The sequence below is a fragment of the Aegilops tauschii genome, chromosome 5 (genome assembly GCF_002575655.3).
Source record: "Aegilops tauschii subsp. strangulata cultivar AL8/78 chromosome 5, Aet v6.0, whole genome shotgun sequence".
NCBI lineage: Eukaryota > Viridiplantae > Streptophyta > Magnoliopsida > Poales > Poaceae > Aegilops > Aegilops tauschii.
The window spans coordinates 464,151,001-464,223,089 of record NC_053039.3 but is presented as its reverse complement, the minus strand read 5'-3'; the positions used below and the strand labels follow the sequence as shown (position 1 = coordinate 464,223,089).

Here is a 72,089-nt window from a genome sequence, read left to right as displayed (position 1 = left end):
TAGTGACATGATATGGCCAATATCATTTTGCTCCTTTGATCTCCATCTTCGGGGCGCCATGATCATCTTCGTCACCGGCATGACACCATGATCTCCATCATCATGAGATCCATCATCGTGTCTTCATGAAGTTGTCTCGCCAACGATTACTTCTACTTCTATGGCTAACGTGTTTAGCAATAAAGTAAAGTAATTTACATGGCGTTATACAATGACACGCAGGTCATACAAAAAATAAAGACAACTCCTATGGCTCCTGCCGGTTGTCATACTCATCGACATGCAAGTCGTGATTCCTATTACAAGAACATGATCAATCTCATACATCACATATATTTCATTCATCACATCCTTTTGGCCATATCACATCACAAGGCATATGCTGCAAAAACAAGTTAGACGTCCTCTAATTGTTGTTGCAAGTTTTTACGTGGCTTCTATAGGTTTCTTGCAAGAACGTTTCTTACCTACGTAAAACCACAACGTGATATGCCAATTTCTATTTACCCTTCATAAGGACCCTTTTCATCGAATCCGTTCCGACTAAAGTGGGAGAGACAGACACCCGCTAGCCACCTTATGCAACTAGTGCATGTCAGTCGGTGGAACCTGTCTCACGTAAGCGTACGTGTAAGGTCGGTCCGGGCCGCTTCATCCCACAATGCCGCCGAAATAAGATAAGACTAGTAGTGGCAAGAAAATTGACAACATCTACGCCCACAACAAGTTTGTGTTCTACTCGTGCATAGAAACTACGCATAGACCTAGCTCATGATGCCACTGTTGGGGATCGTAGCAGAAATCAAAATTTATCTACGCATCACCAAGATCAATCTATGGAGTCATCTAGCAACGAGAGAGAGGAGTGCATCTACATACCCTTGTAGATCGCGAGCGGAAGCGTTTAAGTGAACGGGGTTGATGGAGTCGTACTCGTCGTGATCCAAATCACCGATGTCCGAGCGCCGAACGGACGGCACCTCCGCGTTCAACACACGTACGGTTGGGAAGACGTCTCCTCCTTCTTGATCCAGCAAGGGGGAAGGAGAGGTTGATGGAGATCCAGTAGCACGACGGCGTGGTGGTGGAAGTAGCGGGGATCTCGGCAGGGCTTCGCCAAGCTCAGCGAGAGGGAGAGGTGTTACGGGAGGGAGAGGGAGGCGCCAGGGGCTGTGGTGCGGCTGCCCTCCCTCCCCCCTTTATATAGCCCCCCTGGGGGGCGGCCCTGGGAGATCCCATCTCCAAGGGGGGCGGCGGCCAAGGGGGTGGCTTGCCCCCCAAGCCAAGTGGGGCGCCCCCACCCCTAGGGTTTCCAACCCTAGGCACAGGGGAGGCCCAAGGGGGGCGCACCAGCCCACCAGGGGCTAGTTCCCTTCCCCACTTCAGCCCATGGGGCCCTCTGGGATAGGTGGCCCCACCCGGTGGACCCCCGGGACCCTTCCGGTGGTCCCGGTACAATACCGGTGACCCCCGAAAGTAACTTTCCCGGTGGCCGAAACTGGACTTCCTATATATAATTATTCACCTTCGGACCATTCGGGAACTCCTCGTGACGTCCGGGATCTCATCCGGGACTCCGAACAACTTTCGGATTTCCGCATACTAATATCTCTACAACCCTAGCGTCACCGAACCTTAAGTGTGTAGACCCTACGGGTTCGGGAGACATGCAGACATGACCGAGATGACTCTCCGGTCAATAACCAACAGCGGGATCTGGATACCCATGTTGGCTCCCACATGTTCCACGATGATCTCATCGGATGAACCACGATGTCGAGGATTCAATCAATCCCGTATACAACCCCCTTTGTCAATCGGTACGTTACTTGCCCGAGATTCGATCGTCGGTATCCCAATACCTTGTTCAATCTCGTTACCGGCAAGTCACTTTACTCGTACCGTAATGCATGATCCCGTGACCAAACACTTGGTCACATTGAGCTCATTATGATGATGCATTACCGAGTGGGCCCAGAGATACCTCTCCGTCATACGGAGTGACAAATCCCAGTCTCGATTCGTGCCAACCCAACAGACACTTTCGGAGATACCCGTAGTGCACCTTTATAGTCACCCAGTTACGTTGTGACGTTTGGCACACCCAAAGCACTCCTACGGTATCCGAGAGTTGCACAATCTCATGTTCTAAGGAAATGATACTTGACATTTGGAAAAGCTCTAGCAAACGAACTACACGATCTTTTGTGCTATGCTTAGGATTGGGTCTTTTCCATCACATCATTGTCCTAATGATGTGATCCCGTTATCAATGACATCCAATGTCCATAGTCAGGAAACTATGACTATCTGTTGATCAACGAGCTAGTCAACTAGAGGCTCACTAGGGACATATTGTGGTCTATGTATTCACACATGTATTACGATTTCCGGATAACACAATTATAGCATGAACAATAGACAATTATCATGAAGAAGGAAATATAATAATAACCATTTTATTACTGCCTCTAGGGCATATTTCCAACACCAACATCATTGATGAGCTGATCATTTGGTGGGCTAGAGAGAGGGCAAACTTCCATCGATATCAAGTCACCAGGTCGAGGTGGAGTAGAATTCTTGATTCGGCGTCATGAATCTGTTCTCACTAACGCTTGCTATGGATTTCTCTCTTGAATAAATGTCAGCTTGTATGAATTATTATCAATTTCTCTGAATGTATGCGAAGTTAACTAAATTTTCTTATTTTGTGCTTTGTAATTGTTTGTGCGTGGTGGTTCATGGTAGTTAATGTAGGTCTAGAAGCACCCACACACAAGTAGTAGCCAGCCATGTCTTTAAAGCCAACACCCAAAACGTGTAGTCTCCTCTCTTTCTTTATACTCGACCATTAGCCTATCCAACTTCCCATCCAAAAAACCACCTTCACGCCGGCGATGGCATTTGGATAGGGTTGGTAGAGGGCCCTACGGGAGCTGTGTGCCGGCGACGCCAAGAAGCTGGAGTATGCACGTGAGGTGAGTTCTTGGTTCAACAGCCCTACGATGCTGCAGAACCAAGCGCTCGCTGTCAGGGGAGCCGCCACGGATGAGGAGAGGGAGCGCCTGCCTGGCCTCCATCGCCCCTTGATTGAAAACCTCATCTGGGCAATGGGTGAAGCTAGGGATTCGCCGGACCCTTTTTAGCGCGCCCGTTGGTATCTGTACCAAGACCGCCTGAATCTGCGTTCGGTGGATCACCTTGCTAAACGCGTCATGCCAGTGCTGCCCCTCATGAGGATGATGGAGATGTAGCCAGAGCAGGCGCTGCCGGAGCTGGAGCGGCCACCAGTGCAGGAGGAGGAAGCATGCTCATCTAGCAAGAAAAACAAGGCCAAAAAACAGAGCATCCAAGGTCCTGTTCGTCGTTCAGAGCGTCTTCGTGTGCTGCGGAAGGACTGAGGATGCTGCAATGGAGATGACGATGCTGCAATGGAGATGATGATGATGCAGTGTATGATCTACCTGTTTTAAGTTTAGCAACTTAGATCTATGTATGTGATCCTGCGAAGTACTATGTTTTAATTTAGCATGGTTGATCTATCTGAATGAAACCTGCTCTGAACTACATGTGTTGATCTATTTTTTCTCTGAATTATTGTCACTGCCTCTGAATCGGCACAAGTTTCTGTCAACTTTAAACAGCACAAGTTTCACCACGCAATAACTACACCACAACTACCACCAAGTCCAATCAGTCAAATTAGGACTGACTCACCGAATTCAACTTCTCTACTACATCACTCCACCCCTCTTTACTACGTCTCCTCTTTCTTCAACTACTCTACATCAACCTCACTGGTTCTCCACAACTTCACCTCACTCGCCACTTCTCTCACAACCACATCCTCTCTGCACCCATGGCTGGTTCCTCCTCCACACCAGACCCATGGCTCAACCCATTCCCCACTGGCAAGGGCTGGGTTGCCATGCTATTTGGTTCGGCGCGCGGTGACCAGGATCTATTCCTGGACTACATGAAGATAGCTACGAGATACAACAGCGTGGATGGACTAGTAGATGTTGCTGACCTAGTCCAGAAGAAGGCGACGCTCAAGAGAAGAAGTGCATGCAGCAGAGCTATGGAACTAAAGGTAAGGGGATCCTGCCCATCGACACTCTACTATGGGCAATGAGAGAGGCAAAGTCCTCCGATGATGGCCAGCATAAGCGGTGGGAAGCCCACCGCTATGTTACTCTGGCACAAGCTGCTACTGATGTAGCAGTGCAGGAAGAGGACGATGACGACTTGCAGATAGTTGCGCCACCTGCAGAGCAGGCTCGCCGCCGTCCCCCTCCCATCATCGTCATTGACGAAGACGATGAAGAGGAGGAAGTGCAGAAGCAGCCAGATCCAAGGCAGATCAAGCAAATTAAGCGTCGCTCTGCACGCTTAGCAAATCCTAAAGATGAGCAGTAGATCTAATGTTTTTTAAGTTGCCTAAGTGAACCTATCTCTGAAACCTGCTCTGAAATTAGTGTTAGCTAATTCAGTTTCGCCAGTGTTCACAAGTTCAGTATCGTCAGTTATGTTTATCTGAAACTTGATTTGCATGTATGTGCTATCTATGTTAGAGAGACTATGTGCTATCTATGTTACAGAGAATATGTGCTATCTCTGGTGTATCCAAGATCAGATAATTCTTTATGCTATCTATGTGCTATATATAGGTTAGTAGGGGATGCAATAGATTAGGATAACAAATATAGAAATTTAACATCATCATGGATTATAGTTCATAAGCTAACTTACTATCCATACTTGGCATTACAACTTGGACTTCATAGGCAGTTTAATATCTTAAAGCATTACAGATCACATGCAGTGCCATGGGCACCACAAAACAAATCCCCAAAATGATCTGAAACCAGGACAGTTCATATCTAGTATTATAGATAAGATGCATATTTGCATCAGATAACATAGCAAGGCCAGTTATATATATAGGCCTCATATATACTTACCAACCAGAGCTGCCACTTCACTCCTCCATCACAACTTCCTTGATCTTGTCCAACTTTTCCTTGCACCCATGACCAACCTTCAGGAGCTCAGCAATGACATTCTCCAGCTTCTTCTTCTCTTCTTTAAGGAGGTCTCTGTCCACCTCTATCTCCTTCATGGCCTTCCTTGTGTTTTGGATTATATTAGCTTGACTCTGAAGGATGCACGTCTGTTCTTTTTTGAGCTTAAGCTTCTCCATTTGAAGCTCAATCTTTGCCTGCTCCTCAAGTTGCTTCTTCTTCTCCTTCAGTTCATTGATTGCCTGGCTTGTGCAATCCATGTCATGAGATTTCATTCCATCCTGATAATCAAACAACTTGGACACATCATCCACCAGCTGGCTATACTGATTGGCCAGAGAATCAAGCTCCTTCTGCAGTTTTGCAACCTCTGCCCATGAGCCTCATTATCCTGGGCTCTACCAAGGTTCTGCTCATGATACATATCCCAGAGCTTGGTTAAGCACCTTTGCGGAATTACAGGCCAGGGGGCATCTACCCACTCCAGAACACCACAGTTCACACCCTCCTGAAAATCAAATTAAATTTTCAATGAACACCACAGATAACAAGCAAATTCAGAATAACAAATCATAAACACTAATGATATACATAGCTACACTAGCTAGATCTATACTAAAAATACAACACATCAATATGTTTCCAGTGCTCTGTGCTACAAGTATAGTATTCAGACATACATACGTTTCCACACTTAAGTAAAATTCAAAAAAACAACAACTAAACGCTACTCCGTTTCCACTACATAGCAGAAAATCAAGCTAATCAAATCCACACCAACTTGGTCCATTACCTCAGTAGCACATCCTATGAATCTCCTGCCAGTGTCAGTGCCTTCAAATGCCACAAACTTGCCTGCCCTCTGCCTGTGCAAGATGCGCCTTCTGTCAGATTCTGTCACAAGCCCACAGAAGCTAGGGTCTATCACAGTGTCAGGAGTTTGCTGCAGCAGCAAAAACATATATGTATCAACTACAACTCACATATATGAACTTAAATGGAAGAAATCTCAATTATCTTCAAACCCTAACCCTAACCCTAGAACACACAGGAGAGGAGAGTAGAGGATAGAGTGAGCTGACTTACAAAAGACTCCATCTGCATGCTGCTGAACTCGCTCATGAACTCGTCATCGTCGTCCGAGGTCTCGTTACTATTGGGCCAGGATGACATGGTCATGGCGTCGCCGGAGAGCGAGAAGAAGCAGAGGAGAGCAGATTGGGGAGTGAGCTCGGGGGAGAGTGAGGGAGCAGGTGGGGACGAGCGGCCCGGTCGGCCAGCTTAGTCCTGGTCCGACCAGGTGCGACCGACGGCCGACTCTAACGGCTGCGCGCGAGCGCCGTTAGCCGTTACCGCTGGCGTCCACCTGACATGTGGGCCACTGCTGTCAGAATCGGGTTTAAACGCTCTAAAACGGTCGTTCCGTCGACTTGGTAGTTTTTAGTCACGCGATTCCAATTTTTGGTAGTTATCAGTCACTTTTAAAAAAGTGGTAGTTCTGTGAGACGGAAGTCCCAATTGTGGTAGTTTTTTTGTCAAACACTTAAAAAATGACCCTCTACCAACGGTTCCAAAAGGGTTCAGTGCAACAGTGCCATATTAAGGAGCCGCCTGTTGGTGCAGCCAAAATCAACCACTTGTCATTCCACGACGCCAACCTTGCGGTCCCCTGTAGATCTCACTTACTATTCGCGTGAGCATCCAAAATCAATAATTAATCCAATTTTTTCAATGGAAATGGGCACCCATCCTAGTTCCATTTCATAGAAACGAAACCAAACATCATTCAGTTATTTTCCTTACAAGCTCGCGTCGAATTAGGCTGCGGTGCGTACCCAGCGGAATCATTTCAACATCTCTATATAGCCCAAAATAATGAAGAAATCGCAACTGACACCATATGTTTCTATTTTTATTTGTCAAAACTTATAAGCCAATTCCGACAACATGAAAAATAAAGTTCAAAGTTTCCTGTTTTTCACCACTTGAGTCAGTACACATAATGAATTTCGAGATGTGTACCAACAACACGTATCATTGTCATTTTACGAAACAAAGAAGATCAAGCTGTATAGTGTATATGTAGCTACGCTACTTTGGTGGAAGATGGCCGACGTCGCCGCCGCCCCCACCAAAGCTTACCTCGAGTCTACATCCATCCAAAAACAATGTGTTCAGAGCATCTAAAGCATCTTCCTTATTGGCATGTGCCGTCGATGATGTTAAGAAGCCGGTGCCTTGTGAGCGCTTGGTCTTTTTGTGGTAGATCACCTCGGCACTAGACACGTTGCCATCGTTGCTAGAAGAGTTGTAGTTGTGAGTTCTTCACGCTGAGAGGCAAATTACGCACGAGCACCCTAAAACTAGGCTGGTAATGTCTCTTGGTGTGAGCGATGTGTGTTGGCCTAGAAACTAGAGTCGGGCTGCTGCTTCAGCTCTTGAGCCTTCAACGCCCTCTCATTGAGTTCCTGATGTAGAAAAATGAATATAAATTAATCAATTTGAGATGCTTATGAAGAGTCTCGACTCTCGAGGCTAAAGTTAAACTCTTGATGTGGCGATAATTTTAACTGATATTATTTGTCAAGCATATTACCTGAATTGGAGCAATAGCAGGTTGGGGTAGTAGCCAGGTGCACCTCCCCTCGTCCGATCCTTGAGGCAGTCGCTCGATCAACTCAAGATTGTTTTGACGACCGTACGTAGTATCAATATTTTTTTTCGAGAGTATGCCAATAGCGTACCTTACCTTTATAGAAAGGAGAAAGACAGTTTACAAGATTCGTGCGATCGATGCGAACATCCATCGCCCGAACACCCACTCACACCCACCTACAAGAAAATCAAGTGTGATCTCTCACAAAACGGTCTAATCCACCCGCACCCACACCTGCATTATACCACTCGCAGATTTCATCAAGGATGGCTCTAGCTAGCTCACTATAGTCTTTAACTTGCTCCGGCCGATTGAACACCTTGGCGTTCCTTTGCTTCCACAGCATCCAAGCCGCGCCGATGACAACCGAGTCAAAACCTCGCTTGTGTTTTCCTTGGAAACCAGAGCGAGCCCTAAGCCACCACTCCACAAGTGTGTCCGTGTCATTGGGAATAAGGACATTGATTTGTAGGGAGTCAAAACACGTGTGCCACACCTGGCGAGCGTAAACACACTGCACCACGATGTGCTCAACAGTGTCCTCCTCCTGCAAGCAAGTGTAGCAAGGCGAGGTGTTGTCCTGCAACCCATGTCGCGTCCGTCTGTCAGATGTCCAAAGCCGGTGCTGCACGGCGAGCCAAGCAAAGATCTTGCACTTAAGTGGTGCCCAGCTACGCCAGATTGCGGCAGCAGTAGGTGATCTGATCGCGCCCTGATTAAGCTTGTCATAGGTGGATCTCGCTGTGTACATGCCCGAAGGGTCATGCGGCCAAGCAAAGGCATCCTCCATGTGCACATCTCGTTGAACAGTGGCGACTGCATGTCTCAGATGGACAGTTTGTAGAAGTGCCCCAAAAGAAGTCTGTGGTTGGACATCGAGTGCCCATCTCTCATCTTCCAAGGCCTGAGCGACCGTACGGGAGTTCCTGATCCTCGTTTCCACACCAGCCACCAGCGTGGGCGCAATATCTCTGACAGAAAAGCCGTGGATCCATCTATCTTTCCAGAAAAGTACCTTATTTCCTTTGCCCACCGTGATCTGAATCAAACTGTCAAAGACCTGTCTAGCATCATTGTCCACCATGAGCTCCAAACCATGCCACGGCCTTTGCGGGTCCGTGCGCCGTAACCATTCCCAACGCACCCTAAGTGCCAGCCCTTGCAGACTTAGGTTTTTCACCCCAAGACCACCGAAACAGGTTGGCTTGCAGATTGAACTCCATGCCACTAGGCATTGGCCTCCGTTAACTCGATCTTTTCCTGCCCAGAAGAACGCGCGCATCCAGCCATCGATGTCCTCCAAAACCCAGCCTGGGGCCTTCATTACGAGCAAATGATGCACTGGTCTCGCCTGAAGCACCGACTTGACAAGCACAAGCCGACTTGATCTCTGCAATAATCCTCTCTGCCAAGCCGGGAGGCAGTGCCGAACTTGATCCAAGAGAGGCTGCCAATGCGCCTTGGTGAGGTGCTTGATGGCCAACTGCAGCCCAAGATACTTGCACGGGAATTCTCCAATGGGGCATTGCAGTATCTGCTCGACTCTTGCAATGTCTTCCTGATCCTGAGAGATCAAGAAAGCTGAAGATTTCCTATAGTTTACTCTCAGACCCGAAGCATCTCCAAATAGTTGCAGCGCGGTTCGAACAAATAGGAGATCATGGGGTGTAGGTTTGACGAATAGTGCCACATCGTCCGCATATATGGATAGGCGCTGCGTCGCCGTAATTCCAGTGAAGGAGCTCAACACACCGTCAGACATGGCTTTAGAGATCATGGCCGTGAGGGCGTCCATGGCGATAACGAAAAGTAGAGGAGTGACCGGGTCCCCTTGTCGCAGTCCTTTTGCATGCCAAATTCTCCTTCCCGGTACTCCGTTCACCAACACTCTGGTGCTCGAGGATTGCAGTAGCACCGCCAACCATCCGAGGCATCGATTTCCAAATCCCTTGGCCCGGAGCACTTCAAATAAGAAAGGCCAAGATAAGGAGTCAAAGGCACGGGAGATATCCAACTTGAGAAAAACACCTCTGTTCTTTCTTGCGTGTATTTTCCTGGCCACTTGCTTCACTAACAGATAGTTGTCATGCAGTTTTCTGCCACGGATGAAAGCCGACTGGTTGGTGGCCACAAGGTCCTTCATGCACGGTCGGATTCGATTAGCCAGGAGCTTGGCGAACAACTTGGAGAAGCTATGTGGCAAACTGATCGGTCGATAATCACCCACTTCTAGGGCATCCGGCTTTTTAGGTAATAGCACGATCAACGCACGATTTAACCCACGGCCATCTCCTACGCATAGTTTGAGTAGCGCTGCCATAATGTCGTCCTTGATAATGGTCCAGGCTCTCTGGTAGAACTCGGCAGTAAATCCATCCGGTCCAGGAGCCCGATCCGGAGCCATCTCCTTGACAACTGACCAAACCTCCTCGTCCGTGAACAGCACATCCAGACAGCCCAGATCAAGCGTGTTCATGCCCAGTGACTGAAGGTTTAGTGTGTGCACTCTTGCCTGTGCCGTGCCAAGCAAGTTATGAAAAGCCTCCGTGAAAATTTCTTCCTTGCGGCTCTGACCGGTGGCGATCTCCTCGCCTCGCCGAACCTGGGGTATGAAGTTCTTAGCTCTCCTCCCGTTGGCGACCAGCTGAAAAAACTTGGTATTGGCATCTCCCTCACGAAGCCATCTGTGTCTCGATCTTTGCCTCTCGATCGTGCGCTCGAGCGAAGCAAGCCCTAGGAGTGCTAACTTAAGGGTTCTTCTTAGCCACGTCTCCAACTCGGTGAGCCCTCTAGTTTCCATCGCTTGATCCAAGCGATAGATCACCGTCGTGGCAATCGCCATCTGAAGTTTAATATTCCCTACTTTCCGATGTCCCCACGCTTGAAGTGCTGCCGCAGCGTTGCGGAAGAGTGCATCGAGTCTCTTGAAAGGATCCACGATGGCCTGATCGCAAACCCATGCATCCTTCACCGCCTGCTCGAAGCCCTCTAGCTTGACCCAAAAGCTCTCAAATCGAAATCTTTTCCTCGGCCAGTAAGTAGCATTTGTCGAAAGATGGAGTGGGGCATGATCGGAAACGCTAGTCGAGAGTGCTTGCAATAAGTAGTCTGGCCGCGCCAATTCCCAATCCACCGAGACGAGGATCCTGTCGATTTTAGTCATTGTCGGGGCAGCTCTCTCGTTCGACCACGTAAAATGACGCCCATGCATGTAGAGCTCTTTAAGCTCGTTATTGTCAACGAAGCTCCTAAACTTATTCATCATGGCCCTGTTAAGATTCAAGTTGTTTTTCTCTGAAGCTCTAAGGAATAGGTTGAAATCGCCGAGGACCATCCATGGCCCCAGGCAAGCTGCTTGCCTCGCTGTCAGCTCCTCGAGGAATAGTGTCTTGAGGTCGTCTCCTTGTGGCCCATAGACCACCGTGACCCACCAATCCTCCCTTGACTTGGGGTGTACCAACCCAGTGATGGAGTTTGTGTCATGCGAGATGTGATCAACTATCATCACAGTGGTGTCCCATGCAAGAATAATCCCACCTCTCGTATCAATCGCCGGTAGATAAGCAAAGCCGTCTAAGGACGGTCCACAGCATTGCATTAAGAGAAAGTTGTCAACTACATCGAGCTTAGTTTCTTGTAAACACACTAGATTAGGCCGCACGGACACTAGGAAGTCTTTGACCGCTTGTCTCTTCGCTGGGTTGTTCAAACCTCGAACGTTCCAGCACGTCACCGATGGGTTTAAATTCATGGAGCAGATTTGCACCCCCACCCTTCTTGGAGCACGCTCAGTGTGCGCCGATTCCCTCCGTCGCTCCGGTACTAGCTCCAGAAAGCTGCCCAGGCAAAGCCTTGCCAAACAGGGCTGCAATCACCCGTACGTGCTGCTCGCGTAGAGGAGAGTCGAAGAGCGACTTGAGCTCTTGCACAGCCGTGTCCGTCACCTCCAGGTCTTCCGGCACAATTCCCAATGTGCGCAGGAGCACATTCTCCGCAGGTGTGGCTCTTTGCGTGTTCTGTTGAGTCGATTTCTTGGTTGCCCGAGTGGTTCTTTTGGGGGTGAATGGTTCTGCTTCAAGCCGCAAGTTGGAAGCCTGGACTTTCTTGAGAATTGGTGGTGCTAGCTTCTTCACAATGCAAGAGCAGAAAGCCTTGAGTTTCGCGTACATCTCCACCTCCTTGGGTGTCAGTCCATTGGCTGGGTCGTTGGTCACTACCATCTCCAGGCACGTCTCTTTGGCGCCCTCTGCCACAGGCCCCTCGGCAAACCTTTCTCTTTCTGCATGCACACTCAGAGGCACAGCTACGTGAACAGGGTCACATGCAACGCTTGCATGACTCCCATCAGGCTGGGCCCCGACCGACGCGTGACCATCCGCTGGCTGCATGGCTTCCACCGCCAAGGCCACGCCAGGTGGCATCACCGCAAGCACCTCCAACGCGCTATCATGCCTTGGGTCCGCTGCCACCTGCTTGTCCACAAGCAGCATGTCCGTCGTCGGGTTGGATGGGCCTCCCCGTGGCGCCACATGCAGAATATCTGCGCCAGTCGAGCATCCAAATACTCTCTCCCTTGGGATCCCAGCTCCCCCACATCGACTGCCACCTGCTCAAGGATTGGCCCCACCTTTTCGAAGGCGACAGGAATCTCTGGAGCTGTCACCTGCGGCCCCGCCATCTGCGCACCAGACTGGACAGCCACAGCGCATGTGCCCACCACTTCCTCCCGTTGGTCTGTCGCCACGTGCCCTTGCTGCCGGGGCGAGAGGATTTCACTCGGGTTCTGCGCCAACGTTCTGCCCTCCTCCACTTGCTCAGCGACCACCACCAATTGTGTGTCCAGCCTACCTCCGGTCTCATTTGAAATCTCGACGTCCTTGCTGGTCGAAGCATCCCGATTGGCTTGACCAGTCAAGCGCTTGAAAGCAGATAGGCGCCGCGTCAGCCTGCTCAGGATAGGGACAGCTGGGGCTTCCATTGCGGCGACAGGTGGGGACTCCATGGGGGAGGCGCCAGTCATGTCCCACTGGTCTGGACCAGGCCCCACCCCCTTCTCCGGCGACGGCGCCGCCGTGACCGCCGACGCGGACATCCCGAACGCCGAACTGCCATGTCAGCCTACGCTGCCTCGGACCGCCACCCGCGAGATCACCATCATGGTTGTCTGGAAGACCGCTTACTTGATCTTGTCATCGACGAGGTTGTACCTGAACACGCCGACCTCTTCACGTTCACGTGGCAAGTCCATATTTTCACGGTAGACGAAGTAGACACAGCCGCCGTCCCTACCGCCCAGCCGTGAGGCATCCATGGCGAAGCTGTTGGGCCACCCGAGGAACAGCACACGGTCGGTCAGGCTATGACCATCTTTCCTCACCCACCGCGCCCCTTCTTCTCTGGTGACGACGGTGTCTCCTCCCCTAGCGCGTGCACAACCACCGAGAGCAGAAGTCTGAGGCCACTCATGGAAGTGTAACTGCGCAATTGGACCTGGACAAGCACCCACAAAAGCTCGCCGCAAGACTCGACGACATGGCTGTACTGGCGCAAGTAGGGCCCTTCCACCGACGGTGAACGTGGCGGCCTTGGTACCAATACCAACACGTCGTCGCCATCATCAGGCGTGACTACGTGCCACAGGCTAGCATCGGCGGTCACCATGATCTTGCCACCGTGGTACGTGGCGCAGAACTCACGGTACCAAATCGAAGGCGCTTCAAGGGTCCTTTGGACGGCCGTCCACTCGGCATCACCAGGACGCAGGAGAGCCGCCCTGAACCATCCACGTTCATTGTAGCTGTAGAGGAAGGTGGTGCCGTCGTCGTAGATGATGCCGCAGGGGTTAAACCCCTCCCCCCACGGGAAGGTGGGAAGGTGCGCGACGGCTCCGGTGAGAGGGTCGTGGAGGCTAGGGCGGAGGCGTTCGTCGACGGCCAGATACCGTACGCCGGCGCCGTCCGTGCTGCACACCCAGTTTCGCCGGGGCACGGGCGACGGGGGCACCACGCGGTAGCTGGCCTTGGAGAAGACGCACCTGAGGAGCGAGGAGCCATGGCAGGAATTGGGTCCTGGTTGCCCTCGCCCGGGACGGCGGGTCGCGCGAGCCGCGCCATTGTTTGCAGACGGCGTGGAAGCTGACGAAGCCGGCGGCGTCGCGCACGCGGCCGGATATCTCTCGGAGCACGTCCGCCGGGAGGTCTGACCATCGCCTCCTGTCCATGTCGCCGTGGCTTCCAGATGCCATCTTGATCTTGAGAGAGAAATCGACACGAGAGTTTCTTTTCGGAAACACTAACGCCCACACGTGTGGGCGTTACCCAACTCGCCCACACGCCTCGATCGTCGTTCAGTGCCTTTTGCATGAAAAGGTTGATTTTGTGTGCCACGTAGGAGGGGGCTGGTGTGTGGGCGTTGGAGAGTTTGCCCACACGCCCGCACCACGCTGTTTGCCAGCTGCGCTGTGTGGGCGAACTGCTTTTCGCCCACTAGGTCATGCGCGTGTGGGCGAACTGTTTTTCGCCCACACGACACTCCTACCTTGTGGATGACAACTGCAGTTACGCGAATGTGGCAACTCGGTACACACATGGCAACTGTGATTCTTTGCTACACGGCAACTGCAGTTACGCGAACGTGGCAACTCGGTACACACATGGCAACTGTGGTTCTTTGCTACACGGCAACTGCAGTTGCGCGTACGTGGCAACCAGATAAACACACATGGCAACTGTGTAACAATACATGACAACTATGGTTGGACCACACATGGCAACTAGGTAAACACACATGACAACTACTGTTTTGACCATATATGGCAAGTAGTTAATCACAGACGGCAACTACGGTTTGATTACACGCGGCAACTATCATAAATTAGACATGGCAACTACAGTTAACCAAAACAGATAGAGTTGCCATGCTTTTACAACTACACTTGCCATCCCAGATAACTACATCTGCCAACCAGGATGGCAACTAAATAGTCATCCCGCGGGGTACCTAACGTAGCTGCGCCAGGACGTGTGGGCATTTTTGCTTCGTGCCACACGCACGGGATGGAGATGAGTAGTACTTGTTGGGTGTGTGGCACGAAGTAGCCGCGCCCACACGTGTGGGAAATTCTAATGTCCGCTCACACACAGCCCGTGTGGGCTACCTCCTGCTCACACCACACACGGTGTGTGGCGCATGTCGAATATACCACACGTGTGGCAGTTATCGTCGTCCTTTTTTTAGGTGATGAGCGTAACTATGGGCTGCTTTTTTTTTGAGGGGAAAAGCCAATTTATTCATCAAATTCCACAGAGTGTGGGATACAAGTTCGAGCCTGGGGTTGGCCTAACCAGATGTGCCGCCCCGGCCCTAGTGAAAGTGAATATTTGGCAAGTTTATGTGCGTCTCTATTAGCCGCACGACCTTCAAACACAAAATTACAAGCGAAAGAAGAAGCTCTACTTCTAATCTCTTGAACAATAGCAGCGTTTCTGCCCCTGTGTGATTTTGAAATATCATTAACCACTTGCTTAGCGCCGGACGCGATTGTTAAGGTTGAGATCTCCCGCCAATGCAAGTGCTTCTCTACATGCAATGGTCTCCAGAATAGCCGGGTTGTCCACCCCCGCAATGACCAACGCCGAGCTCCCCATATAGTTGCCTTGCTGATCTCTGCAAACCGCAACTGCTGATCCACCCCTCCCAGTTCTGACTCCGGCGTCGACATGTATTTTAAACCAGCCCATCGGTGGCGCTCGCGGCCTAGCCTGGGCAGGGAGGCTGCCTCGCATTGCGGTTACCGTCTTGTTTTCCAGCACCTCGAGCTCTGCTATGAATCTCTTGACAAATTCTGTGGTGGCCTGTGGAGTTTGGAAAATACCTTCGTGGATTACCCGCCGCTGTGCTGTCCAAATTGCCCACAGCATGACCGCCAGCAATACAAATTGATCATGTGACAGGGAGTCCATCAGCGTAAATAACCACAGCTTGGCTTTAGGTTCGGTGGTGGTGACCAGCGTTTGGGCAAGATCATCATCAACAAGCGCCCACACACACCGCGACGATGTGCAGTTTAGCAAAGAATGTCTCCATGAATCCAGTCAGCCACACATCCCACAGGCAGAACTGTCTGTCATGTGTCTATGGGCTCGAACATCTTCCGTTGGGAGATACTGTCGTGATAATCGCCACAAGAACATTTTTACTTTCCCTGGGACCTTGGTGTTCCATAATGTTTTCCACGATCCTTCTTCAGCTGATGTCGCTGATGAGCCTGCTGAACCTTCCAGCCATGCCTCCCGACGCCGTCTAGTTTCCACTAGCATGCGATATGCTGACATGACCGAGAAAACACTGTTCCTTTCATAGTTCCAGCTCCAGAAATCATCAGTGTTACGCGTGCATAAAGGTATGCTTAAGATTACCTTAGCATCCATCGCCATGAAAACCTGATTAACACGTTGTACATTCCATGTGGCACTTGTGTTATCTATCAGTTCAGCAACCCGGTTTGGTGGATTGACCACCCGACATCCGTATGGCCGCATCATCTCGTTTCTTGGTAACCAGGTATCAGCCCATATATCCGTGGTTTCACCATTGCATATATGTCGGATAATGCCTTGCTCTAGCACGTCCCGGCCTTCAACAATCGCACGACATACCTGACTTGGGTGACCGCCAAGATTTGCATGCAAAACGTCCGTGTCAGGGTAGTACACGCTCTTCAAGACCCGTGCACTGAGAGTGCCGGGATTCTGAAGGAGTCTCCATGCTTGACGCACTAACATAGAAAGGTTGAAGAGCTCGAAGTCCTTGAACCCAAGCCCTCCCATGCCTTTTGGCTCTGTCATAGACTTCCAAGACACCCAGTGAGGTTTTCTCTTGCCGTCCTTCGATCCCCACCAGAATTTTCTTATGAGCATATTAAGATGTTCACACAGTCCCCTCGGCAACTTGAAGCAAGACATTGAAAAGACCAGTACAGCTTGTGCCATAGCTTTTACCAATACCTCTTTGCCCGCTGTAGACATAGTATTCTCTAGCCAGCCCTGCACTTTGCTCCATAGACGATCTTTCAAATATTTGAAAGCACCATTTTTTGAACTTCCTATATCAGATGGCATACCCAGATACTTCTCATTGAGTGTTTCATTAGGAACATTGAGAGACTCTTTGATCGCTTCCCGAGTGCTATCAGGAACACCCTTACCGAAATAGATAGATGATTTAGCAAAGTTAATCCGTTGGCCCGAAGCTTCACAATAACTGTTCAGTACCAGGTTCACCTCTTCAGCACTAGCACTATTTGCCTTACAAAACAGCAGGCTGTCATCAACAAATAACAAGTGACTTACTTGGGGCGCCGTAGGTGCCACATGTAAACCACTCAGATGGGATGACTCACTCTTGGATTTTAAAAGGCACGACTGGCCCTCTGCTGCTAGCAAGAACAAATATGGGCTAATTGGGTCCCCTTGTCTGATTCCTCTTGATGGCTCAAACTCCTCCAACTTGTTCCCATTGAATAACACCGAAAACTTAACAGACGTTACTAAGCTCATAACTATATTTACCCACCGTTCTGTGAAGCCCAATTTCATCATCACCGCCCTCAGGTAGGGCCACTCGACCTTGTCATATGCTTTCATCATGTCGAGCTTGAGTGCAAAAGATTGGTGCTTCTTTGCTCTGTTCCTCTTCATGAAGTGGAGGCACTCATAAGCTGTGATAATGTTATCGGTTATCAGCCGTCCAGGAACAAAGGTTGATTGCTCTTCTGAAATTATCTCAGGAAAAATCACTTTCAGACGGTTAGCGATCACTTTCGAGGCAATCTTGTATAGTACGTTGCAAAGGCTAATCGGTCTGAACTGAGCTAGCAAAATGGGATTTTTTACCTTTCGTATTAACACCAGGACCGTTTCATTAATGCATGCTGCTGATTCTGTACCCTCCACTATTCTTAACACTGCCTTTGTCACATCATTTCCACAAACCTCCCAGTGATGCTGAAAGAAGTGAGCTGGGTATCCATCCGGGCCCGGAGCTTTCGTCGGGAACATATGAAAAAGAGCTGTTTTAACTTCCTCTTCTCTGTATGGGGCATTCAAAGCGTCATTCATTACATCAGTGACTTTGCACGGAATAGTGTCCAAGACGGGCTCCATATTAGCTACACCTTCAGACGTGTAAAGGGTTTTGTAAAATGACGTCGCCATGTTCTCCATCTCCATAACATTATCTGTCATCGAACCATCAGGGCGCAGTAGTTCTTTTATTTGATTTTTCCTTCTTCGCCTGCTCGCACGCAAGTGAAAGAAATATGTGTTCTTATCACCGTGGATCAACCAGTCAATACGAGCACGCTGACGCCATAATATCTCCTCTCGGTGAAACAGTTCAACTAGCCGATCTGTGATTTTTGTCTCCTCTCTGGTCGGCCCTGATCTCCCTGGTGTTGCACGACAAATCTGCAGTTTTGTTTTTAATACACTGATTTCCTGTCGCACGTTTCCAAAGTGCACGCGATCCCAGGTTGATAGCTCTCCCGACAGCCCCTGTAATTTTGTCTTGACCTGCTCCACTGACTCACCTGGCGCCGCTGTCCACTGGCTGGCCACTACCGAACCCAGCGACGCGTCCCGCTCCCAACATACTTCATATTTAAATGGTTTTGGGCCCCGCCTGCATGCATGCATTTCTTGCGGCGTAAGCAACATGGCTACGTGATCCGAACTAGCTGCTGCGATGTGTTTAACCTCTGCTGTCGGGAATGCCGTTAACCAGTCCGGCGTAGCCACTGCTCTGTCCAACCTCACTCTTGTGAATGATCCTCCGGCTACTTTTTTCCGCTAGTAGAAAAAGAGGCTTCCATACGCCCCCCATTAGTCCCCAAAATAATCGAACCGCGACCAAAGGGGTCTTTAGTCGCGGTTCGGGAGGAGACCCGCGACCAACTATCTGGGCCCAGCGCGCTCGGTCGACAGCTGGCGGACGGGAGGGGCTTTAGTCTCGGTTGGCCTGGCCAACCAGGACTAAAGGTCCTCAGGCTGGCCCGAAGGCCATTAGTCGCGGTTGGCCAGACCAACCGGGACTAAAGGTTAGACCTTTAGTCCCGGTTGGTAACCTTTAGTCCCGGTTGGTCTGGCCAACCGCGACTAATGGGATTTGAGGCATTAGTACCGGTTCATGGCACGTACCGGTTCAAAAAATTTCAAATTGTGGTCAAACAATGGTCAAACTAATTATTCTAGAATATTAGTGTTACTAAATAATTATTTCAGTTTTTTAAAACTTTGGTCAAATCTGGTCAAACTGTGGTCAAACAGTGGTCAAACAATGGTCAAACTAATTATTCCAGAAATATTAGTGTTACTAAATAATTATTGTTTTTTAAAACAATAGTTTCAAACTCAAACAGTGAAATGTGTCACTTCGTGCTCAAACTAAATTCCTGAGGGTTAATAGAATTGACATCCTACTATTGTCAGGAAAACAACAAGTGCAGACTTGGAAACGAGGGAGAATAGAACCCGGAAGTTAAGCGTGCTCAGGCTGGAGTAGTGAGAGGATGGGTGACCGTCCGGGAAGTTAGATGATTTGGAATGATGAGGGGTGATTAGAGATTAGAGGATAAATTGAGCAGTGATGAGGGGTGGTGATTAGAGATTAGAGGTTAAAATAATTCAGAAATTTGAAAATAAAAAAAAATAAAAAATTTCGCAAAGAAACCAGGTTTAGGGGGGCTAAAATCCTAAACCTGCGGAGGAGGCCTTTAGTCCCGGTTAGCCACGAGAACCGGGACTAAAGGTCCTCCGCCCCGACGCACCCCTGGCGCCCACGTGGACGGGCCTTTAGTCCCGGTTAGCCACGAGAACCGGGACTAAAGCCTTTAGTCGCGGTTCGTAAGAGGCGCGACTAAAGGGGGGTCTTTAGTCGCACATATTTAGTCCCGGTTGCACAGCCGGGACTAAAGGCCTTTGCGATCCGGGACTAAAGGCCCATTTTCTACCAGTGTTCTCAAACGTCCAGCTCCGCCCCTTGTATCCAATATCAGTAAGGCTGCAAGTATCCAGAACGTCGCGAAATAGATCCATCTGTGCTTGGCTTCTCGCGCATACTCCATCGTGCTCGTGGCCATGTAGCACTTCATTGAAGTCACCGATCGCAACCCATGGATGATCGCTGGTGTTTGCAATGCCGCGCAACATATCCCAGGTTTTATATCTTTCTTGTGTTTGTGCTTCTCCATAGACAAAAGTGATCCTAGTTTGCACTGGGACTAATTCTTTCACAAGTACATCTATATGATACTCTGAATAACCAAGAATTTTCAACTTTATTGCTTCATTCCAGAAAATACCAAGACCACCACTTCTACCTCTACTGCTTACAGCAAAACTCTTTTCAAAGCCTAGTGATCCTACCATACTCTCAACACGTGAGCCCTCTATTTGGGTTTCTAAGATGCATACAATAGAGGGGGTATGTTGCCTCGAGAGATCTCGAAGCTCTCGAACTGTCGCGGGTTTGCCAGCCCCACAACAGTTCCACACCAGGCAACTCATTGCGCTAGGCGTAACTATGGGCTGCTGAATGACAGACGAACTGATGCTTCAAACGTGAAGCCCACCCACTTTGAGCCCAGCCATAGGGCAGCGAGTTTCACCGGCAGAAACAGCGAGAGCCTTGCCTCATCACAAAAAAAAAAAGAGAGAGGCAACAACGAGATTTTTTTGAAAAACACTTTTGTTCATCTGTAACATTCCACGATGCGATTCCCCCTCCCGCGGCTCCCGCGTCGTCCTCCTAGGGCGACTCGGGGGCGACTAGGGTTTCCCCCCGCGCCGCCACCCCCTCCAGCCCCTCCTCCCCTTGCCGCCACCAGAGGTACGCCTGCCTAGGAGGCTGCCGATGAAGGTGGCGGCGAGGCTCTCCGTCGCTTCGTCCCTTGGCGAAGGACCCCGGACGCCGGGGCGGCGGCCCCGGACGGCGAGGCGGCGCTACCTTCGCGGCAGGTGGCGGGCGCGGGATGCGGCGGACGGCCTCCTCGGCAGCTTGGGCAGCGAGGAGCCGGCAGGAGGTGGTCGTGGCGTGGGCTTCTTCCACTCCAGATCTGAAGGTCGGGTCTCTCTCCTCCTCTGCTCCACTCCCCCCTCTGGCCGTGTCAGATCTGTTGCTTTGGCAAGTAGATCCGGTGCCGGCGGGGTGTCGGTGGTATACGACTGCGTCTGGGGTAATCCCTTGGCCGGTTCTCCGGCCACGGCGGCGACGGCGCGCGCGCGCGCGTGGTTTTCTCCCTGGAGGCGCCGCTGAGGACCTGCTCTATCCACCCCCGTCCCAGATCCCGGGTGAAAGCTCAAAACCCGTCCCGGGGTTGGGCGGCGGCGGCGCCCTGCGCGCCGTTCTCTTCTTGGAGACGCCGCCTGGGGCTCTCTGGTTCTTCGGGAGAGTGGTAGTGAGATTGGAGAGCGCTCGTCGGCGGCGAGCCCAAGGGGTGATTTTTTTGTGTAGGGTGTGCGTTCCTGCAGGTGTATGCCTCGACGGAGTCTTGCCCTGCGGCGGCAAGGTCGTGGTTGTGCCATGTTCGGAGGGGGATAGGGTTCCCCGTCCTGTGGACAGCCGTGACGCCCACCGCAGATGCATCTCCCCTTGTGCGGTCACTGGAGCGACTCCTAGTGCTTCCACTTTTCGCCCCAGGTGCTCTGTTGTGCTTCTTCGACGATCCTCCTGGCAGCTTTCCTTCTGTTTCTCGGTGTCCAAGGAAGGGGGCAGTGCAGCGGATGTGGTGTGTCTTCGGTGTGGCGAGGACCGATTGTGTGCTTGCTCAGGTGTGTCGGCCGACGCTTGCTCTAGCTCTCGGGTGAGCTCCCAACGATCCGATGGTACGGCGCCTTCGAGCCTAGGCAAGAGGATAGGGTTCCTCTTCGGCGTTGGAAGACAAGTGTTTGTTTTTGTCCGATGCTACATGGTCAGGCGACCCTCGGTGCTTCCATGCTACTGATTGCTCCTCGATGCTTCTTTGTTTTTCCTGTATCTGGTCCCGGGGTGCAGCGGGCTTCGACATTACTTGCAGGATTTTCTCGTGTGTTGTCTTGGTGTGCAGTAGTGCGCGTTGCGTTGTTAGCTGTTCAGTGAGCTCTCATGTATTTTTCGGTCGCTCATGCTTGGTGGCCTTGTGTAATCCTGGCCGGTTGATGGCTTTGTTAATTCAAAGCCGGGCTCTTCTTGAGTCTTCGTTCCAAAAAAAACATTCCACGATGCCAACCTTGCGATCCGCTGTAGATCTCACTTACTATTCGCTCGAGCATCCGAGATCAAGAATCAATCCAGTGTTTTCAATGGAAATGGGCACCCGCCCCAGTTCCATTTCATAGAAACGAAACCAAACATCATTCAGTTATTTTACTCACAAGCTCGTGGGGAATTACGAACTGATTTTGCATTGTGTGAATGGCCACCAGGGGAAGCCAATTGTTGAGAGCACTAGGTCTTGCCGGTGTGAGCAGCACAACCATTCACTAATCACTATCCTCAACGTTCGGGCAGATAATACACTGGCCTTGCCTTCCCACAAGCATATCGATGTTTACAACCGTGATTTGGTAAAGCAGCTTCGGCGGAACAGCCCCATGCATGATTTGCATTGTTCAAGAATTCAGTTAATTAGTCAGTTAATCGTTACTCATCGGGTGGCCAAATTGAATAACACATGTTCATTGCGTTAATTTGTCAGGCCGATTAAATGGTCTGTTAGATCGATTAATTGGTTGTCAGGTCAATTAACCGTTGTTAGCATGTTAACTCGTGGGCAAACAAAACCCGATTGTTTGGCCCATAACCACTCCCAGCCTCTCCCGCTCCTAAAGAGCTAGCGTTTTGCCCTCCACCCGCCTCCTCCGCTCCTCTCATCCCCTCCCGACCTAGATGGCTTTTGGCCAAGTTCTCGTCGGTGTGCTGCCGCTTCCCCTCCCCCCTGCGTGTCGCTGCTTTCTCTTCTCCATCTACGCTCCTCTACTTCCCTCCTCCTGCATGTCCTGTCACCTCCGGCAACTGACCCGTTAAGGCGCCCTGCACGGCCACCTTCCCTCTGTCTTCGCCATCGCCTGCTCGCCATCTCTCGGAGTTGCATCCCAGGCCGAAATCAACAAAAAAGGGTTGTTGTATACATGTTTGTTGATAATTTTTCCGCCCACATGGATGATTGTTGTTGTATACATGTTTGTGATCTATTGAGAAAAAAATTGTGCCATTTGCTTCATATTTTCAATGTAGATTTTTTTCTCCATACAAAATTTGCTTCTATTGAGTTTAAAATTACACCGACTAATGGTCAATCGATTAGTCCAGTTAATAGGCTGATTCAGCGATTAATCACTACTCCCAAGCCGAGCGAGCAGCTACCAGTTAACGATTTCCTCAACATTGATGATTTGGTATAGCAGCTTTGGCACAACAACGTGAACCTTACTAAAGTACACAACATTACATGTAGTTTTTTTGGATCAATGGAAAATGTACGTTTCATAAGAAAGCCCTAAGAAATTTGGGCCGGTTGACGCGCTATCGTCCGATTTGCCCCGTTACAACCGTCAGATCCGGTTCCTCTCTCCTTTCTCCCTTCTGTCAACACACGCGTGTTTGCCGGACGCCGCGTTCGTCCCCTCTCGGAACTCGGATATGCTCCCTGGCGCCCCCGAGCCACCAGTGCCTGCCGTTTTGCAGCTCGTGCTCACCGGCCACCCTTGCCAATCGTGCTCGTTCCTCGGTTGTCACATGCTTCTGACATTGATGACTGCAACTCATCCACCGGCCGGGTCCAGTCATGGCCATAGTGTTTGCAGCATCCCCCTACGATGACGCCTTCACTCGTCGCCGTCGTCCGCTCGGACCACCGTGTTCCCCTATAAAAAAAAGAAAAACTTTGTTTTTGCCACTCTAGCTTTTGTCTGCTTTGCTTATGCCACTCTAGAATTTGACACATCACTTTTGCCACTCTTACTTTTTGACAATACATCACAAATGCCACCGTGGCAAAACCAATAACTTTTCATTTCACTTTTGCCACTCTTAGATTTTGACAATGTATCACAATTGCCACTCTAAAATTATTGCTTTTGCCACGGAATGGCAATTGTAATGTATTGTCAAAAACTAAGGGTGGCAAAAGTGAAATGTCTAATTCTAGAGTGACATAAGTAAAATGGTTAAAAGCTAGAGTGGAAAAAACAAAGTTTTCTCGTAAAAAAATCTCAGCCAAAACAAAAACTCCGTTGGTTTGCCGGTAGCAGCAAAAACGCATGCCGGTTCTAGCCAAAAAAAATCCTCGATTCCAGCAAAAGCATGTCGCTACCGCTATTCACAATAAAAACTCTCATCTGCCCACACAGCAAAAATCTTGCATGTGCCATGAATTTTTTACCGGTTCCAGCAAAAATGAACTCGACGCCGTCCGGCTGCAGCACTGGCAAAAAGTGGTTGCAGCTTTTCTACCGCCCGATTCCAGCAAAAGAAGATCAGGGTTGCAGCACCAGAGCCCGTCTTCTTCGCCGCCGGCAACTGCTGGTTGTAGCAAGCATGGCCTTTCATTCGAGCATGTCCACATTCTGGTTGCCGCACCGGAGCCCTCCCCGCCTCTATCGCCGGTAGCTGCTCCCACCCCGTCGGTGCCTACGTTTTCCCCAGATGAAGCACCGCCGATTAGCGCAGCTCGGAAGCTCGCCGGAGATGTGGTCGTCCCTAGCAGCACCGCCACGGCATCTTGCATCATAGGTGATGCCTCCCCCTCCTCATGACGGCGGCCGGTGTGGAAAAAGGAAAGAAGAGAAAGGAAAGGAAGGAAATGGAGTGGATCTGGGGGAGCGTTGCTATACAGACGACAGATTCAGACGATCTGCGAACGATGCTACACATCAAGCCGTTGATGCGTTAGAGCAAAAGCAGACAACACCGTTCATTCCCTGTATCGTATGGGTTTCGGCCAGCTAGTGTCGTCCGTCCAGCAGTTTCGATCTGGGGGTGTGACTACGAAGAGATGGAGAGGAGGTGGGTGGTTTGTGGGCCTGCCGATGCGTCCGAGGCGACACCTATGATCCACAGCCGAGTGCGTGGGAGCGAGCACGACCGGCCGAGCACTCGGATGGCTGGTCGACGCGATACGTTTTCCTTGCAGAACTGTGTGAAGTCCGCCTATACCTGGGCCTATACTAGTTCAGACGAACATCTCGAAGCGAGGCAACGACAAAGATATCGAACGTACATGTGCTTGAGCTCATAGTAGCACTTTCGATACTTAATACTACTATATACTCCCTCCGTAAAGAAAGAATACGGAGGAGGTATATAGGAGTATCCCTTTGTATTCGTCCCTTCTTGGCTATCCATCAGCCATTGTTGAACTGTACCCGGGCCTGCATAGAAGATGATCTAAGAGGTCCTCGCCACAAAAATAGGGAGTATGTATTTTTTACGTGGTCCTGGTCATTTGTTTATGTGCGTGTACGTAATTCAAAAAAACAACAAAACCGGCATGAGGCTCAGTCTCTTGAAGTGCTCATAGGATAGGCTGTGTGTGTGCGTTCATAAGGATGAATGTATGAGCGTATGTATGAGCGTTTGTGTATGTACCGTGTTAAAAAAAACAGCATGAGAAAAAAGAAACTCTAGCTGTTTCTGCCGTTTTTTCTGAGACATCGCTGTTTCTGCCGGTGAAACTCGCTGCCGCTTGGTTGGGCTCAAACTAGGTGGCCTGCACGTTTGAAGGCTCAACGGCCCATCACCGACTCAAACAAGACGCCATCATATCTCTCGTCGATTTCTCTCTCAAGAAGTCAAGATGGCATCTGGAAGCCGCGGAGACATGGACAGGAGGCGATGGTCGGACCTACCGGCGGACGTGCTCCAAGAGATATCCGGCCGCGTGCGCGACGCCGCCGACTTCGTCAACATCCACGCCGTCTGCAAGCAATGGCGCGGCTCGCGTGACCCGCTGTCCCGGCGGGCGAGGACAACCAGGACCCAATTCCTGCCATGGCTCCTCGCGCCGCCGGACCAAGAACCCGGCCACTTGAAATTCAGGGGCGTCTTCTCCAAGGCCAGCTACTGCGTCGTGTGTAGAAAACGAGGCTAAAGCGTATGCATCTAGCAGGGACGGGTGCATGTTAATATAGGCACAGGACCGCGGGATTACAAGATTGTTGGGCTGGGAATTGATCTCTAGGTCACAATCAAGGATAAGATCTAATCAACAGCCCAACTAATATTACAACAACTACACGCACGCACACAATATACGGTTTATAGTCATACTGTATGTACATTGTTTAACACTCCCCCTCAATCACAACTTATCTAAGTTGAGGTTGCGTCGAAATGCCTCCAGCTGTCTCAAAGAAAGGGGTTTAGTAAACCCATCTGCAATTTGATCACCAGTAGGAACAAAACGAACATTCAACAGCTTGTTGGCTACCCGTTCTCAAACAAAGTGATAGTCTATCTCTATATGCTTTGTCCTAGCATGAAAAACAGGTTGGCAGATAAATATGTGGCACCCAAATTGTCACCATAGTGATGCCGCCTTGGGATGATGAATACCCAACTCTGTCAACATGTTTTGGACCCATATTACTTCAACAGTGGCATTAGCTAGGGCCTTGTACTCAGCCTCTGTGCTAGACCTAGAGACGGTAGCCTGCTTACGAGCACTCCATGAGACCAGGTTACCTCCAAGGAAAACTGCAAAACCTCCTGTGGATCTCCTGTCACCAGGGCAGCCTGCCCAATCTGCATCAGAAAACGCACTAACAAGCATCGAGTCTGACTTGCAAAGCTTAAGCCCATGACTCTGTGTTCCTTGAAGATATCCGAGTATCCTTTTTACAGCAGTCCAATGAACAGTAGTAGGAGCATGCAAAAAATGACAAACCTTATTAACAGCATATGCAATATCTGGCTGAGTCAACGTTAGGTATTGTAATGCACCCACGATGCTCCTGTACCTGGTGGAGTATTCTATTGTAAGGATATCTCCATTATGAAGGGACAACTTTTCGGAGGTGGCCAAGGGTGTAGGCGAAGGTTTACATCCTGTCATGCCCATCCGCTGAAGTTTCTCTTGCACATATTTTTCCTGTGACAGAAGAACTCCACTTGCAATATTTTTCACCTCAATACCAAGAAAGAAGTGCAAAGCACCTAAATCTTTGAGTGCAAAATCCATACTCAGATCCTTAAGAAGAGCTGCAACTGCTTCAGATGAGGAGTTTGTAACAATAATATTATCAACATATATGAGCATAAAAATAGTTACTCCATGCCGATGATAGAAGAACAACGAGGTATCTCCTTTTGAAGCAAGGAAGCCAAGGGATCGAAGTTTGGAGTACAAGCGATAATACCAGGCTCTTGGTGCTTGTTTCAGGCCATATAGTGCTTTATCAAGCTTGCAGACATGTCGTGGTGAGACTGAGCTCTCATACCCAGGAGGTTGCCTCATAAAGACTTCTTCTTCCAGAACACCATCCAAAAACGCGTTTTTTACATCTAGTTGACGCATGCACCTTCGAGAGATTGCAATGGAAAGAATTAACCGGATAGTAGCAGCCTTTACCACAGGGCTAAAGGTGTCCTCATAGTCAACACCGTACCTTTGTTTGAAGCCTTTGGCAACTAACTGGGCCTTGTATCTGTCAATAGTGCCATCGGACTTCCTCTTTATCTTGTACACCCATTTGCAGTCAATCACATTCCTCCCTTTGACAGGTGGAACTAAACGCCATGTTTTGTTATCCATGAAAGCAGAGTACTCCTCATCCATCGCCTTCTTCCACTTTGGATCACCAAGAGCATCTTGTAAATTTCTTGGTTCACCTGCGGCACAAAAAGACCCCCAACGAATACACCCATCTTTGTAAACTTTTGGTTTAACAATACCACTCTAAGACCTGGTGTGAGTACGCATAGGAGAGGGCGGGGCTGGTTGATCAGCCTGAATCTGCAGCCTGTTGGTTGAAGCAGAGACAGCAGAGTCGGAGTTGGCCGCAGAAGATCCGGAGTCAGCCGCACCCGATCCGAGGGAGAACTCCTGTTGAGATCCTACCGCAGCACATGGTGCAGACCCGCCACTTGGCCGCGACGGACTCGACACCAGCGGCTGGGAGGGGCCCTACCCACCCGGGCCAGTGCGCCCCGCGCCAGGGCGGCCTCGTGGGCCGCGCTCGACCGCAGAAGAGGGGGCCGCGTCCCGCACCGAGTCAGGGTTGGCCCGACCAGGGGACAAAGCAACAACGGGCCCGCCTGGCCGACCGCCTGTCTCGTCTGCTGGCGGCGATCCCGCGGGAGATACGCCTGACGCTACTGCAGCGCCGGATCCCGAGGGGATTCTCCCGCCAGAATCAGCATCGGAGGCTGCGCCCGGATCTTCTGTGTGATCTTCTATTTGCTGCATAAAATCATGAGTATTTTCACCAATTTCTTCATGATTGGCCGGCCCTGTTTCCTGCACACTATCAGCAGACCCTACATCAAAAGTATTAGCCATTGACACAGGACCAGTAGCATCGACTCCCCCTGGAATAAAGTTGGGTGAAGGCAGGAGATGGGAGGGTAGCAAAACAAGTTCTTTGCGGAGTTGTGCACCGGCATTGGGATGAAGGCTAGCAAAGGGAAAAACTTGTTCATCAAAGACGACATCTCGAGAGATATAGACCCGCCCAGAGGAGATGTCTAGGCATTTATATCCTTTGTGGAGACAACTATAACCCAAAAAAGCGCATTGTTTGGAGCGGAACTCAAGTTTGTGCTTATTGCAAGGGCGCAAGTTTGGCCATACGACACAACCAAAAATGCAAAGAAAGCTATAGTTGGGTTTAGTGCCAAAAAGGCGTTCTAGTGGAGTTTGATTTTTGATGACTCTACTAGGAACATGATTAATGAGATACACGGCTGTGAGGAACGCTTCATCCCAAAACTTCAAAGGCATAAAACGCATGAGCCAAAAGAGAAAGACCAACTTCCACTATGTGGCGATGTTTCCGCTCAGCGGATCCATTCTGTTGATGCGCATGAGGGCAGGAGACGTGGTGAGTGATGCCAATGCGTTCAAAGAAGGAATTCAGACTTTGATACTCACTACCCCAATCCGTCTGCATGGCAATGATTTTGCGATTAAACAAACGTTCAACATGAGCTTGAAAGAGATGGAATTTCTCAAACACATCAGATTTGTTCTTAAGCAAATAGATCCAACTAAACTTGCTGAAATCATCAATAAAACTGACATAGTATTTTTGTCTGCCTACAGAGACGGGTCCAGGACCCCAAACATCTGAGAAAATAAGCTCTAAAGGAGCTTTGGATTCACTAACTGAACGAGGGTAAGGGAGTTGATGGCTCTTGGCCATCTGACATGCATCACACACTAGAAGATGATCTTGTTTATTGGACACGGGAAGATTGAAATCTCGAACAATTTTCTGGACGACCGGAAGGGAGGGATGCCCTAAACGCTTGTGCCACCGGGATGTAGATAGTTTGATCGCTCCAAGCACTTGCCGTTGGGGAGCACTGTGCCGTCCGGTCACCGGGAACAAACGCCATCTACTCTTGTTTTGGAGTCTAGTACTCCGGGTAGCCTGATCCTTGACAAGAAAAGTTTCAGGATGAAGTTCAATAAACACGTGATTATCTTTCATGAGTTGGTAGGCAGAAAGAAGACTTTGCTCAGAGTTAGGAACATGCAGAATATTGTTCAAATTCAAGGATCCGGAGGGAGTAGATAAAACTGAATGGCCAATGTGTGCAATGTCCATACCTTGTCCGCTAGCAGTATGAATCTGTTCGTTGCCGGTGTAGCAGCCCCGAACAACAAGCTTTTCCAGTTCGCCGGTGATGTGATCAGTTGCACCGGTGTCGAGGTACCAATTGGTATCTACGCCATATGAGTGTGCAGCGTTGGCAGCACGACGTTGGCCGCCATTGCCACCACCACCTTTTGCAGGGTTGCGGACGTTGTTGTTGTAGTTCTTGTCGTAGCGCTTCCTGCAGCGCCACGCTCCATTGCCTTCCTCTATGCAGATCTGGCAGCGTTCGCGGTCACCGCGATCACCACCCTGCTTGCGCGGCGCACCACAAGAGGAGTTGCCGCCGGAGTTGTCATTGTAGCGGGGAGGGACGGAGTTGTTGTTGTAGCCGCCACTGCCGCCTCCACGTCCGCCGCCACGGCCACCATCGCGGGATGCAAGGTTGGTGGAGTGGTTGGGGGAGAAAGCCGCCTGCTGGGCGGTGATGCGGGCCTCAGCCGCCAAGAGCAATGAGAAGAGCATAGTGAGCCTGATATGTTGATCCATAGCGGCGTGTGTGGAGATAGCAGAGACGAAACCGTTGTAGTCGTGTTCATGCACCAGGCCTTGGAGAATTTGGTCGACGAGGTCATCTTCTCCAAGGGGCTTCCCGGCGGCTGCGAGCTCATCGGCGATGCCCTTCATCTTGGTGAAGTAGGCGGCGGCCAAGAGGTCTCCCTTGCGCGTGTTCCCCAGGGCAGAGCGAAGCTGGATGGTGCGCGCCCTGGACTGCGATAAAAACTCTGGAGCGGGGCTTGCCAGATGCTAATAGAGGTGGTGTGGTTCGAGACTTGCATGAGAACATCGAGAGAGACCGAGAGATCGAGAGAGAGAGAAGCAATCAGGAACGTGAGCACCTGTTGATCTTGCGTTACCCAGATGGCGTGCTCCGGGTTGGGCGTGGTGACGGTCTCCTTCTTCCCGTCACCGATCTCCTTCTCAAAGAGGAGGAGGGCGTTTGGCTCCTTGATCGAGCCGTCGAGGTAGTCCATCATCCCTGCCGCTTTGATATGCGGCAGGACTTGCGCCTTCCATACCAGAAATTTTTCCCTCGTGAGCTTCTCGGTGATGGTGTGGCCGAGCGATGCGAGGGAAGGAGAGGCCATGGCGACGGGAGAGGAGGAGGACGACATGACCTAGATGCGTTGGAAGAGAAAGGCTCTGCATACCATGTAGAAAATGAGGCTAAAGCGTATACATCTAGCAGGGACGCGTGCGTGTTAATATAGGCACAAGGCCGCGGGATTACAAGGTTATTGGGCTGTGGATTGATCTCCAAGTCACAATCAAGGATAAGATCTAATCTCAACAGCCTAACTTATTTTTTTTGCATCGATCAACAGCCCAACTAATATTACAACAACTACACGCACGCACACAATATACGGTTTATAGTTATACAGTATGTACATTGTTTAACATCGTATCCCCGTCGCCCGTGCCCCGGGAAAACTGGGTGTGCAGCACGGACGCCGCCGGCGTATGGTATCTGGCCGTCAATGAACACTTCCACCCTAGCCTCCACGATCCTCTCACCGGAGCTGTCGCCCACCTGCCCACCTTCCCATGGGAGGAGGAGTTTGACCCCTGCGGCGTCATCTACGACGACGGCACCACTTTCCTGCACAGCATCGACGCTGGTTATGGAAGTGAATGGTTCAGGGCGGCTCTCCTGCGTCCCGGTGATGCCGAGTGGACGGCCGTCCAGAGGACCATCCAAGCACCTGATCATGGTAAATTCTACGCCACGTACCACAGTGGCAGGATCTTGGTGACCGTCGAAGCTGGACAGTGGTACGTAATCACGCATGGTGGTGACGACGTGTTAGGTACCAAGGCCGCCACGTTTGCCGTGGGAGAAAGGGCCCTACTCGCGCCGGTACAGCCATGTACTCGAGTCTTGTGGCGAGCTTTTGTGGGTGGTTGTCCAGGTCCAGTTGTGTAGGTACACTTGTACGACTGGCATCAGACCTGGGCTCTCAGTGGTTGTGCACGCGCTAGGGGAGGATACAACGTCACCGGAGAAGAAGACACGATAGGTGAGGAAACACAGTCATAGCCTGACCGACCGCGTGCTGTTCCTCGGGTGGCCCAACAGCTTCGCCATGGATGCCTCGCGGCTGGGCGGTAGGGACGGCGGGTGTGTCTACTTCGTCTACTGTGCAAACAAGGCCTTGCCACGTGAAGAGGTTGGTGTATTCAGGTACAACCTCGTCCATGACAATATCAAGGATTGGTACTTCGGTCATCAAAACAATCTTGAGAGTATCGAGCGGCTGCCTCAAGGATTGCACAATTGGAGGTGCACGTGGCGTACCCTAACCTGCTATTTCTCCAATTCAGGCATGTTTGACAAATGATACGAGTTAAAATTATGGCCGCATCAGGAGTTTAACTGTAACCTCAAGACTCTTCATAGGCATCTCATATTGATTAATTTATATTAGATTTATATTCATTTTCCTACATCAGGAACTCAATGAGAGGGCGTTGAAGGATCAAGAGCTGAAGCGGCAACCGCCGACTCTAGTTACTAGGCCAACACACATCGCTCACACCAAGAGACATTAACAGCCAGTTTTAGGGTGCTCGTGCATAATTTGCCTCTCACCGTGAAGAACTCACAACTACAACTCTTTTTCAGTAACCACGGCAACGTGTCTAGCGCCGAGTGATCTACTACAAAAAGACCAAGCGCTCACAAGGCAACATTATCGAGGGCACATGCCAATAAGGAAGATGCTTTAGATGCTCTGAACACACTGTTTTTGGATGGATGTAGACCCGAGGTAAGCTTTGGTGGGAAGGTGGCGACGTTCATCTTGTTCCACGTTCATGTCGTCATGTCTAGAGGCAGGGACGAACTCAAAACTCTGTCCTTTGCCTTGAGAGCCTACAGAGGAAAAATTGGAAGATGCTGAAAAGCCGACCGACGGAATAATGCGTATGCATGGCAGAGGTTTTGGTTTGCCTACCTCTTTGTCCCAGTTGGTGCGCATGGTAATGGCCAGCAGCAACAGCATCTGCACAACTACCCCGCAGATTATTCCCAACCACAGCCCCTGGAGTTCATACCATTACATTAGTTTGCAGAGGTTTCTTCAGATGAGAATGAAATACAAGTGAAACTGCAACTTTCTGTATGCATGGTATGGGTGGTAAAATTAAATCAGTACCATTCCGCCGAGATGGAAGACAAAGGCAAAGCATAGCGCCGCTGGAATGCCGACAAGGTAGTACGCACTGAGATTGACACAAGCTCCAATCCTTTGCAAGCCACAGCCCCTGACAATACCTGGAATATATCAAGTGTATACCCCACGCTGCAATCAGTACTTGAGACTAATGTTCACCAAAATTGCTACATATCTTTCAGCGAAATGATACGAGACAAGATAGACTGGAGTGCATCTAAAAAAAAAAGAGATAGATAGATAGACTAGAGTTGAAATTCAGGAAATAGTCTGCAAGTACTTGGAATTCAAGTTATGTGGTGCATCCTCTACATTTACCTGAAAGAACACATTGCAGATTGTCGAAAATGATCGACACGGAAAGAAGCGGCATCATTCTCGCAATGTATTCCACCACCTCATTCTCGTTGCTGTATGCGTACCCCCATATATTGCGCACCGAGACCATAAGAAGTCCTACAGACACACCCATCGCGAGGCCCAGAACCATGATCACACGAGTAGCCAGACGGGCAGCTTCAGGTCGCCCAGCACCAAGCTCATTTGAAACACGGGTGCTACAATGACAAGATACACGATTTCATCGCCGCAATGACTCTGGCATGGCAAAGTTGTTTAGTCGTACCTTATGGCTGCCCCAAGACCGAAGGGGATCATGATTGCTAATGAAACTGTGTTCAAGCTGCAAGCAGTTCCACATTTCCCATCAGAACAGGGCATACAGAATGTGAAATACTGCATGAAAAATGCAACTCACCAAATGGACAACACCGATGCCTCCAGCTTAGGATTTGGGAGAAGTCCGGAGAGAAGTACCAGCAGCTCAGACGACCACCACTCTAGACTGTGTACATGTAGGATCAGATTCTGTCGAAGATAGAGCACGAAAAAAATCTACCTGCAAATCTGAGGGGCACAAACTAAAACTTTTTTAGAACGAAGGCTCGCAGAGAGCCCGGCTTTGAATTAACAAAGTCATCAACCGGCCAGGAAAAACAGACACACACAAACCCCCACGACCAAACGATACAAGGGGACACTCTAGGAGGCTTACAACTCAACGGGTCGCACAAGCACAAAAAGAATACAGGAAAACATAGCTCGAAGCTTGTCCAAGCCGAAGACTACAGCCAAACAGCCAACTAGGGATGAGGCACACACGAGCACGACGAGGACCTGCTTGCAACAGAGAGTGGTGAGAGAGCCCGACCAACACCCAAGTAGAAGCCACCACACATCCGCCGTCTCTCACGCCGCAGAGGGACCCTTCCCTCTCGCCATGGCTCGCAAGGCGCCGTACCCGGCGGACTTGAGAGACGCTCACCCTAGAGCAGGGGACGTGTCAGCTTCGGGACCTGGAGCAGCCGCAGCACTTCACCACTAGAACATTCGAGCACTCCGCGACTGCCGCCTCGCCACAACCTAGAACGCCTGAGAGCTGCAGGAAAACCACCAGGTGCAGCTACTGAAGAAGGCAGCAGAGGCATCAAGAGAACCGACAGGCCACCGAGAAGCATTGCCAGGCAGCCGAACGCCTACAGCCATGCCGAACCTAGGGACACCGCCGTCACCGGACCACCCAAGCCATCCAAGCTCCGACCTAGAAACCCTCACCTGAACGCAACCCTCCCCAGGCGGCGCCCCCAAGGAAGAACACGACGCACAGCGCACCGTCACCGCCCAATCCAAGCCGGATTTTGGGCTTTCACCCGGGAGGAGGAACAGGGGTGGAAAGGGGGAGGGCCTCTGCAGCACCTCCAAGGAGGAGACGGCGTCGGGGACGTCGCTGCTGCCAGGCCGGCCACGCCGGCCAACGGTTTCCCGCGGCCCAAAACCAGACCACCAGTCACCCACCCACATCATACCGGCGCTCGGAGGGAGGCAGGCGAGAAGCGGCGGGGACGAGGAAGACAGGGGAAAGGAGCCACCCTCAGATCTGACGAGAAGGGGAGACCTCCGCGCCGCCGCCGCCACCCGCCGACACCTCACCACCCGCGTGGTCGAGGCCGCCGGCCAGAGCACACCCGCGGACGACGCCGGCCGAGAAAGCGCCGCCGCCTCGCCAAGAAGGGCCGCCGCCCCAGATCCGAGGTCCTCCTCGAGGAAAGGAGCGACCGAGGCCTCGCCGCCACCTTCACGGGCGGCCGCACGCGCGGATCCGGCGGCTAACTCAGGTGGCGGCGAGGGAGGGAGGGGAGAGGGAGCGGCGGCGCGACGGGGAAACCCTAGTCGCCGCCCGAGTCGCCCGAAGCGGACGACGCGGGGGGGGGGGGGGGGGGGGGGCTCGGGATCTTTTTCACCCCAACACAAACTAAAACTCACCAAACCATCAGCGCAGATGGCACGGCAAGCTTCATGAAGCTAAGGATGTCGCGAAACGCGTCCTTTGAGAGGCCTGTCCAGGTGCTCCTGTACGATGTAGAGAGCCAAGATTGACACATTGGCCAGGTACGAGATGCCATTGGCCAAGGCAGCGCCTTTGTTGCCGAGCCCAAGCCTGTACACCAGCAACCAGCACACAAGAACGTGGCTCAGCGCCGTGACGCCTGAACTCGCCATCACCGGGAGGACGATGTTCTGTGTCTGGAGGAACCGGACGTGGCACTCCAGCGGTCCGTAAACGAACAATGCCGGAATCATCCACCGGATGTAGCTCCCTGCCCCCATGGCAATCTCCGGGTCCTGGCCGAAGAGCAGGAGGATCTGGCCGGTGTACGCCCAGACCACCGCAACCACAGCGCTCACCAAAGTGAGCACGAGGACTGCCCTCTGCTTGTAGATGCCGAGCAGATGGTACTGTCTTGCCCCGAAGGCTTGCCCACACAGTGTTTCCAAGCTGCTTGCCATGCCAGACTAAGATGATTACGAACAGATACAAGAGAAGATATTCAGGTTGATGTTAGTTGTTCATTCATGAGGATCAAAATATGTAGGAGAGGTGATGAATTCACATAAAATATACCAACAAGCTGAAGCCGGTGACACCGGCAAAGGAGGTGGCGATGGAGGCACTCGAGAGAGAGAGCTCACCGAGATGGCCGACAAACATGATCGATATCATCTGCACGACTTGCTGCAACAGGCATCCGGCAATGAGAGGCCCGGCGAGGTACAGCTGCTTCTTAACCTCAATCACCACCAAGCTCTCTTTTGGCCCTCCTGTCTCCTCAGTGCTGCTGTTGCCCCCAATAGGGGGCTCCTCCATGGCTGGCAACATGCTTGAAATCTCACGCACTGCTTCTGAATCTGAAGAAGGTGGGTGTTAATTAACAGGTGAAGGAGGTATATTTATCATGTTTGTGAAAGTATATACTAATACTAATCGACCTCGTCAATGCTGCATAGACCCGCCACTCGAGGAAAAATTCAGTCAGGAAACATATAGGAAACAGACGCACTCGCTAGGCAGCCAAGTGGATTGAAGAATCTCATCATCTCATGTGAGACCAAGGAGGCAGCTTGGCGGCCAAGTTCAAGACATCTGACACAATAAACTATCTGACGAGCAAGATTGGATGGAATGGTTAACAGCACATGCTCGTACCAAGTGGTCTGCTTGATAAGCTACCGACAAAAATTGCACATGCTGGATCAGCCCATTTGCACTATTATAGTAAAAAAAGCTCGAAATTTCATGACGGCCGGCGGCCTGAGCCTCTCTCGTCGTCATGTGTCATATGTGAACCCCTGACGTGAACTTCATGACGCATACACAAAGAAAAGGGAATTTCCTAAGATGCACTGCCATCAAGGCATTGGTTAACCACCCCGTGGTTTATTCATACGATGTCAGCAGATTCTCCTACGAAAAATCAAAAGCTGAAACCCAATAGCTATTTGGAATTAGCTTTCCCAGTGAAATTGAATCTAGATTCGGGTTATTTTCAGTGCAATTGACTGAAGCATGTCCAAGTGTCCATAAGTGATTCGGAGCACATTGTAGAAACAAACAGAGCCTCTGAGGGCATGGCCAGTGCATAGCCTCAGGATGATGCCCCATATGCTATGTAGAATCGGATGTCAGGAGAAATAGGTTCAGATGGAGAAGTAGGATCCACTTCAGGAGGTAGGTGCTTAGGGAAAAAACCATGTGATCCGGTGTAAAAAGCTACTCCCTTCATTCCTAAATATAAGTCTTTTTAGATATTTCAATAAGGACTGCATACGGATGTATATTGACATATTTTAGAGTATAAGTTCACTCATTTTGCTCCGTATGTAATCCGCACTGGAATCTCTAAAAAGACTTATATTTAGGAACGGAAGAGGTAAAAGAGTTGAAGTGGAGAGTAGAGATGCATATGTACTAGAGTTTACATTTTTTTTTCTATTCCTTGATGAGGCCCACTAGTGGTAGCTTGCGTTGCAATTTCTTAAATGTAGATGTCTCAAACAATTTTTTTCATGGGGCATCTATATCCATATGCCAGGTTCATGCCTTGAATGGGCTCCCTGAATTTCGAGTTGAGCTGAACAGATTCTGTGACGCCCCACTCTCTCATAAGCTCGTTGTTTTCTTCTAAGTCAGGCATGGGCAACAACAAATTTGGAGTCTGTGTGAAAAGAAGCGAAAAAGACCACAAAAGGGTGCGGATAAGAACCGTACAACAGCGGCGGCTAAGGCGGCCCCGGGGACGAGGGCCCAAAGAAGTTGTCCTTGGCCGAGGAAGGCGGCTACGAGGATGATGGAGTGGTGTCGTATTGGGTCAATACGCGGATCAGCAGATTACATCGGATAGAACTCCATGGAGATCATGGAGAACATGATATTTGGGATCAGAGAGAAAGAAGAAGTCATCTAGATACTAGCTATGGACCCGTAGGTCTGTGGTAAAATACTCACACATCATTGGAGGTGCAGCAAGGTTGATGTAGAAGCCCTCCATGATCGATTCCCCCTCCGACAGAGTACCAGAAAAGGCCTCCAGATGGGATCGCGGAAGAACAAAGACTTGCGACGGCAGAAAAAGTGTTTCGGGTGGCTCTATGTTGGTTTGGGGATTTTAGGGAATTTATGGAGGGGGAGTTTGGTCAAACGAAGCTGTGTGGGACCCATGAGCTCAGGTGGCATCGCCCCCTAGGGCGGGCCAGGTGAGCTCGTGGCTCTCCCATAGATCTTCTGATCTCTTCCTGAACCTTCTAGGGTCCCTTCTGATCTAGAAAAAATCATCGTAAAGTTTCATAGTGTTTGGACTTCTTTTGATATTGATTTTCTGAAAAGCCGAAAACAAGCAGCTAACACTTGACACTAATAGGTTAGTCCTCAGAAATGATATAAAATTGCATATAAAGTATCTAAGATTGATAATATAATAACATGAAACAATCAAAAAATTATAGATACGTTGAAGATGTATCAGTCACCACGGCAATGGCATCCGATTTCAAGCGGTGATTATGGCCATGTGATGGCACAGTAGGGTAATAGTAGCACGGGACTCATTAAGTGCGTCAGGTCCTTTGTTCGACTCCAGGAAGTCAAAAAATTTATGCTAACAATTAGTTTTTCATTTGTTTTTCTCTCGCTGCCCCATGCAGGGAGACGTATAGTCACATCAACGTTCGCGCCACTCTTCTTCCACACTAAGCCATCTCCGCTCCCCATTCCAATCCCCAAGCCCCCTCTTGTCGCCAACTCCCATGCAGGACTGCCGCCCCCTTCACCGCCTCTCATCTCCGGAGAAGATCGCCTTCGCCTACTTCCGCAGTCGCCGCCGTCGACCACCTCGACGGCATCGAGAAACCCTAGGCAGGCCGACTCGTCGACAGAAAATGAAGGTAAATCTTTCTTCAATATCTTTGATTCCGGTTAAATCAAGTGCGAATGTTGTATGTGTACTGAATTGATTGTTTGGTTTCGGTGTTTGGACACCAGGGGTTTGTGCGTAAATGGCCACGTGATGTATGCCAAAACCTTCCACATAAGACTTCCAGGTGGCTTTGAAGACAGGACGTTATGTTTTTTTACATTGGTTGTTCTTTCATTCATGGTGTGTCCAAATTGATATTAGTTACTTCATGAAACTATACTAGTGTTCTATGATGAGTAAAGTCTATTTTCAACCTTGAACTGGTAGACATAGTCGAAATCAAACCCTGAATTTTCGATCCCTGAAGTTGACACCCCGTATTCACTAATCCTGGCTAATTTCAACCCTATACCGACCCTGGACGTATTTGTTGCATCAGGAAAAGCAATCCCGACCGAGATCGCTCGTTTCTTTCACTAACAATGCAGGCCTACGTGTCATGTCCATCTTCCCACTCCGTCCATACCAGCAACGTGATTCTTGCGCTCAAGGCTCCGCTGCCGTCTCCCGTTCCTGGTGGGCACTCAGCTGCGAGAGGCGAGGTGGAGGAGAAACACGGCAAGGATGACCTACGTCGTGGAGGTCTGCAGGGACGTGCACCGCCGCTACAGGCTGCCCGGCCGGAGCCGCGCGGTGGCGAGCGCGTACAGGCATACCCATGTATATCAGCGTCCTAAGCTTCTCTAGTTCCCTCGGCGTCGCGACGACCGGGCAAGCTCAAGGCCCGTCAACTTCGCTGTCCTCCATGACGCTCCCCCTCGTGCTCGCCTCCATGAACTGCTCTGTCTTTTGATCGAGCACCTGTTGTGCACTCACCACCAAGAGCCAGAGCTCGCCTATGAGGCATCCCAGAACACGAAGGCGCAACACGTCGACGAGGTGAAGTGTTGTGTCCAGGAGCCCGAACGGAGCAGCGGGGTTCATGGGCGGTCGACATCGAGCTCGCCGTGTCCGCATGGGTGCAGACGGCGGGATACGGGTGCCCTGCTGCCGCCCTATGCTGTCCACCGGGCGTACGCGTAGAAGGTCTCTCCACGCGCGGCTGCTCGGGTCATGGTCACCACTGCTGCCTGTTGGCACAAGGTCCCGAAAGGCGATAGCTAATACAACTCGACTAGCACTCCTTTCTCGGCCAGAAGCAACAAACGCAGCCTCCATTGCATGGATGTGCTGCTTCTCAGCGTGTAATATTGTTTTAGTCTGTTTGTTTCCCTTTTATAATCACGCATGCACGTTTGCTTTGTATTTCCGTGTGCATGACGCGTTGGATAAGCGCATGCAGCACGTCCCTTGCATCTAGGATCAAGCATAGTGGGGTTAGCTTGGCGTGAGTCTCGGTCAAGGCGTTGGCCTGATCGTGTGTGTAGGCATATGCCGTTTAGATCATCTCTGAAGAATAACAGAAAGACGCCAGAAAAGACGCGTATCTTTGCGTCGCAATAATCTTCCGTGTGTGATCTGTTCTTCGTGTCTCGAGAGAAACCACCATTGCTAGCTGAGAGAGAAGCTTTGGACCCGTCATTTGGCATCAGAGCTTTGATTGTATGCCCAAGATCATGCCGCGGGGCTCGCCGAAAAGCAGCGGAGATGGAACGCTGACGCTGCCGGAGGCGACGGAAGTCAAGCCGGAGCCGTTTGATCAGAACTCCTTCCCGCAGCTCGAGCGGGACAACTACTCCATGTGGGCGATGCAGATGCGTGTCCAGCTGCAGTTCATGGAGGTGTGGGGCGCCATCGACAAGGCAGGCCCCGAGTACGCGGAAGGCGGTGCTGAGTACCGCAAAGATCGTGGGGCGCTAACCGCGATTTATCGCGCCGTGCCCAAGACGATGCTTCCAACTCTCGTTGGCAAGGATTCGGCAAAAGAAGCCTGGGAAGCCATCAAGAAGTCCCATCTCGGCCACGACCGCGTTCGCGAGGCAAACTTGCAGACGTACAAGAAGCTGTTCGAGGAACTGAAGATGGCGGAGAGCGAGACCGTGGACGAATTCGCTACGCGCGTCACATCGCTCGTCAGCGGGATTCGTGGCCTCAGCGAGAAGCTCGACGAGATTGAGGTCGTGCGCAAGTTCCTGCGTGCAGCACCGACGCGTTACATGCAGCTGGTGACCACAATCGAGCAGTGCATCAATCTCAAAACCCTGTCAACTGAAGACTTGGTGGGGCGTTACAAGGCGTACGACGAGCGCGTACGTTCTACCTTCGGCAATCCTTAGGAAGGGGAGCACCTGATGTTGTCACGTGCACAGTGGGAGAAGCTCGAAGGGAAGAAGACAGGAGGTGAGGGATCGTCGTCCGGTGGCCAGAACGGCGACCGATCCGGAAGCCACGGCAAGAAACCACAGCAGCATGGCTCCAACTCAAATTCCGGCCGTGGCAAGAACAACGACTGGAAGAAGAAGTACAAGTGCCACAACTGTGGTATTAAAGGGCACTTTGCTGCTGAGTGCCGCAAGCCAAAGAAGGAGAGGGCTCTCATGGCAGAGAAGGAAGATGAAGGTCCAGCAACTCTGCTCATGGCGGAGATCTGCGATCTGACTGAAACTGACGAGCACTCCGGTGAGGTTCTCCTCAATGAAGAAAAGGTACACCCGAAAAGGTACAAAGGTGATGCTTGGTATTTAGATACTGGTGCTAGCAATCATATGACAGGGATCAAGGAGAAGTTCTTGGACCTCGACCTCACTGTGACTGGGAAGGTCAGGTTTGGGGATGGTTCAGCCATGGACATTGTTGGGCGTGGCACTGTGTTGTTCCAGTGCCTGAACGGTGAACACCGTGCCCTTGCAAATGTGTACTACATCCCGTCGCTGAAGAGTTGCATCATCAGTTTGGGCCAACTTGCTGAACGTGGGTGCAAGGTGGTGATCGAGGACGACTACATGGAGATCTACGACAAGGCACGCGAGCTTCTCGCGCACGTGCTGCGGAACCAGAGCCGTCTCTACATCCTCGACCTGAGCCAGGCGCAGCCGGTCTGCCTCATGGCTAACTGCGGCGACACGGCTTGGCTTTGGCATGCACGGTACGGTCATCTCAACTTCAAGGCGTTGCGCGAGCTAGCGCAGAAGGAGATGGTACATGGGCTGCCGCACATAATCATATTGATCAGATATGCGACGGCTGCCTCGTTGGGAAGCAGTGGCGACTGTCATTCCCTAGCGAGGCGACGTACCGTGCTGAGCGCCCGCTAGCGTTGGTCCACGGTGACCTCTGCGGGCCAATCTCTCCACCAACACCCGCCGGCAACCGCTACTTTCTTCTGCTTGTTGATGATGTCTCCAGGTTCATGTGGCTAATTCTGCTGAAAACCAAGGACCAGGCACTTGATGCCTTTCATAGGTTCAGACTTGGTGCAGAGAAGGAAGTGGAGCTCGATCTTAAGGTGCTCCGCACTGACCGAGGTGGTGAGTTCACCTCAAAAGCATTCAAGGCATACTGCGACGACCACGGCATCAAACACTTCCTCACGGCGCCTTATTCACCGCAGCAAAATGGCGTCGTCGAGCGGCGCAATCAAACAATTGTTGGCATGGCTCGTAGTCTGTTGAAGAGCAAGGGAGTCCCAGGAAAATTCTGGGGGGAGGCGGTCACCACTGCTGTCTACCTCCTGAACCGTGCGCCGACGAAGAGTGTCGCCGGCCAGACGCCGTATGAAGCCTGGTGTGCACGGAAGCCCAGTGTCGAGCACCTGCGTACGTTTGGCTGTGTCGCCTATGCCAAGGTGACAAAGCCGAACTCATCGAAGCTTGCGGACAGGAGCGTTCGTACAGTTCTACTCGGGTATGAGCCTAACACAAAAGCCTATCGAGTATTTGATCCGATCGGCAACCGTGTCATCGTCACAAGGGACGTAGTGTTTGACGAGAAGCAGCAATGGGATTGGAGCACAGTGCACAGGCAAGAAGCGTCCAGTTATGAGGTGTTTACAGTCACGTATCCAATCATCTCCACTTCAGGTACAAGTAAGGTGACGTTGGAGGACGGCGTACATGCAGAGACGGGCGAGACCACACCGGCCAGTGCCACTCCAATCGGCACGCCGTGCGAGTCGCCCGCGACGCAGAGCATGCCGAGAGCAGCAAGTGTTTCTGCAGGCATAGCAGTGAACACGGCTGCAGACGCTGACGAGGGGCGGACGCCTCCGTCCCACACCTGACGAGCTCGGGCCCAAGGGGTTCAGAAACCTGATGGAGATCTTGGAGGAAACAACGGTTCCACCTGGTGCAGAGTTGCAGTTTGACGACGCCGGCGTGGATGCTGAGTTGTGCTTGCTCGGTACAGAGGAGCCCACGTCACACGTTGAGGCTCGGAAGGAGCCAAGCTGGAGGCGTGCCATGGAGGAAGAGCTTGACTCCATCCGTGGCAATGATACATGGCAGCTCGTCGACCTCCCGTCTGGACAAAAACCCATCAGTCTGAAATGGGTATACAAGCTGAAGAAAGATCCGAGCGGTGCCATCGTCAAGCATAAAGCCCGCCTTGTTGCAAAGGGATATGTGCAGCGCGAGGGGGTGGATTTTGATGAAGTATTTGCCCCTGTTGCGCGCATGGAAACTGTGCGTCTGCTCATCGCCGTGGCTGCACTTGAGGGCTGGCGTCTGCACCACATGGACGTAAAGTCCGCATTCTTGAACGGAGAGCTGCAGGAGGAGGTGTTCGTGCGACAACCCCCTGGTTATGAAGAAGACGGCAATGAGCACAAAGTTTTGAAGCTGAACAAGGCATTGTATGGACTTCGTCAGGCGCCGAGAGCATGGTATGCCAAGTTGCACGCCACTCTGCTCACGCTCGGGTCCGAGAGATGTCCTCTTGAGCACGCGGTGTACATGAGAAGCAAAGGTGGCTCGCGGCCGCTCGTAGGCGTTTATGTCGATGACTTGGTGATCACTGGTGCAAGCCAAGTGGAGATTGACAGCTTCAAGGAGCAGATGAAAAATCTGTTCAAAATGAGTGATCTGGGTTTGTTGTCATACTATCTCGGGATTGAGGTAGCCCAGACCGCCAATGGCATTACACTCAGCCAGGCCGGATATGCTCAGAAGATCCTTGAGAAGGTTGGAATGGCAGAGTGCAACCCAAGTCAAGTACCAATGGAGCCAAGACTGAAGCTAGTTAAAACTGATCAGGACAAGAAAGTGGACTCAACTCAGTACCGTAGCATAGTTGGGAGTCTGAGGTATTTGGTAAACACAAGGCCGGATCTTGCTTACTCAGTGGGCGTCGTTAGTCGTTTCATGGAAGCTCCTACGGTGAACCACATGGCAGCAGCCAAGCAGATTTTGAGGTACATCCGTGGCACCATTCATCTCGGCTGTCACTATGGAAGGAAGGAAGAAGAGGAGCCACGACTTGTTGGATACAGTGATAGTGACCATGCTGGTGATCTTGATGATCGTAAAAGCACATCAGGTGTGCTATACTTCCTGGGCACCAATCCAGTAACTTGGGTCTCGCAGAAACAAAAGGTAGTGGCAACATCATCGTGTGAAGCCGAATATATTGCTGCAGCTATCACTGCTTGTCAGGGAATTTGGTTATCATGGCTGCTTGGTGAACTGATGAACAAAGAGCAGCAGAAGAAACTGATGAAGAGGGAGCAACACAAGGTTTTGATCAAAGTGGACAACAAATCTGCAATTGCGCTTTGTAAGAACTCAGTCCATCATGATCGCAGCAAGCACATAGATGTTCGCTATCATTTCATTCGCGAGTGCGTTGAAGAAGGGAGGGTCACCGTGGAGCATGTCCGAACCGGCGACCAGCTCGCGGACATACTGACCAAGCCGCTCGCCCGTGTGAAGTTCCTGGAGCTTCGCGAGCGCATTGGACTCCGAGCGGTGAAGAAACAAGATTAAGGGGGTGAATCTCAGCGTGTAATATTGTTTTAGTCTGTTTGTTTCCCTTTTGTAATCACGCATGCACGTTTGCTTTGTATTTCCGTGTGCATGACGCGTTGGATAAGCGCATGCAGCACGTCCCTTGCATCTAGGATCAAGCATAGTGGGGTTAGCTTGGTGTGAGTCTCGGTCAAGGCGTTGGCCTGATCGTGTGTGTAGGCATATGCCGTTTAGATCATCTCTGAAGAATAACAGAAAGACGCCAGAAAAGACGTGTATCTTTGCGTCGCAAAAATCTTCCGTGTGTGATCTGTTCTTCGTGTCTCGAGAGCAACCACCATTGCTAGCTGAGAGAGAAGCTTTGGACCTGTCACTGCTGGCGGTGCTTTTGGCCAACGGTCAGTCGTAGCAAGGCTGGCTCCTGGATTTTATTCTGCGGGAAGACGCGCATGTACTCAACTATCCTAAGCAGGCAACTGGATTGATTCGCCCTCTACACAAAACACACACGTACGCGAGGCTCGCAGACTGCGGGGCTGACGCAGCTAGGATGCCGCAGCCGGCGAGTTCAACAGGGCGATGCCATGGCAGACGAGGCCGGGTGTTGGGTTGAAGATAAATATGACGTGTGCGACAGAGATGTCAGTGAGAATAGCCTGTGATCCCGGTCAGGATCGATCTTTTCCTGGTGCGCCAAACAGGTCGAGGGTTTGAGTTGACCGGGATTCTAAAGTATGGGGTACCGATTCCAGGGATTAAAAGATTGAGGTTCGATTTCGACAAGCAATACGAATTGAAGGTTTAAAACAAACTTTACTCTTCTACTATGATTTAGGCCTTTGTTAAGGTCATGACCATGGCTGCCCTGCATGGAATCGGCTAATAGTCAAATTGATACGTGAACATGCACGCAGGTTGTTTACATGATTGCTTCATAATTACAAAGGAGCATGATTGCTTCATAATTAGAAATGAGTACTGATTAGATTTTAGATCATTCACGTTGTTTTATGAAAAAAACTAACAATAGTTATCCATGCATAAATTAGGAAAGATGCTAAAAATAAAACAGTACAGTTTTCTAAAATTTATGCCACATAGTGCACATTTTTGTTAATGCTTGAATAGGCATAATGACCTCTTGGACATCCATCTAGTTGTTTTGTTCAAGTATGTCAAAGAGCAAGCCATTGTTAAATTTGTGAACATGATGACATAAGCCAATGTGAATTAATGAACAATTGGTATATGTACTTATTTATGACTTGCAAGCGTAACTATTCCAATCCTTCCATTTGTCCATAGTTCATCCCGCGCTTTGCAAGAAAACAAGTTCTCATGAAGCTGGGCGTTTATTCATTTCAACTCTCGATCCTCTGCTAAGCCTCGGCTTAAAACAAAGCATGACTTTCTTTTCTATTGTTGTCTCCAAAACTTTGAAGGAAAAAACATTTTTCACTGGACCAACTTGGAGAGAATTTGCCAAAGTATACATACTTCAAGTTGGTATGAAGCTGTACTTCGTTATTAGCACACATGAACATCAAATTGATGTGGAACTGAATAATGTTCCAATTGTTCATCCTTGTAAGTGTTCTTAGACATACATACCTTGCTTACGTGGACTTGTGTTTACTTGCCTGTTCTTAATAGTCCTAACTATAAATATCTGGCAATGTTGTCATTCTTGTTTATGTATACCTACTCAGCTTACTATGCGATGTTGGAAGAAACAAAAGAGATAGTTGACAAAATGGAACTCACTGCTGGAACCACATGTACGTGGAAAGACATGCGGTACGTCGTCATTTTTGCTGACAATATTGAAACGTTTGTACGGTGGCACGCAGATGAACCAAGTTCTGGACCATACAAAGTACTTATGCAAACTTTGACTGAGACCAACATTAAGAAGACACTGCTGGTAATAATTTTATTTATTTCATCATTCATAGTACAACATTAGTTATTTAAAATATGCCATCATACCATGTAACAATTGTGTTATTGCAACAGAGACTCCCCCTAGTCATGTTTTTTCTGATCAGATGGATCCACATGGTGAAATGATAATTATTATGTATCCTGATGCTGCATATGGTCGTTATACCCGATGTCAGAAAAAGATGGACGCCTCATCGTAATGGATGGCTGGAAGGATTTGCTTTCCTTGTCTAAATTGGCCGTTGGAGACAGGCTGCTCTTTGTGATCCACCACGGAGGTGATGAGGTTATCCTCTTTGTACCTATGCATGGGCAAGTGTAATCTGCTGAAGAGTAGTTCTATGATGTTGATGCACGAACACTCCTACTCGTGATGTGCGTTACTTTTGGGAATGACGGTGCTGATGTACCAAATGTTTGTTCCATGTCTGAACTTGTAATGCTATATTATTATCTGTGATTATATTTTTCTGTTCATGTTTTATTTAAGAATTAGTATGGCATCTCATAGTTCAGTAAAATGATAGCATAAACGGAAATAATGTAATAGATTTCATTACGAGCATCTCAACAAATATCCATTAGATAAACCCAAAACTTTGTTTTCAAGCCCACTGCACCATTTTTTTTCTTTCCCAACATGCCGAACATCTCAAGTAATACCCTGAAAATTTATTCTAATATGTTATAAATTTTACCATGACAGAAATTATAAGATACTACATTTTGAACACCAACTCGCCATTTTTTAAATCATTTTTCTAACCAGCCGATCATTTTCTGTGACACCAAACATTTTATGTGACATTACAAACCGTCCAAGAAAATGGACATGTGTAGCGACGCCCAAATGCATCGCCGAAAATCAGGCTAGAATGTCGCTAAAGTTGGCTAGGGCGCTGCCCTGGGAGGAAAAACCTCATGATGGTGGACCGTCAAAGAAAATGGTTTAAGGCGACGTTTCCTGTTTTGTCGCTAGGGTTTTTGTCACTAAATAGAGCAAATTTTGTAGTGTGGGCATGTTTAACCCTTAATGTAACCAACCTACATGTAACCCTAGGAACCCACGGTGACTATATAAGCCGAGGGATTTAGACCGTAGGAGAGGGACATTCAGATACGACCTCGAGGTAGATCACCACGTACTTTGTACCCCATAATAATAAATACAATAGAAGTAGGACATTGGATTTTACCTCTTCGAGAGGGCCCGAACCTGGGTAAAAAACCGTGTCCTTTTTTTATTACCATCCACGCAAGATCACCAGCTCAAGACCCCCTATCCGAGATCCGCCGGATTCAACCCCGATACCAGGAGAGGATCTCTTTGTTTGTTCCATCCTGGGCCACTTTGGGCGGCCCATGGCGAATACCAGGAAGACTCGGGAAGGCTTGTTCAAGACAAGGACTTCGTATCCATGAAGGACTCCTCTCCACTGATGTAGCCGACTAGGACTCTAGTAACCCTAGATGTTGGGGAACGCAGTAATTTCAAAAAAATTCCTACGATCACGCAAGATCTATCTAGGAGATGCATAGCAACGAGCGGGGAGAGTGTGCCCATGTACCCTCGTAGACCGAAAGAGGAAGCGTTAAGTAACGCGGTTGATGTAGTCGAACGTCTTCGTGATCCAACCGATCAAGTACCGTACGCACGACACCTCCGTGATCTGCACACGTTCAGCTCGGTGACGTCCCTCGTACCCTTGATCCAGTTGAGGCCGAGGGAGAGTTTCGTCAGGACGACGGCATGGTGATGGTGTTGATGAAGTTACCTACGCAGGGCTTCGCCTAAGAACCGCAACGATATGACCGAGGTGGAAATCTATGGAGGGGGCACCGCACACGGCTAAAACAACTGTTGACTTGTGTGTTCTAGGGTGCCCTGCTACCTCTTGAGCACTGCGTTGGTTTTCCCTTGAAGAGGAAAGGGTGATGCAGCAAAGTAGCGTAAGTATTTCCCTCAGTTTTTGAGAACCAAGGTATCAATCCAGTAGGAGGCTATGCGCGAGTCCCTTGCACCTACACAAAAAATCAATCCTCGCAACCAACGCGATAAGGGGTTGTCAATCCCTACACGGTCACTTACGAGAGTGAGATCTGATAGATATGATAAGATAATATTTTTGGTATTTTTATGATAAAGATGCAAAGTAAAAGAAAAGCAACGAAAATAACTAAGTGTTGGAAGATTAATATGATGGAAAATAGACCCGGGGGCCATAGGTTTCACTAGTGGCTTCTCTCAAGAGCATAAATATTTTACGGTGGGTGAACAAATTACTGTTGAGCAATTGATAGAATTGAGCATAGTTATGAGAATATCTAGGTATGATCATGTATATAGGCATCACGTCCGAGACAAGTAGACCGACTCCTGCCTGCATCTACTACTATTACTCCACACATCGACCGCTATCCAGCATGCATCTAGAGTATTAAGTTCATAAGAACAGAGTAATGCTTTAAGCAAGATGACATGATGTAGAGGGATAAATTCATGCAATATGATAAAAAAACCATCTTGTTATCCTCGATGGCAACAATACAATACGTGCCTTGCTGCCCCTACTGTCACTGGGAAAGGACACCGCAAGATTGAACCCAAAGCTAAGCACTTCTCCCATTGCAAGAAAGATCAATCTAGTAGGCCAAACCAAACTGATAATTCGAAGAGACTTGCAAAGATAACCAATCATACATAAAAGAATTCAGAAGATTCAAATATTGTTCATAGATAAACTTGATCATAAACCCACAATTCATCGGTCTCAACAAACACACCGCAAAAGAAGATTACATCGAATAGATCTCCACAAGAGAGGGGGAGAACATTGTATTGAGATCCAAAAAGAGAGAGAAAGCCATCTAGCTAATAACTATGGACCCGAAGGTCTGAGGTAAACTACTCACACTTCATCGAAGAGGCTATGGTGTTGATGTAGAAGCCCTCCGTGATCAATGCCCCCTCCGGCGGAGCTCCGGAACAGGCCCCAAGATGGGATCTCGTGGGTACAGAAAGTTACGGCGGTGGAATTAGGTTTTTGGCTCCGTATCTGATCGTTTCGGGGTACGTAGGTATATATAGGAGGAAGAAGTACGTCGGTGGAGCAACATGGGGCCCACGAGGGTGGAGGGCGCGCCTGGGGGGGGGGGGGTAGGCGCGCCCCCCTACCTCGTGGCTTCCTGTTTGATTTCTTGACGTAGGGTCCAAGTCCTCTGGATCATGTTCGTTCCGAAAATCACGTTCCCGAAGGTTACATTCCGTTTGGACTCCGTTTGATATTCTTTTTCTGCGAAACTCTGAAATAGGCAAAAAAACAGCAATTCTGGGCTGGGCCTCCGGTTAATAGGTTAGTCCCAAAAAAAATATAAAAGTGGATAATAAAGCCCAATAATGTCTAAAACAGAAGATAATATAGCATGGCGCAATCAAAAATTATAGATACGTTGGAGACGTATCAAGCATCCCCAAGCTTAATTCCTGCTCGTCCTTGAGTAGGTAAATGATAAAAACAGAATTTTTGATGTGGAATGCTACTTGGCGTAATTTCAATGTAATTCTTCTTAATTGTGGTATGAATATTCAGATCCGAAAGATTCAAGATAAAATTTCAATATTGACATAAAAATAATAATACTTCAAGCATACTAACTAAGCAATTATGTCCTCTCAAAATAACATGGCCAAAGAAAGTTCATCCCTACAAAATCATATAGTTTAGTCATGCTCCATTTTCGTCACACAAGAATGCTCTCATCATGCACAACCCCGATGACAAGCCAGGAAATTGTTTCATACTTTAGTAATCTCAAAAAAATTTAACCTTCATGCAATACATGAGCGTGAGCCCTGGATATAGCACTATGAGTGGAATAGAATATGATGATGGGGGTTATGTGGAGAAGACAAAAAAGGAGAAAGTCTCACATCAACGAGGCTAATCAATGAGCTATGGAGATGCCCATCGATTGATGTTAATGCAAGGAGTAGGGATTGCCATGCAACGGATGCACTAGAGCTATAAATATATGAAAGCTCAACAAAAGAAACTAAGTGGGTGTGCATCCAACTTGCTTGCTCACGAAGACCTAGGGCACTTGAGGAGGCCCATTATTGGAATATACAAGCCAAGTTCTATAATGAAAAATTCCCACTAGTATATGAAAGTGACAAAACAAGAGACTCTCTATCATGAAGATTATGGTGCTACTTTGAAGCACAAGTGTGGTAAAGGATAGTAACATTGTCCCTTCTCTCTTTTTCTCTCATTTTTTTGGCCTTTCTCTTTTTTTTATTCCTCACTTGGGACAATGCTCTAGAAAATGATGATCATCACACTTCTATTTATTCACAACTCAATGATTACAGCTCGATACTAGAACAAAGTATGACTATATATGAATGCCTCGGGCGGTGTACCGGGATATGCAATGAACCAAGAGTGACATGTATGAAAGAATTATGAACGGTGGCTTTGTCACAAATACTATGTCAACTACATGATCATGCAAAGCAATATGACAATGATGAAAGTGTCATGATAAACGGAATGGTGGAAAGTTGCATGGAAATATATCTCGGAATGGCTATGGAAATGCCATAATAGGTAGGTATGGTGTCTGTTTTGAGGAAGATATAAGGAGGTTTATGTGTGAAAGAGCGTATCATATCACGGGGTTTGGATGCACCGGCGAAGTTTGCACCAACTCTCAATGTGAGAAAGGGCAATGCACGGTACCGAAGAGGCTAGCAATGATGGAAAGGTGAGAGTGTGTATAATCCATGGACTCAACATTAGTCATAAAGAACTCACATACTTATTTCAAAAATCTACAAGTCATCAAAAACCAAGCACTACGCGCATGCTCCTAGGGGGATAGATTGGTAGGAAAAGACCATCGCTCGTCCCCGACCGCCACTCATAAGGAGGACAATCAAAGAACACCTCATGTTTCAAATTTGTTACATAACGTTTACCATACGTGCATGCTACGGGACTTGCAAACTTCAACACAAGTATTTCTCAAATTCACAACTACTCAACTAGCACAACTTTGATATCACTACCTCCATGTCTCAAAACAATCATCAAGCATCAAACTTCTCTTAGTATTCAACACACTCATAAGAAAGTTTTTACTAATCTTGAATACCTAGCATATTAGGATTATTTAAGCAAATTACCATGCTATTTAAGACTCTCAAAATAATCTAAGTGAAGCATGAGAGATCAATAGTTTCTATAAAACAAATCCACCACCGTGCTCTAAAAGATATAAGTGAAGTACTAGAGCAAAGCTATATAACTCAAAAGATATAAGTGAAGCACAGAGAGTATTCTAATAATTTCCGAATCATGTGTGTCTCTCTTAAAAGGTGTGTACAGCAAGGATGATTGTGGTAAACTAAAAAGCAAAGATTCAAATCATACAAGACGCTCCAAGCAAAACACATATCATGTGGTGAATAAAAATATAGCTCCAAGTAAAGTTACCGATGGAAGTAGACGAAAGAGGGGATGCCTTCCGGGGCATCCCCAAGCTTTGGCTTTTTGGTGTCCTTAGATTATCTTGGAGGTGCCATGGGCATCCCCAAGCTTAAGCTCTTGCCACTCCTTGTTCCATAATCCATCAAATCTTTCACCCAAAACTTGAAAACTTCACAACACAAAACTTAACAGAAAATCTCGTGAACTCCGTTAGCGAAAGAAAAAAAAAGACCACTTAAAGGTACTGTAATGAACTCATTCTTTATTTATATTGGTGTTAAACCTACTGTATTACTACTTCTCTATGGTTTATAAACTATTTTACTAGCCATAGATTCATCAAATAAGCAAACAACACACGAAAAACAGAATCTGTCAAAAACAGAACAGTCTGTAGTAATCTGTAACTAACGCAAACTTCTGGAACTCCAAAAAATCAGCCAAAATAGGACGACCTAGACAATTTGTTTATTGATCAGCAGCAATTGGAATCAATATTTTATCACATTCTGGTGATTTTTAACAATTATTTCCGTGAACAGAAAGTTTCTGGAATTTTTGCAAGATCAAATAACTATCATCCAAGAAGATCCTACAGGTTTAACTTGGCACAAACACTAATTAAAACATAAAAACACATCTAACCAGAGGATAGATCAAAAATTTATTCCTAAACATAAGCAAAAAGCAAAAAAATAAAATTGGGTTGCCTCCCAACAAGCGCTATCGTTTAACGCCCCTAGCTAGGCATAAAAGCAAGGATAGATCTAGGTATTGCCATCTTTGGTGGGCAATCCATAAGTGGCTCTCATAATAGATTCATATGGTAGTTTTATTTTCTTCCTAGGGAAGTGTTCCATGCCTTTTTTTAATGAAAATTGGAATCTAATATTCCCTTCCTTCATATCAATAATTGCACCAATCGTTCTAAGAAAAGGTCTACCAAGAATAATAGGACATGAAGGATTGCAATCTATATCAAGAACAATAAAATCTATGGGCACATAGTTCCTATTTGCAACAATAAGAACATCATTAATTCTTCCCATAGGTTTCTTAATGGTGGAATCCGCAAGGTGCAAGTTTAAAGAGCAATCATCAAAATCACGGAAACCTAGCAAATCGCACAAAGTTTTTGGAATCGTGGAAACACTAGCACCCAAATCACACAAAGCATAGCATTCATGATCTTTAATCTTAATTTTAATAGTAGGTTCCCACTCATCATAAAGTTTTCTAGGGATAGAAACTTCCAACTCAAGCTTTTCTTCATAAGATTGCATCAAAGCATCAACGATATGTTTGGTAAAAGCTTTATTTTGACTATAAGCATGAGGAGAATTTAGCACGGATTGCAACAAGGAAATACAATCTATCAAAGAGCAATTATCATAATTAAATTCCTTGAAATCCAAAATAGTGGGTTCATTAACATCTAATGTTTTGATTTCTTCAATCCCACTTTTATCAATTTTAGCATCAAGATCTAAAAACTCCGAATTTTTGGAACGCCTTCTAGGTAAAGGTGGATCATATTCGGTCCCATCATTATCAAGATTCATATTGCAAAACAAAGATTTAATGGGGGACACATCAATAACTTTTAGATCTTCATATTTATTTTCATAGAAATTTGAAGAACACGCCTTCATAAAGCAATCTTTCTTAGCACGCATCCTAGCGGTTCTTTATTTGCACTCATCAATGGAAATTCTCATGGCTTTGAGAGACTCATTGATATCATGCTTAGGTGGAATAGATCTAAGTTTCAAAGAATCAACATCAAGAGAAATTCTATCAACGTTCCTAGCCAATTCATCAACTTTAAGCAATTTCTCTTCTAGCAAAGCATTGAAATTCTTTTGCGAATTCATAAATTCCTTAACACTAGTCTCAAATTCAGAGGGCATCTTATTAAAATTTCCATAAGAATTGTTGTAGGAATTACCATAATTATTAGAGGAATTGCTAGGATAAGGCCTAGGATTAAAGTTTCCTCTATACGCGTTGTTACCAAAATTATTCCTACCAACAAAATTCACATCCATAGATTCATTATTATTCTCAATCAAAGTAGACAAAGGCATATCATTAGGATCAGAAGAAACACTTTTACTAGCAAATAATTTCATAAGTTCATCCATCTTTCCACTCAAAACATTAATTTCTTCTATCGCATGCACTTTTTTATTAGTAGATCTTTCAGTGTGCCATTGAGAATAATTAACCATAATATTATCTAGGAGTTTAGTAGCTTCTCCTAAAGTGATTTCCATAAAAGTGCCTCCCGCGGCCGAATCTAAAAGATTTCTAGAAGCAAAATTCAATCCGGCATAAATTTTTTGTATAATCATCCACAAATTCAAACCATGCGTGGGGCAATTACGTATCATTAATTTCATCCTCTCCCAAGCTTGTGCAACATGTTCATGATCAAGTTGCTTAAAATTCATAATATTGTTTCTAAGAGAGATAATCTTAGCGGGAGGAAAATACTTAGAGATAAAAGCATCTTTGCACTTATTCCAAGAATCAATACTATTTTTAGGCAAAGACGAAAACCAAGCTTTAGCACGATCTCTAAGCGAAAAAGGAAATAGCTTCAATTTAACAATATCATTGTCAACATCTTTCTTCTTTTGCATATCACACAAATCAACGAAGCTATTTAGATGAGTAGCGACATCTTCACTAGGAAGGCTGGCGAATTGATCTTTCATGACAAGATTCAACAAAGCAGCATTGATTTCACAAGATTCAGTATCGGTAAGAGGAGCAATCGGAGTGCTAAGGAAATCTTTATTGTTGGTATTGGTAAAGTCACATAATTTGGTATTATCTTGAGCCATCGTGTCAAACAAGCAATCCAACACACGAGCAAACAAAAGCAAGCGAAAAAGAGGCGAACGAAAAAGAGAGGGCGAATAAAACGGCAAGGGTGAAGTGGGGGAGAGGAAAAGGAGAGGCAAATGGCAAATAATGTAATGCGGGAGATAAGGGTTTGTGATAGGTACTTGGTATGTTGACTTTTGCGTAGACCTCCCCGGCAACGGTGCCAGAAATCCTTCTTGCTACCTCTTGAGCACTGCGTTGGTTTTCCCTTGAAGAGGAAAGGGTGATGCAGCAAAGTAGCGTAAGTATTTCCCTCAGTTTTTGAGAACCAAGGTATCAATCCAGTAGGAGGCTACGCGCGAGTCCCTCGCACCTACACAAACAAATAAATCCTCGCAACCAACGCGATAAGGGGTTGTCAATCCCTACACGGTCACTTACGAGAGTGAGATCTGATAGATATGATAAGATAATATTTTTGGTATTTTTATGATAAAGATGCAAAGTAAAATAAAAGCAACGGAAATAACTAAGTGTTGGAAGATTAATATGATGGAAAATAGACCCGGGGGCCATAAGTTTCACTAGTGGCTTCTCTCAAGAGCATAAATATTTTACGGTGGGTGAACAAATTACTGTTGAGCAATTGATAGAATTGAGCATAGTTATGAGAATATCTAGGTATGATCATGTATATAGGCATCACGTCCGAGACAAGTAGACCGACTCCTGCCTGCATCTACTACTATTACTCCACACATCGACCGCTATCCAGCATGCATCTAGAGTATTAAGTTCATAAGAACAAAGTAACGCTTTAAGCAAGATGACATGATGTAGAGGGATAAATTCATGCAATATGATAAAAAAAAACCCATCTTGTTATCCTCGATGGCAACAATACAATACGTGCCTTGTTGCCCCTACTGTCACTGGGAAAGGACACCGCAAGATTGAACCCAAAGCTAAGCACTTCTCCCATTGCAAGAAAGATCAATCTAGTAGGCCAAACCAAACTGATAATTCGAAGAGACTTGCAAAGATAACCAATCATACATAAAAGAATTCAGAAGATTCAAATATTGTTCATAGATAAACTTGATCATAAACCCACAATCCATCGGTCTCAACAAACACACCGCAAAAGAAGATTACATCGAATAGATCTCCACAAGAGAGGGGGAGAACATTGTATTGAGATCCAAAAAGAGAGAGAAAGCCATCTAGCTAATAACTATGGACCCGAAGGTCTGAGGTAAACTACTCACACTTCATCGGAGAGGCTATGGTGTTGATGTAGAAGCCCTCCGTGATCGATGCCCCCTCCGGCGGAGCTCCGGAACAGGCCCCAAGATGGGATCTCGTGGGTACAGAAAGTTATGGCGGTGGAATTAGGTTTTTGGCTCCATATCTGGTCGTTTGGGGGTACGTAGGTATATATAGGAGGAAGAAGTACGTCGGTGGAGCAACGTGGGGCCCATTAGGGTGGAGGGCGCGCCTGCGGGGGCACTAGTAGCAAAGGGGGCTTTTGTCCCGGTTGGTAAGGGCCTTTAGTCCCGGTTTTTGAACCGGGACTAAAGGGTCGTTACTAATGCCTCCCCCCTTTAGTCCCGGTTCTTACACGAACCGGGACTAAAGGCCGTCCACGTGGACGCAGCCTGGAGCTCCACCTTTAGTCCCGGTTGTTGTTGGTGTTACCAACCGGGACTAAAGGAAATTTTATGATATTTTTTTTTGAAAAAAAAATTTGCGAATTTTTTTTAATTTTCAAATTTTTGAATTATTTTAACCTCTAATCTCTAATCACCACCCCTCATCGCTGCTCAATTTATCCTCTAATCTCTAATCACCCCTCATCATTCCAAATCATCTAACTTCCCGGACGGTCACCCATCCTCTCACTACTCCAGCCTGAGCACGCTTAACTTCCAGGTTCTATTCTCCCTCGTTTCCAAGTCTGCACTTGTTGTTTTCCTGACAATAGTAAGATGTCAATTCTATTAACCCTCAGGAATTTAGCTTGAGCATGAAGTGACACATTTCACTGTTTGAGTTTGAAACTATTGTTTTAAAAAACAATAATTATTTAGTAACACTAATATTTCTGGAATAATTAGTTTGACCATTGTTTGACCACCGTTTGACCACAGTTTGACCACAGTTTGACCAGATTTGACCAAAATTCAAAAAAACTGAAATAATTATTTAGTAACACTAATATTCTAGAATAATTACTTTGACCATTGTTTGACCACAGTTTGACCACAATTTGAATTTTTTTGAATTTTTTTGCCTCTTCAGATCTTAAAAGCCCCGTATCTTTTTTCTGTTAGGTTTTTGAGGATTTTGAAAATGTTTAACGTGGTTCCCCCAATTAAATTCGGATGTAACTTTTCGAGTAGATGATTTTTCATATAAAAAACTTTTTCATCCGAGTTCGTATGCAAAAGTTATGCCCATTTTAAGAAATTCCAGAGAGATTTTGCAAATAAAGTCGAAATTCATATTTGTTAATTTTCCCGACAACTAGACCACATATCACATGGGAAACTTATTTTATTTTATTTTTTTGACATTTCCATCATTTTCTTTTGTTTTTTCTAAAACTGAAAAGGCGGTCCACCGGGGGGGTAGAGTTTGATGGGCCCTTTAGTACCGGTTCGTGCCATGAACCGGTACTAATGCCTCAAAGCCCATTAGTCCCGGTTGGTGGCACCAACCGGGACTAAAGGACTAACCCTTAGTCCCGGTTGGTGCCACCAACCGGTACTAATGGGCATCGCACCCTTTAGTCCCGGTTCGTGGCACCAACCGGGACTAAAGGGCCCAGGTGAACCGGGACTAATGCCTTAGCCGCACGAACCGGGACCAATGCTCACATTAGTCCCGGTTCGTGACTGAACCGGGACTAATGTGAATATTGCCCAGTGATGAAAGCCCTGTTTTGTACTAGTGGGGGTAGGCGCGCCCCCTACCTCGTGGCTTCCTGTTTGATTTCTTGACGTAGTGTCCAAGTCCTCTGGATCATGTTCGTTCCGAAAATCACGTTCCTGAAGGTTTCATTCCGTTTGGACTCCGTTTAATATTCTTTTTCTACGAAACTCTGAAATAGGCAAAAAAACAGCAATTCTGGGCTGGGCCTCCGGTTAATAGGTTAGTCCCAAAAATAATATAAAAGTGAATAATAAAGCCCAATAATGTCCAAAACAGAAGATAATATAGCATGGAGCAATCAAAAATTATAGATACGTTGGAGACGTATCATGCCCCCCTGCTCCCTTATATAAAGGAGCAAGGTGGAGGCCGGCCGGCCCTCATAGGGCGCACCCCAAGTAGGATTCCTACTAGGAATCCTATTCCTAGTAGGTTTCCAATAAGGGAAGAGAGGGGGAAGGAAGGAGAGCGAGAGAGGGAGAGGGAAAGATGGGGGCGCCGCCCCCTCCTAGTCCAATTCGGACTCCTCAAGGGGGGGCATCCCTAGGGGCCCCTCCTCTCTCTCACACAAGGCCCATGTTGGCCCATTAGTTCCCCCGGGGGTTCCGATAACCCCCCGACATTCCGATATTTATCCGGTGACCCCCGGAACTCATTCGGTGTCCGAATAACATCGTCCAATATATCAATCTTTATGTCTCAACCATTTCGAGACTCCTCGTCATGTCCATGATCACATCCGGGACTCTGAACAACCTTCGGTACATCAAAACACATAAACTCATAGTACCGATCGTCATCGAACGTTAAGCATGCGGACCCTACGGGTTCGAGAACTATGTAGACATGACCAAGACTCATCATTGGTCAATAACCAATAGCGGAACCTGGATGTTCATATTGGCTCCCACATATTCTACGAAGATCTTTATCGGTCAAACCGCATAACAACATACGTTGTTCCCTTTGTCATCGGTATGTTACTTGCCCGAGATTCGATCGTCGGTATCTCAATACCTAGTTCAATCTCGTTACCAGCAAGTCTCTTTACTCGTTCCGTAATGCATCATCCCGCAACTAACTCATTAGTTACATTGCTTGCAAGGCTTATAGTGATGTGCATTACTGAGAGGGCCCAAAGATACCTCTCCGACAATCGGAGTGACAAATCCTAATCTCGATCTATGCCAACTCAACAAACACCATCGGAGACACCTGTAGAGCATCTTTATAATCACTCAGTTATGTTGTGACGTTTGATAGCACACTAAGCATTCCTCCGGTATTCGGGAGTTGCATAATATCATAGTCATAGGAACATGTATAAGTCATGAAGAAAGCAATAGCAACAAACTAAACGATCATCATGCTAAGATAACAGATAGGTCAAGTCAATCACATCATTCTCCAATGATGTCATCCCGTTAATCAAATGACAACTCATGTCTATGGCTAGGAAACTTAACCATCTTTGATTAACGAGCTAGTCAAGTAGAGGCATACTAGTGACACTCAGTTTGTCTCTGTATTCACACATGTACTATGTTTCCGGTTAATATAATTCTAGCATGAATAATAAACATTTATCATGATATAAGGAAATATAAATAACAACTTTATTATTGCCTCTAGGGCATATTTCCTTCAGCCTCCCACTTGCACTAGAGTCAATAATCTAGTTCACATCGTCATATGATTTAACACCAATAGTTCACATCTCTATGTGATTAACACCCATAGTTCACATCGCCATGTGACCAACACTCAAAAGGTTTACTAGAGTCTAGTTCACATCGCTATGTGATTAACACCCAAGAGTAATAAGGTATGATCATGTTTTGCCTGTGAGAGAAATTTTCGTCTACGGGTCTGCAACATTCAGATCCGTATGTATTTTGCAAATTTCTATGTCTACAATACTCTGCACGGAGCTACTCTAGCTAATTGCTCCCACTTTCAATATGTATCTAGATCGAGACTTTAGAGTCATCCAGATCGGTGTCAAAGCTTGCATCGACGTAACTCTTTACGATGAACTCTTCGTCACCTCCATAACCGAGAAACATTTCCTTATTCCACTAAGGATAATTTTGACCGCTGTCCAGTGATCCACTCCTGGATCACTATTGTACCCTCTTGTCAAACTCATGGTGAGGTACACAAAATGGTCTGGTACACAACATAACATACTTTATAGAACCTATGACTGAGGCATAGGGAATAACTTTTCATTCTCTTTCTATTTTCTGCCGTGGTCGGGTTTTGAGTCTTTACTCAACTTCACACCTTGCAACACAGGCAAGAACTCCTTCTTTGGTTGTTCCATTTTGAACTACTTCAAAAACTTGTCAAGGTGTGTACTCATTGAAAAAAACTTATCAAGCGTCTTGATCTATATGTATAGATCTTGATGCTCAATATGTAAGCAGCATCACCGAGGTTTTCTTTGAAAAACTCCTTTTAAACACTCCTTTATGCTTTCCAGAAAATTCTACATCATTTTCGATCAACAATATGTCATACACATATACTTATCAGAAAGGCTATAGTGCTCCCACTCACTTTCTTGTAAATACAGACTTCACCGCAAGTCTGTATAAAACTATATGCTTTGATCAACTCATCAAAGCGTATATTTCAACTTCGAGATGCTTGCACCAGTCCATAGATGGATCGCTGGAGCTTTGCACACTTTGTTAGCAGTTTTAGGATCGACAAAACCTTCCGGTTGCATCATATACAACTTTTCTTTAAGAAATCCATTAAGGAATGCAGGTTTGACATCCATTTGCCAAATTTCATAAACTGCGGCAATTATCAACATGATTCAGACAGACTTTTAAGCATCGATACAAGTGAGAAAATCTCATTGTAGTCAACACCTTGAACTTGTCAAAAACATTTCTGCGACAATTCGAGCTTTGTAGATAGTAACATTACTATCAGTGTCCGTCTTCCTCTTGAAGATCCATTTTTTTCTCTATGGCTTGCCGATCATCGGGCAAGTCAACCAAAGTCCATACTTTTGTTCTTATACATGGATCCTATCTCAGATTTCATGGCCTCAAGCCATTTTGCGGAATCTGGGCTCATCATCGCTTCCTCATAGTTCGTAGGTTCATCATGGTCTAGTAACATGACTTCCAGAATAGGATTTCCGTACCACTCTGGTGCGGAATGTACTCTGGTTGACCTACGAGGTTCGGTAGTAACTTGATCTGAAGTTTCATGATCATCATCATTGACTTCCTCACTAATTGGTGTAGGCATCACTGGAACTGATTTCTGTGATGAACTACTTTCCGATTCGGGAGAAGGTACAGTTACCTCATAAAGTTCTACTTTCCTCCCACTCACTTCATTCGAGAGAAACTCCTTCTCTAGAAAGGATTCACTTTTAGCAACAAAGATCTTGCCTTCGGATCTGTGATAGAAGGTGTACCCAACAGTTTCTTTTAGGTATCCTATGAAGACACACTTCTCCGATTTGGGTTTGAGCTTATCAGGCTGAAACTTTTGCACATAAGCATCGCAATCCCAAACTTTAAGAAACGACAGTTTATGTTTCTTGCCAAACCACAGTTCATACAGTGTCGTCTCAATGGATTTAGACGGTGCCCTATTTAACGTGAATGTAGCTGTCTCTAATGCATAACCCCAAAATGATAGTGGTAAATCGGTAAGAGACATCATAGATTGTACTATATCCAATAAAGTACGGTTATGACGTTCGGACACACCATTATGCGGTGGTGTTCCAGGTGGCATGAGTTTGTGAAACTACTCCACATTGTTTTAATTGAAGGCCAAACTCGTAACTCAAATATTCGCCTCTGCGATCAGATCGTAGAAACTTTATTTTCTTGTTACGATGATTTTCCACTTCACTCTGAAATTCTTTGAACTTTTCAAATGTTTCAGACTTATGTTTCATTAAGTAGATATACCCATATCTGCTCAAGTCATCTGTGAAGGTTAGAAAATAATGATACCCGCCGCGAGCCTCAACACTCACCGGACCGCATACATCGGTATGTATTATTTTCAATAAGTCAGTCGCTCGCTCCATTGTTCCGGAGAACAGAGTCTTTAGTCATCTTGCCCAAGAGGCATGGTTCGCAAGCATCAAGTGATTCCAAAAGCCCATCAGCATGGAGTTCCTTCATGCGCTTTACACCAATATGACCTAAACGGCAGCGGCACTAGTATGTTGCACTATCACTATCAACTTAGCATCTTTTGGCATTAATATTATGAATATGTGTATCACTACGATCGAGATTCAATAACCATTCACCTTGGGTGTATGACCATAGAAGGTTTTATTCATGTAAACAGAATAACAATAATTGTTTGACTTAAATGAATAGCCGTATTGCAATAAACATGATCCAATCATATTATGCTCAACGCAAACACCAAATAACATTTATTTTAGGTTCAACACTAATCCCGAAGGTAAATGGAGTGTGCGATAGTGATCTTATCAACCATGGAATCATTTCCAACACACATCGTGACCTCGCCCTCAACTAGTCTCTGTTCATTTTGTAACTCCTGTTTTAAGTTACTAATCATAGCAACTGAACCAGTATCAAATACCCAGGGGTTACTATGAACACTAGTAAAGTACACATCACTAACATGTATATCATATATACTTTTGTTCACTTTGCCATCCTTCTTATCCGCCAAATACTTGGGGCAGTACCGCTTCCAGTGACCAGTCCCTTTGCAGTAAAAGCACTCACTCTCAGGCTTAGGTCTAGCTTTGTGCTTCTTCATGGGAGTGGCAACTTGCTTGCCATTCTTCTTGAAGTTCCCTTTCTTTCCCTTGCCCTTTTACTTGAAACTAGTGGTCTTGTAAACCATCAACACTTGATGCTTTTCTTGATTTCTACCTTCGCCGATTTTAGCATCGCGAAGAGCTCGGAGAATCGTTTTCGTCATCCCTTGCATATTATAGTTCATCACGAAGTTCCAGTAACTTGGTGATAGTGACTAGAGAACTCTGTCAATCACTATCTTATCTGGAAGATTAACTCCCACTTGATTCAAGCGATTGTAGTACTCAGACATTCTGAGCACATGCTTACTGGTTGACCTATTCTCCTCCATCTTGTAGGCAAAGTACTTGTCAGAGGTCTCATACCTCTTGACTCGGGCATGAGTCTAAAATACCAATTTCAGCTCTTGGAACATCTCATATGATCCGTGACTTTTCAAAACATTTTTGAAGTCCCGGTTCTAAGCCGTAAAGCATGGTGCACTAAACTATCAAGTAGTCATCATACCGAGCTTGTCAAACGTTCATAACGTCTGCATCTGCTCCTGCAATAGTTCTGTCACCTAGCGGTGCATCAAGGACATAATTCTTCTGTGCAGCAATGAGGATAATCCTCAGATCACGGACCAAATCCGCATCATTGCTACTATCATCTTTTCAACTTATTTTTCTCTAGGAACATATCAAAAATAAACGGGGAGCTACATCGCGAGCTATTGGTCTAGAACATAGTTATGCAAATACTATCAGGACTAAGTTCATGATAAATTAAAGTTCAATTAATCATATTACTTAAGAACTCCGACTTAGATAGACATCCCTCTAGTCATCTAAATGATCACGTGATCCAAATCAACTAAACCATGTCCGATCATCACGTGAGATGGAGTAGTTTTCAATGGTGAACATCACTATGTTGATCATATCTACTATATGATTCACGTTCGATCTTTCGATCTCAGTGTTCCGAGGCCATATCTGCATATGCTAGGCTCGTCAAGTTTAACCCGAGTATTCTGCGTGTGCAAAACTGGCTTGCACCCGTTGTATGTGAACGTAGAACTTATCACACCCGATCATCATGTAGTGTCTCATCATGAAGAACTGTCGCAATGGTGCATACTCAGCGATAACACTTGTACCTTAAAATTTAGTGAGAGATTATCTTATAATGCTACCGCCGTACTAAGCAAAATAAGATGCATAAAGGATAAACATCACATGCAATCAATATAAGTGATATGATATGGCCATCATCATCTTGTGCCTTTGATCTCCATCTCCAAAGGACCGTTATGATCACCATCGTCACCGGCTTGACACCTTGATCTCCATCGAAGCATCGTTGTCGTCTCGCCAACTATTGCTTCTATGATTATCGCTACCGCTTAGTGATAAAGTAAAGCAATTACATGGCGATTACATTTCATACAATAAAGCGACAACCATAAGGCTCTTGCCAGTTGCCGATAACTTTTACAAAACATGATCATCTCATACAACAATTTATATATCATCACGTCTTGACCATATCACATCACAGCAAGCCCTGCAAAAACAAGTTAGACGTCCTCTACTTTGTTGTTGCAAGTTTTACGTGGCTGCTATGGGCTTAGCAAGAACCGTTCTTACCTACGCATCAAAACCACAATGATTTTTCGTCAAGTGTGCTTTTTTAACCTTCAACAAGGACCGGGCGTAGTCAAACTCGATTCAACTAAAGTTGGAGAAACAGACACCCACTAGCCACCTGTGTGCGAAGCACGGCGGTAGAACCAGTCTCATGAACGCGGTCTTGTAATGTCGGTCTGGGCCGCTTCATCCAACAATACTGCCGAATCAAATTATGACATGCTGGTAAGCAGTATGACTATTATTGCCCACAACTCTTTGTGTTCTACTCGTGCATATAATATCTACGCATAGACTTGGCTCGGATGCCACTGTTAGGGAACGCAGTAATTTCAAAAAAATTCATACGATCACGCAAGATCTATCTAGGAGATGCATAACAACGAGCGGGGAGAGTGTGTCCATGTACCCTCGTAGACCGAATGTGGAAGCGTTAAGAAACACGGTTGATGTAGTCGAACGTCTTCGCGATCCAACCGATCAAGTACCGAACGCACGTCACCTCCGCGATCTGCACACGTTCAGCTCGGTGACATCCCTCGTACTCTTGATCCAGTTGAGGCCGAGGGAGAGTTTCGTCAGCACGACGGCGTGGTGATGGTGTTGATGAAGTTACCGACGCAGGGCTTCGCCTAAGCACCGCAACGATATGACCGAGGTGGAAATCTGTGGAGGGGGCACCGCACACGGCTAAAACAACTGTTGACTTGTGTGTTCTAGGGTGCCCCCTACCTCCGTATATAAAGGAGCAAGGGGGAGGCCGGCCGACCCTCATAGGGCGCGCCCCAATTAGGATTCCTACTAGGAATCCTATTCCTAGTATGTTTCCAACAAGGGAAGAGAGGGGGAAGGAAGGAGAGGGAGAGAGGGAGAGGGAAAGAGGGGGGCGCCACCCCCTCCTAATCCAATTCGGACTCCTCAAGGGGGGGCAGCCCTAGGGGCCCCTCCCCTCTCTCTCACAAGGCCCATGTTGGCCCATTAGTTCCCCCGGGGGTTCCGATAACCCCCCGGCACTCCGATATTTATCCGGTGGCCCCCGGAACTCATCCAGTGTCCGGATAACATCGTCCAATATATAAATCTTTATGTCTTAACCATTTCGAGACTTCTAGTCATGTCCGTGATCACATCCGGGACTCCGAACAACCTTCGGTACATCAAAACACATAAACTCATAATACCGATCGTCATCGAACGTTAAGCCTGCGGACCCTACGGGTTCGAGAACTATGTAGACATGACCGAGACTCATCACCGGTCAATAACCAATAGCAGAACCTGGATGTTCATATTAGCCCCCACATATTCTACAAAGATCTTTATCGGTCAAACTACATAATAACATACGTTGTTCCCTTTGTCATCGGTATGTTACTTGCTCGAGATTCGATCGTCGGTATCTCAATACCTAGTTCAATCCCGTTACCGGCAAGTCTCTTTACTCGTTCCGTAATGCATCATCCCGCAACTAACTCATTAGTTACATTGCTTGCAAGGCTTATAGTGATGTGCATTACCGAGAGGGCCCAGAGATACCTCTCCGACAATCGGAGTGACAAATCCTAATCTCGATCTATGCCAACTCAACAAACACCATCGGAGACACCTGTAGAGCATCTTTATAATCACCCAGTTACGTTGTGACGTTTGATAGCATACTAAGTGTTCCTCCGGTATTCGGGAGTTGCATAATCTCATAGTTATAGGAACATGTATAAATCATGAAGAAAGCTATAGCAACAAACTAAACGATCATCGTGCTAAGCTAACGGATGGGTCAAGTCAATCACATCATTCTCCAACGATGTGATCCCATTAATCAAATGATAACTCTTGTCTATGGCTAGGAAACTTAACCATCTTTGATTAACGAGCTAGTCAAGTAGAGGCATAGTAGTGACACTTAGTTTGTCTATGTATTCACACATGTACTAAGTTTCCGGTTAATACAACTCTAGCATGAATAATAAACATTTATCATGATATAAGGAAATATAAATAACAACTTTATGATTGCCTCTACGGCATATTTTCTTCACTAGAACCCCGCCATCTTATATAAACCGGGGATGGGCTAGTAGATAGATCTTACAAGTTAGACAGATCATACAATCTCGTGCTAGTCTTACACATAATATGTACATAGTCCAACACAATTAAGCACAAGCAAAAACACATGGTTTTATTTCCTCAGAGAGGCTTAACCTAGGTAAAATCATGTGTCCTTGTTACCATCGTTCCAAGAGATATAGCTTAAGATCCCCTACCTCGAGATCTATCGATTTAGGTTCCGTCATCAACCCCATTGGAGTTTGAGTGGTATATTCATGTTCTACCATCATATTTAGTGAGTACATGTGCATGATCACTTCTTTATGAATTACAGCAACCACGGAATACTAAAATACATCTAGATACATCCATTTCTCCGACAAGTATTTCCGGATGGAGGGAGTATAATAAAATGTTGGCCATTATTTTTTGTGACATAATTACTAACATACACTTTTAACTGACATGATTGTGCTAGATCTAAAAATAATAGCCAAAAGAGTTTATAAACCAAATGGAGGAAAGCAGCCTGGCCCGGCCCGGCCCAGCCCAGCCCAGCCCAGCCAGCAGGATAAGGGGTACGAGGAGGGAGAGGGGGGAGGGAAAATATAAAACAAAATCCCGTAAAATCCTCACTCTCTTTCCTTTCCTCCCTTCTCCTCCCCAAACCCAGAAAATCCCTTATCCCCTCTCCCCGCTGCTCCTCGACCGTCCATGGCGATGGCGTCCTCCACCACCGCCTCCGTCGCCGCGGCGTCCCTCCGCGCGCTCGCCGGCGCCTCCCCGGCCCCGCTCCCGAAGCCGTTCCTCGTGCTGCTCTCCCCGGCGCCCCCGCGCCGCCTCGGCCTCGGCCTCCGCGCCGCCCGCCCGCGCGGCCCGCTCGCCCCGCTCGCCTCCTCCGACTCCTTTTTCGAGACCTCCGCGGCCGTCGACGTCGCCGAGCCGGAGGACGAGGCCGTCGCGGAGGAGGAGCCGGCCGTGGCCGAGGAGGAGGAGGACGTGGCAGCGGAGGAGGAGGTGGAGGAGGTCGGGGAGTACGTGGAGCCGCCGGAGGAGGCCAAGGTGTACGTCGGCAACCTGCCCTACGACGTGGACAGCGAGCGCCTCGCGCAGCTCTTCGAGCAGGCCGGCGTCGTCGAGGTCTCCGAGGTGAGCGCTTCGTCCCCCTTCATGCACACACACCTTGCCTATTTGCTAGGTACTTGTCTGTACGCACACACACGTTTACTCAGTCAACAGAATGCCTCAATTCTTCCAGGCCCTTCAGTCCTGGACGTAAATGATGTCTAACTGAATATTGTGCTGCTAGAATCTAGTTTGCCTCTTTGCAGGCCGCTTGTGTGAGTAGGTTGGCTGGCCATGCTATTTCAAGTCTTTATCGGAATTTATGTGCGTTAAACTGCTACGCATGCACATAATTTTTTCAGAAACTGTGAAATACAGAAATCTTAATCATGTGGTTTCTAACATGAAGTTTCGGTCCAATTTAGATGTATTTCCTTCCGCGTAACAATGTATTAGTTGCTGGCCTTGTTACTGTAAATTCAGGCCTAGCGTGGTATTGGCTCCATCAGTATGGTTGGAGGGGCAGTCAGATAGCGGTTGCTTAGATAGTGTATGCCTTTTCTCTCTGTTCTGAAATGTAGATTCTGTTTTGTGGATGCACAGGTCATTTATAACAGGGAAACAGACCAGAGCCGTGGATTTGGGTTTGTCACCATGAGTACCATTGAGGAGGCTGAGAAGGCCGTGGAGATGTTCCATCGCTATGTGAGTGTATTCGATAACTTCATGGGACGATTTTCCTTACATACTCTGCATTTACCTACTGGAACCTGCATAGAATGGCTGCTACCAGTTGGCATTTTGTATGTTCCCTGTCATAGGTCATTAATTCCCAGGTCAAAATCATTTGTGCTTTGCTATGTAAGCATGCTCTAAAGAATGTATAAAAATGTATGCTTTGCTGACTGACCTTTAACGTGGACAGGACGTGAACGGGAGGCTGTTGACTGTAAACAAGGCAGCTCCTAGAGGCGCCCGGGTGGAAAGGCCTCCCCGTGATTCCGGGTCTTCATTCAGGATCTACGTGGGCAACCTGCCATGGCAAGTGGACGACTCTAGGTTGGTAGAGCTGTTCAGCGAGCACGGCAAAGTTGTCGATGCCAGGGTTGTCTACGACAGAGACACTGGGCGCTCACGGGGATTTGGTTTCGTGACAATGGCATCACAGCCGGAACTTGATGATGCCATCGCTGCCCTCGATGGACAGGTTAGTTAGCAATCATTTGATTGCCCTACCATTTTTACATACCATGATAACTGCATGAATCGAACCTCGTTTTAGTGGGATCATTAATGCCGTGTCGAGTCTCACATTACTATCTGAATTCTGCAGAGCTTGGAGGGGCGTGCTCTGCGGGTGAACGTTGCGGAGGAGCGGCCACCACGGAGGTTCTAATGAAGGTGTATTTGATGGTGGACTACGACAAGATTGCTGCGTAAGAGACACGATAGCACGCCCAATACCGGCTTAGACCCCCCATCCATCCTTGTGCCATGTCTGCCTCCTCTCTCTCCAGTGTTTTTCTCTTTTGCTATCTGCCTGTTGCTTCCACGTTCTCAATCTGTCGATGCAATTCAAAAGTTTTGTCTGACATACTACATATGTTTAAGCCCCCCATATGGGGTGTGTTGCCCCGAGATTCGTGCTCGCCTGATATGCGAAAAGGATCCAAAATCCCCTCATATGGATCTGAAATCTCCTTGTGACCCTGGTTGAATACCTATGTCTACATGGTCGCATGCTTGGCATCAAGCAGTGCAATACCGATTCCCAGTCCTGATGCTAAAGGGACCCTAGCGTGCCTATATGTGCGCGGGTTGGGTGTTGCATCTGCAACTCAGATCTCGAGAAATTTTTGCTCCACTGCCGCGAGTACATCGCGGCCAGCCTCCGTGCCATCTGCTGGCCATGGCACGCCGGGCCGATGTCCCTGGCGAAGTGGCGAACCACCGCACGATCTGCTGGCCATGGCGCACCGGGCTGATGTCCCTGGTGAGTCACCCCAGGTTCCGGACATGGCTCATCATGCATTGCCACTGGGTTACCAGAGCTGACGGCCAGTTCGCCTGGTTTTTATTTGCCGGCCGCCCTGAGCCTAGGCTTGTCGACTCTCACCCGCACCGCCATTGTGCCAAGATTGCTGGGTCGATGCAAAAATGCTGAATTTTTACGACTTAAGGGCCTACTTGATTTTATTTTTTTTGTGGAACACAAGGCACCATCAAGCGCCAATATATCAATCATCTCATATGCAAAGTATAACGTGAATCACAATGCCCTCCATTTGGAAGTTGTGAAGATTAAGCAGGGAAAGGCAAGAGCCAATGCCATGAGCTGAATGAGTACAACCTAAGACACGTTCTAATCTAGAATTGAGAACCTGATGAGCACCATTGTGGGCAATGCCGTTGATGTTTCTGGGAATATGATAAACAACATGATGTTGAGGGTGAGTCTCCTGAATGAATCTGCTAATTTGTAGTTCTACATCTCCAAGGCCTACTTGATGCGGTTCTCTTGTTGGCATCGACTCCAACTCATCAAGCTTTGGCTGTTTATTTTCTATTAACGCTCATCGTCTGTAGAAAGTTGGCATATTAGATATTGGCAAGGTCTTTCATGTGCATCAATGGCCATGTTTTTAGCCGTATGCTATTACAAAAAAAATAAAACTAAAAATCGAATCTTGCAGTGAGTATATAGGTAGATATAGGAGTCCAAACAACTATTGCATCAACCAGTTACAAGAAATAGCAACAAATGAAGCAACTAAAAATAGCCAACATCACAATCCACCAAATGACAAAGGAAAAAAGAGCAAGGTTAACCAATCTATGTGGGAAGCCTGGACCGTTAATTACTTGTCAAGACCTAGCGTTTAGCTTCATCGCGGATTTTATCTAGCATCATTTGGAGATGTTTACTGTTTATCAAAACCCTGCTTGTTCCACTCTTTCTAAACCAACCAGGCGATCAAGATAACCAGGGATAACTAGGGTGAGGTTGGCTGGTGCCCATGGCGGCGATGGGATCGAGCACAAGCCCGACTAGATAGGGATTTGGGGAATTTGGCCAATTCACCTTGCGCGTCTGAAAGGTACTAAATGAAATGAAATTAACTAGTGATAGGCGCGTGTACCTGTCCGCCATTACCTGCGGCGGCCTCATAAGCTGACCCGCTACTCACAAAAGTTACCAGTGAAGGGCGATTATTTGTGCCTGCCACTTTTGGCACTTTTTAAATATTAGGGTTTTAGTAGGTTCAGAGTCAGGGTCCAATTTTTAAGGGTTGAAGTTACACCATTAGAATATTCATGTAAATTTTGCCACTTTTTTGGGTTGAGTTGCTACTTTTAGCACATTAAAAGAACTTGTAGGTATTTAATGGAGGTAAATGGCTTTCGATTTTTAGAACCATGTAAATGAAGTTTGAAAAGGATGGAACTTGACAAGGTGTCATGGTATGACCCCTAGATGGTGTGGTACCAATTTCAAAGAGTTATGAATATTTTTAATGCACTTCGCTTAGATACCTTCGACTCTACATGGAAGAATCAGAGTTTTGAAGGGGAGCTCAATTTTGTTTCATCATTTTCGCCTTGAAACATTTTGTATATTGAGTATACACCATTAGAAGTTCCATATACAAATTTGGGACTTTTCCGGGTTCATAAGATATATTTATGGTATTTACTGCATTTCTAACTATTTTATGGACATAAATCAAATACATCAAGGATGGAGCAGACCAACTCCTAGTGAAGGACGAGGAGATTAAGCATAGATGACGGGAGTACTTCGACAAGTTGTTCAATGAAGAGAATGAGAGCTCTCCATTTGAACTGGACGACTCCTTTGATGGTACCAACATGCGTTTTCTGCGGCGAATCCAATAGTTTGAAGTCAACGAGGTTTTAAAAAAGATGAAAGGAGGCAAGGCGATGGACTTTGATTGTATTCCCATTGAGGTGCGGAGAGGCCTCGGTTAGTATGGCTAACCGAGCTTTTCGACCTCATTTTTGGGGCAAACAAGATGCCAGAAGATGAAGACGGAGTATATTAGTACCAATCTTTAAGACTAAGAAGCATGTTCAGAGTTATACTAATTACCATGGAACTAAGCTGATAGGCCATACAATGAAGCTATGGGAGAGAGACATTGAGCACCTCTTAACAAGAATGTCAAGTGTGACAAAAAATCAGTTTGGTTTCATGCCTGGGAGGTCGACCATGGAAGTCATTTTCTTGGTACGAGAACTTATGGAGAGATATCAACCACTAAAAAAACCTATGGAGTGATAAATGGAGTAAAAGAAGGACATGCGTATGGTGTTCCTTGACTTGGAGAAAGTCTATGGTAAGAAACCGCGGAATGTTATGTGGTGGGCCTTGGAGAAACACAAAGTCCCAGCAAAGTACATACACTCATCAAGGACATGTATGATAATGTTGTGACAAGTGTTTGGACAAGTGATGGCGACACTGATAACTGCCCGATTAAAATAGGACTGCACAAGGGTCAGCTTTGAGCCCTTACACTTTTGCTTGGGTGATGTATGAGGTCAAAGTAAATTGCTCAAAATCACAACCTTTGTGGCTAGGGTACTCCAAAACTACCATCTTTGCCAAAAATCACAAAGGACCACCATTTATGCCAAGTGAATAACAAAATGCACTAAACCCGTAGCCAGCCGCGACTAAGTGCAAAACTGACATCCCTGGCCCACCTATCGGAGCTACATGGCTCGGACAAACAGTCGCGGCCAGACGGCCTTTACCCTTCGTCTCCTTACCTCACTCCTTCCTCATTTTCAGTTTCCCTCGCTCATTCCCCCCTTTCCTCTTCTGCGCGTAAAGCATTGTCGACTGGTGGCGACGGCGATATTGACGCTGCTGGCGACGGTAGTTCCAGGTCCGGGCGCGGTCGCGGGTGAAACCTTCTTGGAGTTAACTTTGGGTCGTTGTCAGAGGAGGACGGCCCACCCTCGCCG

General features: G+C 47.6%; 2 protein-coding genes and 1 pseudogene across 2 annotated transcripts; 2 read left to right on the top strand and 1 right to left on the bottom strand.

Moving 5' to 3' along the window:
* Nucleotides 1–31,953: 31,953 nt before the first annotated feature.
* On the bottom strand, nucleotides 31,954–35,937 carry LOC109761109 (protein DETOXIFICATION 16-like; annotated as a pseudogene).
* A 4,139-nt stretch (nucleotides 35,938–40,076) lies between these two features.
* LOC141023026 (uncharacterized) lies at nucleotides 40,077–40,736 on the top strand. Its single transcript, XM_073499329.1, has one exon. It carries the CDS (start codon nucleotides 40,077–40,079, stop codon nucleotides 40,734–40,736), a length of 660 nt encoding a protein of 219 aa, XP_073355430.1.
* Nucleotides 40,737–66,628: 25,892 nt separating this feature from the next.
* LOC109761106 (28 kDa ribonucleoprotein, chloroplastic) lies at nucleotides 66,629–68,735 on the top strand. The gene is made up of 4 exons (XM_020319897.4): nucleotides 66,629–67,181; nucleotides 67,701–67,802; nucleotides 68,023–68,304; nucleotides 68,431–68,735. The coding sequence occupies exons 1-4, from the start codon at nucleotides 66,747–66,749 to the stop codon at nucleotides 68,491–68,493; spliced, it is 882 nt and encodes a 293-aa protein (XP_020175486.1). The 5' UTR covers nucleotides 66,629–66,746; the 3' UTR covers nucleotides 68,494–68,735.
* The last annotated feature ends 3,354 nt before the right edge of the window (nucleotides 68,736–72,089 follow it).

Bases quoted from the DNA above. Each gene is read 5' to 3' on its own strand.
- LOC141023026 (XM_073499329.1), top strand. From the start codon at position 40,077: ATGCCGCGGGGCTCGCCGAAAAGCAGCGGAGATGGAACGCTGACGCTG.
- LOC109761106 (XM_020319897.4), top strand. From the start codon at position 66,747: ATGGCGATGGCGTCCTCCACCACCGCCTCCGTCGCCGCGGCGTCCCTC. The intron at 67,182-67,700 runs GTGAGCGCTTCG...GTGGATGCACAG, and splicing joins GCGTCGTCGAGGTCTCCGAG to GTCATTTATAACAGGGAAAC. The intron at 68,305-68,430 runs GTTAGTTAGCAA...TGAATTCTGCAG, and splicing joins TCGCTGCCCTCGATGGACAG to AGCTTGGAGGGGCGTGCTCT.